General features: G+C 44.6%; 2 long non-coding RNA genes across 4 annotated transcripts; one reads left to right on the forward strand and one right to left on the reverse strand.

Annotated features, from left to right (window-relative positions):
* Positions 1–25595: 25595 nt before the first annotated feature.
* On the reverse strand, positions 25596–27033 carry LOC117092269. 3 transcript variants are annotated; one of them, XR_004440708.1, is made up of 3 exons: positions 26963–27033; positions 26427–26514; positions 25596–26064 (listed from the first exon to the last, which is right to left on the reverse strand). It is a non-coding gene; the product is annotated as an uncharacterized LOC117092269 (long non-coding RNA). The 3 variants fall into 3 exon arrangements; XR_004440707.1 differs by having other exon boundaries at positions 25596–26160; XR_004440706.1 differs by having other exon boundaries at positions 26329–26514.
* Positions 27034–27087: 54 nt separating this feature from the next.
* Positions 27088–39011, forward strand: LOC117092270. The gene is made up of 2 exons (XR_004440709.1): positions 27088–27240; positions 38858–39011. It is a non-coding gene; the product is annotated as an uncharacterized LOC117092270 (long non-coding RNA).
* The last annotated feature ends 33078 nt before the right edge of the window (positions 39012–72089 follow it).

Below are 72089 nucleotides of genomic sequence, written 5' to 3' on the forward strand. Positions count from 1 at the left end.
CACAAACAAATGGAAGAACATACCATGCTCATGGATAGGAAGAATCAATATCGTGAAAATGGCCATACTGCCCAAGGTGATTTATAGATTCAATGCCATCCCCATCAAGCTACCAATGACTTTCTTCACAGAATTGGAAAAAACGGCTTTAAAGTTCATATGGAACCAAAAAAGAGCCCGCATTGCCAAGACAATCCTAAGTCAAAAGGACAAAGCTGGAGGCGTCACGCTACCTGACTTCAAACTATACTACAAGGCTACAGTAACCAAAACAGCATGGTACTGGTACCACAACAGAGATATAGACCAATGGAACAGAACAGAGTCCTCAGAAATAATACCACACATCTACAGCCATCTGATCTTTGACAAACCTGAGAGAAACAAGAAATGGGGAAAGGATTCCCTATTTAATAAATGGTGCTGGGAAAATTGGCTAGCCATAAGTAGAAAGCTGAAACTGGATCCTTTCCTTACCCCTTATACAAAGATTAATTCAAGATGGATTAGAGACTTAAATGTTAGACCTAATACCATAAAAACCCTAGAAGAAAATCTAGGTAGTACCATTCAGGACATAGGCATGGGCAAGGACTTCATGTCTAAAACACCAAAAGCAACGGCAGCAAAAGCAAAAATTGACACATGGGATCTAATTAAACTAAAGAGCTTTTGCACAGCTAAAGAAACTACCATCAGAGTGAACAGGCAACTACAGAATGGGAAAAAATTTTTGCAACCTACTCATCTGACAAAGGGCTAATATCCAGAATCTACCAAGAACTCAAACAAATATACAAGAAAGAAACAAACAACCCCATCAAAAAGTGGGGAAAGGATATGAACAGACATTTCTCAAAAGAAGACATCCATACAGCCAACAGACACATGAAAAAATGCTCATCATCACTGGCCATCAGAGAAATGCAAATCAAAACCACAATGAGATACCATCTCACACCAGTTAGAATGGCAATCATTAAGAAGTCAGGAAACAACAGGTGTTGGAGAGGATGTGGAGAAATAGGAACACTTTTACACTGTTGGTGGGATTGTAAACTAGTTCAACCATTATGGAAAACAGTATGGCGATTCCTCAAGGATCTAGAACTAGATGTACCATATGACCCAGCCATCCCACTACTGGGTATATACCCAAAGGATTATAAATTACTCTACTACAAAGACACATGCACACGTATGTTTATTGCGGCACTATTCACAATAGCAAAGACTTGGAATCAACCCAAATGTCCATCTGTGACAGACTGGATTAAGAAAATGTGGCACATATACACCATGGAATACTATGCAGCCATCAAAAAGGATGAGTTTGCGTCCTTTGTAGGGACATGGATGCAGCTGGAAACCATCATTCTTAGCAAACTATCACACAAGAGAGAAAACCAAACACCGCATGTTCTCACTCATAGGTGGGAACTGAACAATGAGATCACTTGGACTCGGGAAGGGGAACATCACACACTGGGGCCTATCATGGGGAGGGGGAGGAGGGAGGGATTGCATTGGGGAGTTATACATGATATAAACGTCATGCACATGTACCCTAGAACTTAAAGTATAATAAAAAAAAAAAAAAGAAAATGTAATGGGCAATAACTCTGTTCATAATAGGAATGAAAATATTTAAACCTAAGCATACTACAATAAAAGGAGTTTGTAAAACCTAAAAAAAATAAAAATAAAAATAAAAATAAAAATGTCATTAATAAAAAAAAAAAAAAAAAGAAAAGATGAGCAAATTAAACTCAAAACAAGTAGAAGAAAAAAGAGATATCAGAACAGAAATCAATGAAAATGAAAACAGGAAAACAATAGAGAAAATCAATAAAATTTAGTTTTGTGAAAAGATTAGCAAAATTGATAAACTTTTAGCTAGATGAGTGAGCCTAAAAAGAAAAAATATAAAAATTACCAAAATTAAGAATGAAGAAGGTGTCATCACTACCAAACCTACACAAATTAAAAAGATCATAGAGACTATAATTAACTTTAGACCAACAAAGTTAGATGACTTAGATAAAATTAAAGACACAAATCACCAAAACTGACACAAAGAAATAGAAACATGAATAAAACTACAAGTAAATAAATATATTTAATAGTTAAAAATCTTCTCACAAGAGAAGCCCAGGCCCAGGTGGCTACACTAATGAATTCTATCAAATATTAAGGAAATAATATTTGATATTTCTACACAAACTCTTTCAGAAAACAGAGGAGAAGGAAACATTTCCCAAGTCATTCTATAAGGCCAGTATTACCCTGATGTCAAAGCCAGAAAAAGGCATTACAGCAAAGGAAAATTAAGATCAATATTCCTAATGAAGATAGAAAAAAAAATTCGTAACAAAATATTAAAAAATTGAACACAGCTACAGTTTTCTTAAAGATTATTATACAATATTACAAGTGATATTTATCTCAGGAACACAGATTGGTTTCACATCTAAAAATCAATTAATGTAATACACAATATTAATAAATAAAGGACCAAAAGCTCACATGATTTTCTCAATTTTCAAAAACCACACCTATTTAAAATAATAACTTTCTGCAAACCAGGACTAGAAGGGAATTTCCCCAACTTGGTAAAGTTGGGGAAGCCTATGAAAAACCTACAGCTATCAACATGACTGATTTTAAAGACTGTGTTATTTCCCCTTAAGATCAGGAATAAGACAAGGATATCTGCTCGTACCTTTTCCATTCACCATTGCAGTACAGGACCAAGCCAGTGCAATAAAGCAAGAAAAAAAAATCAAAGGCATACATAGTTGACCCTTGAACAACACAAGCTTGAACTGCATAAGTCTACTTAATACATGTCTTTTCTTCCACCTCTGTTACCCCTGAGAGGGGCAACCTCTCCTCTTCCTTCTCCTCTTCTACCCACTCAGTGTGAAGACAACAAGAATAAAAACCTTTATGATGAATCTACTTCCATTTAATTAATAGTAAATATATTTTCTCTTTCTTACGATTTTCTCAATAACATTTTATTTTCTCTAGCTTATTTTCTTGTAAGAATGCAGTAAATAATACATATATAAAATATGTGTTAATCAACTGTTTATGTTATTGGTAAAGTTTCCAGTCAACAGTAGGGTATTAGTGTTAAGTTTTGGGGCAACCAAAAGTTCTATGATATTTTCAACTATGCAGGGAAGTCAGTGCCCCTGATTCCCACATTGTTCAAGGGTCAGATGCATATTGAAAAAGAAGTAAATTTCTTTTTTTTTTTCTTTTTTTTTTTCTTTTTTTTTTTTTGAGACAGAGTCTCGTTCTGTCGCCCAGGCTGGAGTGCAGTGGCCGGATCTCAGCTCACTGCAAGCTCCGCCTCCCGGGTTCACGCCATTCTTCTGCCTCAGCCTCCCGAGTAGCTGGGACTACAGGCGCCCGCCACCTCGCCCGGCTAGTTTTTTGTATTTTTTAGTAGAGACGGGGTTTCACCATGTTAGCCAGGATGGTCTCAATCTCCTGACCTCGTGATCCACCCGTCTCGGCCTCCCAAAGTGCTGGGATTACAGGCTTGAGCCACCGCGCCCGGCCAAAAGAAGTAAATTTCTATTCATTTCTACAGATCATAAAAAGGTACTAAAACTACTGGGAGAATTCACCAAAGTCACAGATAAAAAGATCAATATGCAAAAACCAATTGTATGTCTATGGACAATAAAATTAAGAAAAAAAATTCACCTTAGTATCAAAACAAATACTTAGGAATAAACAAAAGATTTATATACTGAAACTACAAAATTACAACTAAAAACTTGTATGCTGAAAACTATAAATCATTACATGGAATTACACAGATGAACCTCAACACATTATGCTAAGTGAAATAAAACTAGACACAAAAGATCACAGATCGTATGATTCCATTTACATGGACTTTCTAGAAAATGCCAATCTATACCAATAGATAGCAGATCAATGGTTACCTGGGACTGAGTGCTGAGAATAGAAACCAACTACAACTCATGAAGAAATCGTTAGGAGTGATGGAAATATTCTGAGCTTTGATTGTGGCCACTGTTGCATGACTCTATACATTTATACATAAAACTAAAACTCATTGAACTGTACACTTATAATCATTGGATGCTTTGGCTTATAAATTATGTAAATTATACCTCCATAAAATGGCTAAAAAATTATTGTAGTACTTCCACTTTTGATAAGGGTATGATAGATTATTTGAACTGTCATTTCCCCATGATAACTAGACAAACTAGATAACATATTAAAAATTTTTTTAAAATACTTTAAGGAAATACAGAACTAACAAAATATAGAAGAATTAACAATCCATGACCAATGGGAAATGGAGGCCCAGGAGGCCTAGAATTTGAGGTTACCTTTTTCACCTGGGGATATATACCAATTCCAGTTAGGAAGACTGAGAAGTGCTTTTAATAGACTCACCAAAAAAAAGTATTGAAGATTGCTGCCCAAGTTTCAACAAGGTTCAGTAGAGGAACTGGATCTCAATGATAAAATATTGGAATATTGCTTTTGAAATTAAGAATTAAGTCAAAGAATAAACAAAAGAGGATTTGGAAGTGAAGTAACAAGTTGTGGATATTTTTTAAAAAAAGAAAGTACAAATTAGTATAATAAGTGGGTTTAGCATAGTTGCTGGATATAAGAGCAATGTATTTAAAATATGTATTTTTATATACCATCTACAAATATAATTAACATCATTACAACAAACATCAAATAAAATTATATATCAAAAGCCTAGTAATAGACCAAACAAAAAAGTGGAAGATCTCCACATCCAAGATTATAATACATCATTGAGAAAAATATAAAAGAATATAAACAGAGCAATATTTTATGTTCATGAACTGGAACCTTGATTTTGTAAAATACTGTGTGTTCCCCAATATGATCTATTCAATACAATCACAATAGAAATTCCAACAGTATTTTTTTAGAAGTTGGCAAGCTTATTGTATCAACGTTCTATTGCCACGAAACAGATTATCACAATATCAGTGGCTTTGGAAAACACACATTCCTTATCTTACATTTTCTGTGTGTCAAGAGTCTAAGTGTGGCTTAGCTGGGTCTTTGCTCAGAGTCTCACAAGGTGACACTCAAGGTGTTGGTCAGGCTACGTTCTCATCTGGAGATCTGGGTCATCTTCCAAGCCCAGGTGGTTGTTGGTAGACTTTAGTCCCTTTGCAGTTGTAGGATTGAGAACTCAGCTCCTAGAGGCTGCACCCAATTCCCTGCCACGTGACCTTCTCCATAGTCAGTTTACATCATAGCAGCTTGCTTCTTCAAAGCCAGTAGAACTGAATGATAACAAGACTGAGTTTATATATATGTATGTACATATGTGTGTGTATATATATGTACGTGTATATATGCATTTGCTCTACAGGAGAAAAATCATACTTGAGAGTTAGAAGGAAATGACAATGGGACAACTAGATAATCTCTCAGGAAACAAAACTGACCCTACCTTACACAATACTCAAAAATCAATACCCAGGAGATTTTAGACCTGAATATAAAAGGCAAATTAATAAAGCCACTGAAAAGTAATATACGGGAGTATATTCATGACCTTAGGGTAGATTTTACTACATTAAAACTAAGAACTTCTGTTCATCAAAACACTCCAACGGAAGAGACAGATCATGGGAACGCATCTGTGACACATGAAACTAACAAAGGCGTTTCACCAAAACCACAAAGCTATTGGAAGAAAGACAGGTGAGCCAGAATAGACAGATGGCAAAAAGACATGACCAGGCACTTACGAGCCAGGATCTCCAAATGGCAAATAAACAGACCAGAAGTGTTCCACCTCATTAGTCACCTAGGAAATGCTGGTTAAAGCCACAATGAGATACCACAATCCACACACCTGAATGGTTGGAATTTTAAAATAGAAATAAAATAAAAAGCTAACAGCACTACGTTTTGGCAAGGATGTAGACCAACAGGAACAGTCAGACACTCCACGTGGGGTGTAATTTGTACAAGTACTTTGGAAAAATGTTTGTCAGTGTATGCCAAAGCTGAACTTATACATACTTTAACACAATTTTAGTTACATATGCAAAAGAAATACACATGTATGTGAACCAAGAGACACATACAAGAATATTCATGGCTGCATTATCAATTGCCCCCAAAACTGAAATTACTTAAATGTCCATCAACAGAATAATGGAAAAATACGTTGTGCTATAGTCATAAGATGGAAGACTGCAGGAATGAACTGCAAGAATGGCAAGGAAGGAACTACAGCTATAGGCAACAAACACATAAGAACAGAGTGCATGTTCCCATTTATATAAAGTTCAGAAAATTAGTAAAACTATGCTGTAGTATTTAGGGATGCATGCTTACGTGGTAAGCTATAAAGCAAAGCAAGGAATTGCATACCATAAAAGTCAGCATGCTCTTTTTGTTTGGCATGGATTTTGCTGGGGACGAGAGAATAGTGATTGTGAAGTACAAGGAGATTTTGGATTGTTGGCTTGGATGGTAGTCACATGGGTGTTCAGAACATGATTGTTATTGAGCTATATGCTTTTGTTTTGTGCACTTTTCTCTACATGGTATCTTTCATGAAAAAAGGTTTTAATACCATTAACTAAAAATTTATTGCAACATATATGATAAAAATTTTGTATTTTTCATATGTAGTCAGCTTTTCCAAATCAAATGGGCAAGCAAGTGTGAGATAGAAAAACAGAAAATTCAAAAACTACAAATATAAGTGTCCAATAAACACTTTTAAGTAGGCAATCTCAGAAATCAAAGAAAGGCAGTCTAATTATACAATAGAAACGTACAACAATAAGGGAATTTCTACACAATAGACAATGATTAGCCATGAAAAGTAATGTTATAAATAATATTGATGATATGAAATCATAGTCATTATATTATAAGTGAATAATATGGGTTATCAAACTATTGAATATGGGAGAGAGAGAACCTTGCTTACTATTTTTAAAAAGTCCATGTTGTAAAACTGAATATAATTGTGATCTATTTTTAAAAATTAATATATACATAGATATGTATTCATGTATATGTGTAGGAAAAAACAGGATGATTTTGTTGTTGTTGTTGTTGTTGTTGTTGTTTTGAGAAGGAGTCTTGCTCTGTCACCCAGGCTGCAGTGCAATGGTACAATCTCTGCTCACGGCAACCTCTGCCTCCCCGGCTCAAGCAATTCTCATGCCTCAGCCTCCCAAGTAGCTGGGATTACAAGCACCTGCCACCATGCCCAGCTAATTTTTGTATTTTTAGTAAAGATGGGATTTTACCATGTTGGCCAGGCTGGTCTCAAACTCCTGACTTCAAGTGATCCACCCACCTTGGCCTCCCAAAGTGCTGGGATTATAGGCATGAGTCACCACGCCCGGCCAGGATGATGTATTTCAAAAGGTTCAGTGACCATCTCTGAGTGTTGAGGTTACAGATTATTGTCATTTTATAATTTTCTTTATGCATGTTCTAAATTTTTCTCAGTGAGTGTATATTAGTTATGAATATGGAAAAAAGATTGTTCTTTTTTCATGATAAGCCAAGAATCATAGAATGTCATCAGCACCGGGAAGCTGTGGGGACATGAAGGTGGAAAGAAAGTGGGTATTTTCTCTGTCCCCCATCATCCACCACCCATTTGCCCTAAATGTCAGTAGGGAAGATTTTTTAAACATAAAGAAAATAGATTAAGACCTAACTTGTCTGGCAGCAGAGAGACGATTCTTTGTCCAAATCAATGCCCAGGTAAATGGTAAACAGGAAAATCTCAGATGGAGCCATCATTAAAGCCAATCCGGAGGAAGGTGAAGATTTCCAAATAAAAAATACGGCAGCTAAGACTCAATAACAAAGATGGTGTGGAGGCACCTCAATTCAGAGATATGAAGTCTCCAGGTATTTCTTCATCTTGTTGCTTTTTTGCCATTGATCAGTTTTTTTCAAAATTTTAACTCTCTGTCACTATGAACACCAGGATGTGAATGAGGACTGCGCTTGAAGCCACCTAAAAGGTAGAAGAACACATCTAAAACCCCGAGCAAATGAGCACACCTCGCAGGTGTGGATAATAGCAGCTGTGCACACCCACCTGACCCTGTCTTGCAGGGTTAATAAAGGCACTTACTTAATTCCTTCACAAAGCCACAGTGCTCTGTAGAGGGGCGCCTTGGTAATTATTACACCCATAAGGTGAGTCAAGATTACAGTTTATGTGCAGCTAATAACCACCTATCAGCAATTTTCTCACTCTCTCTTTCTCAGTCTCTTTCCTGATGGCAAGATGAGCTACCCACCTGCGCCCTGGGAGTCATTGAAAACAGAAGCCAGGAGTAAGAGAGAAGAGCAGGAGGGATGGGGATGCCTGTGAGTCTCGCCCAGTATCAGATTCATCCCAGAGAAGGCTGAGCCCCAGAAAGATGATCTGAAAGACTACAGGGCTCCCTGGTGCCCTCTGCAACAGTACATAATTTAAAATCATAATAGTAGGCCAGGCATGGTGGCTCACGCCTGTTATCCCAACACTTTGGGAGGCCAAGGTGGGTGGATCACTTGAAGTCAGGAGTTCTAGACCAGCCTGGCCAACATGGTGAAACCCTACCTCTACTAAAAATACAAAAATTAATCTGGCATAGTAGTGCATGCCTTTGATTCCAACTACTCAGGAGGTGGAGGCAGAAAAATCGGTTGAACCCAGGAGGTGGAGGTTGCAGTGAGTCGAGATCGTGCCATTGCACTCCAACCTGGGCAACAGAGTGAGACTCCATCTCAAAAAAAAAAAAAACAAAACAAAACAAACCTAAAATCTTAATAGTAAACCTAAGTGAAGTTCAAGAAAGTCCAAAATGTCTTGATTTATGCCCATGATGGCCACTCAGATTTGTTTTTTTCTATGGTGCCCCGCTTTGCAGTCTCTTAGGCCCACTGCCCGTTACTGACACCGGGATGGTTTGATCTCCCACTACCTCTTTAGGACAACCTCTAGGTTGTGCTTTTCATCAAAATGCATTGATCATGCCCAAAACTCATTGTAAATTGCAGGCCGATTCCAAAACATCCTGGGTAGGGGAGCCCAGGCGCCCACAGCCATGACCTTGTATCCCCATAGCATTCCCATTTCAAGCACACTCAAACAGGTGAATTCCCCTGCTGGAAGAATGCAAAGGACAGAAATCAAATTTTTTTTTTGGCTGTTACTGTTTTGTCTTTGTTCTACACTTAGATCCCATACTTTTTGTTAAAAATGGAAAAGAGTTTTGGACCACTGGGCTTTTTCCAGAGTAAACATTAGACTAGATGATTATGAAGCTTGTTTGGTCAGAATACATGACTTTTAAAGACAAAGGGGATCAGGACTCAGGGACAACTAAGCCGTCTGCAGAGGGAGAAGGTTCAGGACAATCACCCAGCCATTAATGAGACATCTGACCAAGATCACCGCATCAGCAGCCAGCTCTTTCTTACAAAAGCAAAGGCCTGTCAATCTGAGGCATAGAGAAGCCCCGCCTGCAGCGTATTTCATCCAGTGTAGACACAGCCCTATGTCAGATAGTTATCCTTTTAATTCGACTGCAGTGAAGTGCTCTTGTGGCCCTGACAGTATTCTCTTGTGCACCAAAGGAAGTGAATAATAATTAAAGAGTCCTTTGGACAATATCCTTCTATCTGAGGAATCATATACTCAAATAATTTAATTTGTAAAACCTCTTCACCACCTTACTGCCTGGCTTTCATTTTCTTTTGCATATATTTTCGCCACTCAACTAATGATGGATAGAGGGAATTAAGACATGGTTGATTGCATCTCATAAAGGCACTTGGACGCATTTAAGATCACTAGCCTCTTTTTCCTTCCCAGCACCTTCTAATGTAATGTGTTCTCTGAACACATGTGTAAGACACACACTGATATTAAAAGCTGTATTCCATACCACCTAATAAAGAGGATGCCACATCAAGAGGCAGAGTTAACATCAAACATGCACGAGAATCATTTAGGAGATTAGAATAAAGGAGCTGGCGGAAGGTTGATGCCACTAAACTACCTTCACTCACTACCTCTATCCACAAGGGCAAAGTTAAACAGCCACAGAAAGATGGTGAGGCCACAGTGCCCACAGTCCATCCAACAGCACATTACACTTTGTCACCACGTGCCCCTAGCTATTTCCAAAAGTATGAACAAATGCGTGCAAGGATGAAGAGTCCTCAGTGTATTTTGTGTGTCCTCTAGAAACAAAGGAAGAATGCTTCTGTTGGGAACAAGTCATCTATTTTTTTCCTAAGTCAAGCATTCAACCTCTGACTTGAGCCAGTTCAACAGAACTTCGAGTTGTTACTTATTAATGTAAAAACAAGCAGTTCTGAGGCAGAAAAAAACTGGTGGCCATGTGCTTGGGTCCTATTGCAGACTTCCGGGGACTAAACCCTGGTTCTGCCACGCCCTTACTCTGTGACCTTGGGCAAGTTACTGAGTCTCTCCACATGCTACTTTCCTCACTGTGACATGGGACCTCAATAATGGCCCCTGTGGCCAGGTGCAGTGGCTCATGCCTGTAATCCCAACATTTTGGGAGGCCAAAGTCCAGAGTTCAAGACCAGCCTGGCCAACATGGCAAAACCCCGTCTCTACTAAAAATACAAAAATTTGCCAGGCATGGTGGTGCACGCCTGTAATTCCTACTCAGGAGGAATGTAATGCCTACTCAGGAGGCTGAGGTAGGAGAATCGCTTGAACCCAGGAGGCGGGGCTTGCAGTGAGCCAAGATCGCACCACTGCACTCCAGCCTGGGCAACAGAGCAAACCTCTGTCTCAAAAAAGATAAAATGAAAAATAATAATGGCCCCTTCTTCCTAGGATTTCTTTTGTGAGGCCTGAAGGAGCTAGTTTACACAAATCAGCACACTATCTCTTCAAAAGTAAATGATAAACAGGTATTAACTATCATTGTTAAGGCAAAGAACAAATTCTATGTGAACTTAAAGTATCATTTTCCAAACTCTGTTCCATAGAACAATCAAGATGTTAATATTAATAAATGCTCCACAGAAGGAAGAAAAATTAACCAGGCCTTGGTCAAATGTGGTGGTGCCCACCTGTAGTTCCAGCACTTTGGGAGGCCAAGGCAGGAGGATCACTTGACCCCAGGAGTTCAAGGCTAAAGTGAACAGTGATTACACCATTGCATCCCAGCCCGGGTGACAGAGTAAGACCCTGTCTCAAAAAATAGAAAGTTTACTGAGTAGTTAAGTGACCAGTTAACTGACCCTTAACTAGTCAGTTAAGGAGGGATGTCATGGGTCCTTGGTTGACCTGGTCTTTAGTTCTCTGTAACTTTAACATGTTAAAGAGTTTGTGAATATCTCATGGCTGAACTTCACTTGGAAATGATGAGCTAAACACAACTGCAAATTTCTTTTTATGAGTTTTTTTTTTTTTTTTTTTTTTTTTTTTGAGACGGAGTCTCGCTCTGTCTCCCAGACTGGGGTACAGTGGCGTGATCTCGGCTCACTGCAAGCTCCACCTCCCAGGTTCATGCCATTCTCCTGCCTCAGCCTCTCGAGTAGCTGGGACTACAGGCACCCGCCACCATGCCGTGCTAATTTTTTGTATTTTTAGAGGAGATGGGGTTTCACCTCGTTCGCCAGGATGGTCTCGATCTCCTGACCTCGTGATCTACCCACCTCAGCCTCCCAAAGTGCTGGGATTACCGGTGTAAGCCACCACGCCCGGCCCTTTTTTTTTTTTTTTTTTTTTTTTAAAGAGACAGGGTCTCACTCTGTCACCCAGGCTGGAGTATAGTGGTAAAATAGGTTCACTGCAACCTCAAACTCCTGGGTTCAAGCAGTCCTTCTGCCACAACCTCCCAAGTAGCTGAGAATACAGGTGCTCACCACTGTGCCTGGCTAATTTTTTTATTTTATTTTATTTTATTTTATTTTTGTAGAAACAGAGTCTCATTATGTTGCCCAGGCTGGTGTCAAACTCCTGGCCTCAAGTGATCCTCCCACTTCAGCCTCTCAAAGCACTGAGATTGCAGGCATGAGCCACTGAGTCCAGCTATTTCTTTTTAAATTATAGTGGGCAGTGGGCCAGGTGTGGTTGCTCATGCCTGTAATCCCAGCACTTTGGGAGGCCAAGGCAGGCAGACTACCTGAGGTCAGGAGTTCAAGATCAGTCTGGCCAACATGGCAAAATCCCATCTCTACTAAAAATATGAAAATTAGCCAGATGTGGTGGCTCATGCCTGTAATCCCAGCTACTCGGGAGACAGAAGCAGGAGAATCACTTGAACCTGGGAGGCGGAGTTTGCAGTAAGTGGAGATCGGGTCACTGCACTCCAGCCTGGGTGACAGAGCAAGACCGTGTCTCAAAAAGTAAAAATAAATAAAATAAATTAAATTGGAAAGCAAAAGTAGATATAGGAAAGCATCCTTCCTCTCTGAGTGATCCTGGTGCATTTTCTATGAGCTCCCCAAACCCACCTAAGTCAGAGTCAAAGACACACCTGGAATGCACTCCAAAGGGAAGCCCCTAATGCTCCGTGAACTAAGATAATTGTTCAACACCTGAGATTTCAATGATGAGAAGGGCAAATCCTGATGAGTGGAAACGGTGACACCCCAACTTCCCCTGCTTCCCCAGACAAAGCCAATATGATTCTAAGGAGGCCTTTTCTTTACAAAGAAACACGCCTTCCTAAAAAAGGAACCATGTCGCCGATTAAGACATTTCCCAAGCATTTGCTAACCTACTTACAGGCATCATTGCTCCCTTGGGCCTGGGGACCCCTCCACCTTCCTGAACGGAGTAGCTGAATAGGTAAATGGGTTATATCAGGCCAGGAAATCAATGTGTATACTGTGTTCTCAGCCACAGATGAGCATGTCGAAGCCATTCTATTATAGCTCTAGGAGCCGTATTGATCCAGCTGTAACTACTCGGAGGTGGCCCGCAATCCAATGAGAACACATCCATCTGTCCATCCAGCCGCCTCTCTCCCCCAGCAGTGCTTAGAGAGTAAGTGTTTGCAGATTGGATTAATTTAATGTTTGCTTAATCAAAACTGACTACCCTGGAACTTAAATGCTATTAATTACTAAGAGAATCCTGAACTAATTCTCTAGCACTGTGAGGCCGGGGAGGAACAGCCGCTCTGCAGAGAAAGGGAGTTTCTGTTTTTCTCTCTTTCCAGATGTTCATTTTGTGGCCTGCCTCACTCCCATCACCACTCACCCACCTGCTTTCCCTCACAGCCTTCTAAAAAGAAAAAAAGTACTTGCTGCTTTGGTGTTTGCTCTTGTAGCACGCATGCTGCATGCATGGGAGCCTGCTGGTGGGATACACAGAGCCTCCACCTCAGATGTTCCGGCAGCGTGCATTGCATCACTTGCTTTCCCATTGCGCTCTGGTGAAATAGCACCCTGCCTTTCATCTACTTCATGGTGTAAATGGTTCTTTCCCAGAGCCCCAAGAGCTCCCCAAAGATAGGAGCTATGACTTACTAATCTGTGATGCCCCAACACGGAGCACTGTGCCTGTCGCATACTGGCATTAGCAAGTGTTTGCTGAACTGAATTGGGGGAGGAGAGGATGGCCCCTGCCAAGGGCTCTATGTTTACAAAGCCCTCTGCAGCACTGACACCTCTCCAGGGAGTGTCTCAGAGGCTTCAGTTCAACAGCACCTGCATCCAGTCCTCCATCTTCCCTGTCCTTGAAAAGACAGGAGACTGTTCTTAGAACCAGGACCCAATGCCTATCTTGCTTATGAATGAAACGCCATCACAAGAGGAGTGTGAAAGGGCATATCTGCCTCCAAATCTATTCCATGGCTTTGCAAAAGGATAACCAAGGACCACAAAATGCCATGCAGTTCAGCCAGAGGTCTAGCAGGAGCCAGGAGGGGCACTGCTACACCCTGAAACAAGTCTTTAGCCCCAGCAATACCAGAGGCTTTTGGTAAAACTGCATCTGTGCATCTGTAGTTTGGCCATGAGCACACACCACATCTCATGAACATCTCACTATTTGTGGTGAGTGGTGAGTGGTTCCACTATCCACTGTGTCTGTGTATTGTACAGAAAAAGTCCACTGCTCTCCAAAGGGGATTCCTCTGCTGAGACCCTGGCCCCTGGGGTGGCCACTCCTTAAAGCAGAGGTTCTTCTGCAAGGGCATGGTTCTCAGCCTCCAGCTACCACTGGGGAACTTGCAGCTATTATTACAGGCATTGCAGACTTCAATCCCTACAAGGACACAGCAGGCAGAGTAAATGACCAAAGCTAGTAAGGTGCATGTCCCTATGCGGTGGAGAGGAGCAGAGCAAATTGGGGAGCCTGTCCCTCTCCAGGAGGGGCTGCTGTGACTCGGTGCTCACTGCTGTTCCCCTGCAGAACACAGGCTCAGTATGAATAAATCTTCTTACTTCCGCATGTCCTCACCCTACAACCAATTCAATTTTTAAAACATTCACATGTCATTCAAATAAGGTCTATAGTTCAGTTAATAATATTGTACCAATGCCAGTTTCCTGGTTTTGATAATGTGTTATGGTCACGTAAGATGTTACCGTTGGGGGAAGGTGGGGAAAGAATATGTGAGAATTCTTCTCTTGGTGCTATTCTTACAACTTTGTGTGCAGCTTAAATTATTTAAAAATGGAAAGTTAAACACACACATGCACACACACACGCACACACACACACACACACACACACTGCAGGCCAAGCCGCATAGCTCAACAAGCCATAAGTTTTCTTTTTTTTTTTTTTTTTTTTTTTTGTTGAGACGGAGTCTCGCTCTGTCGCCCAGGCTGGAGTGCAGTGGCCGGATCTCAGCTCACTGCAAGCTCCGCCTCCGGGTTTACGCCATTCTCTCGCCTCAGCCTCCCGAGTAGCTGGGACTACAGGCGCCCGCCATCTCGCCCGGCTAATTTTTTGTATTTTTTTTAGTAGAGACGGGGTTTCACCGTGTTAGCCAGGATGGTCTCGATCTCCTGACCTCGTGATCCGCCCGTCTCGGCCTCCCAAAGTGCTGGGATTACAGGCTTGAGCCACCGCGCCCGGCCCATAAGTTTTCTAAGTTTGTTGACATCCCTTGGTCAAATCCAAGTGGGCTAGTGCCTCACAGGCAAAATGGGAGAAGGACCCGAAACCCTGACCTGGCAGCTTCCACACATGGCCAACCTCAACTGTTGACCCTTTTATGGAACCAGTGCCCTGGAGGTGACACTGCAGACTTAGCTCACTGAACTCCTGCCTTTGCCAGATTTCTGAAATCAAATCACCACTGCACCACACAACACCCACTAATTCAAATGCATTTTGCACAAATAATTCTTATTTGATGAATAGAGCACCAGACTTACAATTCAGCCGTGGTGTGGTAAATTACACTGGCCAGATTAACTGTACAAAGAACACGTCTCAAAACAATGATTTCACTTCGAGCTAAGGAGGAACAAGTGCCCTTTCTTTCATTTCTAAATTACATTTTCAATCATAAATATCGAAAAATTACATTTCTGATCACTGCTGTCACCTTGTGAAGAGTGGCACACAAGCCCCACAGACACACGGGTTTTTACAGAAGGAAAGTGAGAGCCATTAGAACACCCCAACCACTTTGAGTTTTAAAGGGCCTGTTCTACCAGCCCACAAGATTACAAAACGATGGCACCCTTTGGAGCTTGCAGAGGCAAGGAGCAGCAGTCTCATTGGCACATTGGTTATTAAACATATGGAATTATTACTCTGGGTGTATTTTACCACTTATTATACATGGGCTGTTCCAAGTATTTATAGGTAGGTATGGTGTAGCCATTACCCCAGAGAGGCAGACATGAAAACAGATCATACTTCTGCCTGGTAGACGTCTGAAACATCTGAGCTTCTGGTTATGAGCAAAATGATTTTGTTAAGGTAAAATGGGGGGTAGCATGCTCATCTTCCTCTCCAATAATAACAAAAGTCAAGATCGTAAGGATGGGCTGGGCGCAGTGGCTGACCCTTGTAATCTCAACACTTTGGGAGGCCGAGGCAGGAGGACTGCTTGAAGCTGGGGGTTCGAGACCAGCCTGGGCAACAGAGGAAGACCCTGTCTCAGAAACAACAACAAGATTAGCCAGACATGGTGGTGTATGCCTGTAGTCCCAGCTATTTGGGAAGCTGAGGCAGGAGATCACTTGAGCATGGGAGTTTGAGGCTGCAGTGAGCTGTGATGGTGTCACTGTACTCCACCCCAGGCAACAGAATGAGACCCTGTCTCAAAAAAATAACAAAATAAAATAAGACCAAAATAATCTTAAAAAAAATAAAATAAAAATGAATGCTGCATGTAGAAACTTGGAAAAATAAAATAAAAAAGACTGTAAGGATGGAGAGGCTCTTCAAAGGAAAGACGAATGGGGTGTTAAGATTACTTGGCTGAGGAAATAGCAGGAAAGAGGCAGAGCTGCCCCCGTGGTCCCGGCTGGGAAAAGGGAAAGGCGGAAGAGACTCTGATAGAAATACATGGCTAGAAACAGAGTCTGTCTGAAGGACTTAGATGGCGAGTTACTTTAGCTGCAGGTATTCTGACATTAAGATGAAAATAAAGGCTTGCCCACAATGAAGAAACCAAACACCCACCTCAACCATGAATTGTATCCTTCAAGATATATACCCCTGGTGCCTTTAGATATAACCAGCACTAGGTTCAACTCTTCTCTGGATCCGGATACCTGTCAGCCATGCGTATGGACCATTAATAAACCGTAGCAATCTCTCCACCCACTGGCTCACATCAGGGATGTACTGACCACTCTACTTATGCTGGACCACACCAAACCCAGGCAACACTAAGCCATGCAAAGTCATACATAGAATATCCCATATCCTAAAGACAAAGCCCATAATATATTCTTGCAACCCTGCATTCCAGAGCCCCCTTCCCCCAAAGGTACAGTATGCTTAGAGTAGTCCCTTAAGCATAACGTTGTACAGACCCTAACATGGTAGTATTTGTACATCACCTCTGTGCCCTGCACTAGCACTCAGATTTCTAGTACAGGCATCAAAGGTGTCTGCTGCAAGCATGCACCAGAGGGCTAATGCCCCAGGATAGCCCTCCACTCCAGCAGTAGCAGATAGGAGTTGATAGATTCATACCCAGCCATTTCCTCCCTTACTTGGAACAACTCAGGATTTGTTTACATTCCCAGAACTCCTGGCTGCCAGGCAAAGCAACCTGCTCATTCAATGCATTCTGTATCAGTCCCCTTCCCTTCCCTTCTCCTCTTGGGCTAGATGGAATTCGGGCCTAAAGACCACCTATATTAGCCAGAGTTCTCCAGAGAAACAGAGTCAATGGGATGTGTATACACACACTGCATAATAACATTTTGGTCAACAACAGACCACATCTACCATGGTGCTCCTATAAGATAACAATGTAGCTGAAAATTTTCTATCACTCAGTGATGTATTAGCCTTCATGACTGTCAATAACATCTGATATGGTTTGGCTGTGTCCCCACCCAAATCGAGAATTGTAGCTCCTATAATTCACTGTGTCATTGGAGGGACCCAGTGGGAGGTAATTGAATCATGAGGGCAGGTCTTTCCCATGCTGTTCTCATGATAGTGAATAAGTCTCATGAGTTCTGACGGTTTCATAAAAGGGACGTTCCCCTGCACATCTTCTCTCTTGCCTACCACCATGTAAGACATTTCTTTCACCTTCTCCTATGATTGTGAGGCCTCCTCAGTCATGTGGAACTGTGAGTCCATTAAACCTCTTTTTCTTTATAAATTACCTAGTCTCGGGTATGTCTTTATCAGCAGCACAAAAACAGATTAATACAACATCATAGCAGAATGCACTATGTTTAAATTTGTTTGGATAACACAAGTACTTCCCACTGCGTTACAGTTGCCTGTAGTATTCAGTACAGTAACATGCTCACAGATTTGTAGCCTAAGAGCAACAGGCTACACCATATAGTGTAGGTGTGTAGTAGGCCATACCATGTAAGTTTGTGTATGTACGCTACAAGGTTCACACAGTGACGACATCACCTAAGGATGCGTTTCTCAGAAAGTATCCCCATGGTTAAGCAATACATGATTGTATATGGAGAGCCAAACTCACTTGAAGGAGTTGGTTCATGTGATTTTGGAGGCTGGCAAGTCTGAAATCTGCCAGTTAGGCCTGTAGGGTGGAGACCGACCCAAGGACGGGCCAATGTTGCCGTTCTAGTTGGAAGGCTGTCTGCTGCAGAATTCTCTCTTGCTTAGGGGAGGTCAGTCTTTTGTTCTATTCAGACTTTCAAATAACTGGATGCCCACTTTATGGAGGGCAATTAGCTTTACTCAAAGTCTACCGATATAAATGTTACTTTCATCTAAAAACATCCAAAACAATTTTGACTAAATATCTGGGTAACATGGCCCAGTCAAGTTGACACATAAAATTAACCATCACACCTCCATTCCCCATCCCCTACCAGTGTGTCCTGCAACCACCACTGAAAGAAACAACTTGCACTCTAATTCTTATAACAGTGTCTGCTTCTGGGGGAACCTAACTTAAAGACATTGTATTTTTAGTGTACTGTGACTTGGAAAATAAATGAAAGCATAGAAATGCTTAGTCCTCTTTCAAAAACCTAGTGACCCATAAAAGCACTTGGCCCACACTTTGGGAACCACTGCATCACAGGTGCTGGAGTTTAATGCCTAGAAAGGCCCACACAATCTCTGAGGGCATGTAAACACAGATGCTTCCAAAGTCGTTAATCATGATTTTGGAAAGACCGCAGCATTCCTAACAGTGACACAGATATTAGGATGGTGCTGTCAAAGAAGTCCCTCTCTATTCCATTGCATGCCTGACCTTCTAGACAGTTCGCAACGTTCTGAGAGGGGAAAGACTCTTGTCTGAAACCCACCACGTCACCAAAGCAGCAAAGACTTCATTTAAAAACAACACCTCTATCCAAGGGCTCAGAATCTGTTCACAAAAGAAAATACATCTTTTGACATGCCTAAAAATACGTGATTATATCCTTTGTGGCAAGACGAGACCAAGTGACTCATTGAAGTCATAAAGGCTGCAAATTGCAGTATTGTTGTCTTTGAATGAAAATTGCCAGAGGACTTGTGTTTCGTTGTCTCGAGAAACCTAGGCAGTGATTTGCCGCATCACGAGATCCAAATCATCTGAAGTTGGAGATCATCTCCTCCTTTTTGTATTTCATTAGCCGAGATCAGGTTAATAAAAAGTTTAAAAGTTGACTGCCTTCCCCAAGAGATTTATTTAGACCTCCTCTGCAGGGATGAGCTGGGAATGGCAGCCGACACTCTCATTTCTCCAGAGCTCACTCTGTCATCTCCCTCTGTGGTCCCTGAAGTCTGCCAATTAAAGACCTCCTCGATGACATTCTGCTGCTGAAGTTATGCACACATAAATCACTGTAATAAGAGAAGATTGTTATGTTAACCTCCACCATGCAACCCTTTTCCTTTTGTGAGAAATGTGAAAAACATTCATTTGTCTGGCACAAAGGAAGCTATTTCCCAACAGATGCCTGGAAGCCTCGCCTGGATGATGCCCCTTCCTGTGGTTACGTAGGTGGTGCCTCCTGCACCAGCAGGCATTACTCAACTCGAAACGCAGAGCAACGAGGCCATAAACCAGGCAACATTACGTCAGAGACAGGGTGCTCTGAAATAAATGGGGAGCTGGTTCTATCTAAAGGAACATTTTTCCATGTTTAACCAAGCAAAACTGGAGACATTACTGAACACACAGTCTCAAAGGTCAATTCTTAAGGAGGAGACCAGTGCTGGGGAGGGAAGACACACACTTTCTACAGCTACGGAGGAACCCTTGAGGTGACTGGAGTTTCACTGTTAGAACAAGGGGCTGGTGTGCAGCAACTGTGAATTCTACTTTGATGTGAAAGATTGCATCTTCTGGTTGAGCCCCTGGGAGCGGCAACCATAGCAGCCATGGGGCTGAAGCTAGAAGCGGTTACCACCGCGTGCTCCCTCATCTGCACTGCAAATCTTCCTGGGCTCAAATTCCCCAGAGATTCAGTTTTCAAAAGAGAGACAGAGAGAGAGAGAGAGAATGTTTTATCAACAACAGAATACTTATTCATGATGCATTAATGACTTATATCTACATGTTAACTTTAGAAGACAATATTAATTGAAAGACCCGAAAAGGAAAAGTCTGGGCATGAACTGAGCTGTTTCTATCTATATTCAGTTGCCCCCATTTAGCTGACTCAAGGCTGGGGTGCCCCCAGGGTATGGCAAGGGGGAACCTGCTATATAGATGTAGCCCCTCATCCAGAAACTGACTTGCTTTGGACGCCCAAGTGAGGACACCAACCTTGATCCAAAGACTCCTTTGCCCATCCCTAAAGACCTGACTTTCAGAGCTGCTATCAAAGGGCATGCACCTTGTAGAGCAAACCCACAGCTAGAAAGAAAGAGAGAAGAAAGAAAGACGAAAGAGAGAAAGAAAGAAAGAAAGAAAGAAGAAAGAAAGAAAGAAAGAAGAAGGAAAGAAAGAAAGAGAAAGAAAGAAAGAAAAAGAAGGAAAGAGAAAGAAAAGAAGAGAGAGAGACAGAAAGAAGAAAGAAGAAGAAAGAAAGAAAGAAAGAAAGAAAGAAAGAAAGAAAGAAAGAAAGAAAGAAAGAACAAACGAACAGTGGCTCACGCCTATAATTCTAGCACCTTGGGAGGCTGAGGTAGAAGGATTACTTGAGCCCAGGAGTTCCAGACCAGCCTGAGCAACATAGTGAGACCCTGTCTCTACAAAAAAAAAAAAAAAAAAATAGCATGGTGTGGTAGTGCACACTTGTGGTCCCAGGTATTCGAGAGGCTAAGTGGGGAGGATCACTTGAACCCAGGAGTTAGAGGCTGCAATGAGCTATAGTCATGACACTGCACTCCAGCCTAGGAGACAGAGCAAGACCCTGTCTCTTAAAAAAAAAAAAAAAAAAAAAAACTCTAGTTAGAGGGGTTGGTAGGGAGGCGACAGGACACAATTTCTCTTATTACTTATTTCACAATCAAAATGAAATTTCATTCTAGTTCACACTACAGCAATTCACTTGCTGTTGGAATTTTGATATATTCTGTTAAGAGTGTCCAAAAATAACCAGTTGTACCTGATTCTGTTGAACTCTCTGAACCTGTCCATGTGTTTTTAACTCTCATTTTCTTATTTCCTGTTTGTTCTCCCCCTTCAAACTTAAAAGTGTAAGATGTTTTGCTTTTCTTTTTCTTTCTTTTTTTTTCTGAGACAGGGTCTCACTCTGTCACCCAGACTGGAGTGCAGTGGCATGATCTCAGCTCACTGCAACCTCTGCCTCCTGGTTTCAAGTGATCCTCTTGCCTCAGCTTCCCAAGTAGCTGGAATTATAGGTGTGCACTGCCATGCCCAGCTAATTTTTATATTTTTAGTAGAGATGGGGTTTTACCATGTTGGCCAGGCTGATCTCGAACTCCTGACCTCAGGTGATCTGCCCATCTCGGCCTCCAAAAGTGCTGGGATTACAGGCATAAGCCACCGTGCCCCGCCAGATGCTTTTCTCTTTAACCTAGAGTGACCAGCCATCCTGGTTTTCCTGGGACTGAGGGCTTTCCCACGACAGAGGGCTTTCAGTGCTAAAAACCAGTCCTTTGCAAGCCATAGAGTCATTTGCCTTCTTTAAGTAAACACGTAAATCTTAGTTTGAGCCTACCAAACCATGGTCAATTAAACACAGTATATTAGTCCTTTCTCACACTGCTATAAAGATACTATCTGAGACTGGGTGACATAAACAAAAGAGTTGACTCACAGTTCTGCATGGCTGGAGAGACCTCAGGAAACTTACAATGATGGTGGAAGGGGAAGGGGAAGCTTGCACGTCTTACAAGGCAGCAGGAAGAGAGAAAGAATGAGAATGAGGAAGTGCCACACTTTAAAACCATCAGCTCTCATGAGAACTCACTCGGTATCATGAGAACAGCATGGGGGAACCCACCCTCATGATCCAATCACCTCCCATCAGGTCCCTCCCTCCACATGTGGGGATTATAATCCAAGATGAGATTTGGGTGGGGACAAAGAACTAAACCATATCATACAGTTTCATGGTTTTGTAGTAGCAGATATACAAGTACATTCACCAGGCTGTGGGAAACTGGCCCCATGGGGCTTCTGAGCAGAAGTGAGACCACATCAATCATCGCTGAGATTTCCACCTCATACTGCAGGAAGAAGACTGAAGGCTTTCAGAGGCTATTGCACAATTTGAAGCATAAAACAACAAGGGCTTAAGTGAGAGGAATGGAAAACAAGGGGTAGGGTAAACAGACCCTTCTCCACAGAGGTCTTGCAAATCGTTCCAATCCAGTCATTTATACAATCTTCGCCAGTTACCCCCAGACCCCATCAAAAGCATTATTTCACCTGAGGATCCAACATGGGGTGCCACCTCCTCCCTGGCACATGTGGCCAGAGCCTCAACTCACTGTAGTCCTTTTATTTTGAATTAAAATATATAGGAACAATTTAAAAAGGATGGAACCAATGCATCTCAACATTCTCTTTATTGGCAATAAATAAATAAATAAATAAAATCCAAATTAGGTTTTTATTACCCTGACGGCACTGAGAATCACCTGGCTTGTGAGCTTTTAAATACTCAGCTTATAATGAACATCTCCAGCCAGATCCCGTGGGCATCACTCGTGGAGACTGGCCACAGGGTTGGCCCACATGTCCCTTGCCTCCTGCTAGGCTTTCAAAGGGAGCCTGTGATGCCTACATATGAATTGCACTGAATTGCTCTTGATTAAATCACTGTAATTTTTTTATTACTCTATGCTTTGTATTTATATGAGTCGAATAACCGAGGTGTTTTTTTTTTTCACTTATCCCAGGTCCAAATTAGACTTTTCTCATCTAGAAGTGTTGGGAAGAAGGAAAACAAAAATAATGAGTATGAGGAAGAAGAAGAGAAATCGCTGATACTGAGTGGTTTTGCTAAGCACCTGGCATTTTGCTGAGTGCTTCTCGTGTTACATTGTGCCCTGTGAAACTGCCATTTTTATGGGTCCCACGTTTATATTGTTTGACCCACTATGTTGTCTCCTATCATCCTCACAGCAAGTGAACCGATACTGTCATTGTCCTCTTTTTATACGTGGATACACTGAGGCTGGAGAAGAGTGTGGTCCAAGCATGTGGTCAAGCCCAGCTTGTCCCAGCTCTGACTCCAGGAACTGTGCTGCTAGCTGATACCCTTGAGTGCCCTGCCCTGACCTAGTTCCCCAGTCTTTTTTCTTTTCCCTTCTTCCCCAGCCTCTACTCTGAGCTGCACGCTGCTGATGAGAGAAGACAAACAAACAAGATGGACAAGATGGTACCAAATGCAGAGTCATGTGGACAAGGGGACCGCTTGGATTGAGTGGCTGGGGCAGTTGTACTTTCATGCTGCTGGAATGGGAAGCCAGAGCTTATTGAAGGCAAGTGCATGTGGACATTCCCAGCAGAGGAGGGGTAGAGCTCCCAGGGAACCACAGAAGCACCCACGTGGAGGGGCTGAGGATGCGGCCTGGGAAGGATGCCATGTGACCACGTTTCCTCTCTGTTTTCCAGGCCACCATGGCTGACCACCCAAGCATCCAAGTCAATAAGTCTTTCATTGAGAGAGATCTGATGCCCCGCACAGTCTCGCCCCAACTGGGAGGGTCAGCACAGGCTTTGTCTTCTCCTTGCACTTACTGAAGTTTATTTAACAGTTTGGACCTTGCCTGTTGAATCTTGAAAATATCGCAACTATGCATATACTGTGTTCTGAAGAGCTTACCCAAACACTATTTATTAGTCACTTTGATCTAATTCATCACATGCAAAAATCTCAAACAAGCACTAAGTGTCCTTTCAGGGGGACGTGTTAAGGTAGTTAAAAGTACGCCTAAGCCCGTGTTTCCCACGGCTCGGGCCACGGGTGCCATGGGTTCAAAAATGCAATTAAAAGAAGACTGTCAACTTCATCATTGTCAAAACGCCACATCACCCCCTAAAAGAAAGGCGCCCCCTTCGTCAATTTCTCCATCCATGCCAAAGTTTTGGAGAGACTCTTCACTTTATAAATCAACTCACAGCTTAGAACATCCTGGCAGCCCCTTCAAGGAACCGATCGGAATGACAGGGAAAGAGAGGATAACCATCATAGCTTGACTGGATACAGGTGTTTGCGTTTACAGACGAACCACAAACGCCTGGATCTTTGACAGGCGTTGATGCTATCAGTGAATCGCAGCTATTATTGGCTCCGGTCACCAAGGGCTCGGGGGCCTTTCCCTTAGCAACATCTCTGAGGCTGATAACATTTGGCTGAACTTTTCAGATCTTAACCTCCCTTCTGACTTTCTGCAGTCAAACCCGCCTAAACTGATCAGAAGAAGAGACACGCAGTGGGAAGACAAGTAAAATATTATTGACTGGACTGTTTCATGTCTATTAGGAAGAAAGAGCAGAGAGGGGAGGGAGAACCTCACAGTCTGACAGGCGTCAAGATAATCAGGGGAGGAATCAGGGCTGCACAGTAACCCTCGATGAGGTTGGAAAGCACTGGCTTACAAGAGGTCATTGTTCTGCGCGGGGAACAAACAGGGCGCCGGGCAAACAAGGGCACGATTGCATTCCTCTATGGGACCCGTTCCTTGTCAGCAGGCCCTGCTCCTGCAGCAAAGCATAGGATGGGAAACAAAAACGAGAAGTAGCGTGGCTTGAGGAAGAAGCAGGGGCTCCCCAACCTCATCCAAAGGCTTTGGTTTCTGGAAGCAGCAGTATGTGCTGACCCTCCATGCACCCTGGTGCGTGGGGCCTTTGTGCCGGGCAGAGATGGGACCCAGAGGGACAGGCGATGTTGCTCTGGGAGAATTTGGTTTTGGCAATTGGTATTTTCTTTTGTGTGTTTGTGTGTGTGTGTGTGTGTGTGTGTGATTTATTTTTTAATTTTAGATTCAGGAGGTGCCTGTGCCTGTTTATTACATAAGTATATTGCATACTGGTGAAAATTGGGCTTCTAGTGTATCTATTAACCGAACAGTGAACATTATCCCTGATGGGAAATTTTTCAACACCTGCCTCACTCGCACTCTACTCCCCTTTGAAGTCCCCAGTGTCTATTATCTCCATTTTATGTCCGTGTGTTCCCACTGATTAGCTCCCACTTATAAGTGAGAACACATGGTGTATAGTTCTCTGTTCCTGCGTTAATCCATATAGGATAATGGCCTCCAGCAGCATCCATGTTGCTGCAAAAGGCATAACTTCATTCTTTTTTATGGCTGTGTAATATTCCATGGTGTGTATGTACCACATTTTCTTTACCCAGTAAACTGTTGATGGGCACTAAGGCTTGTTCCACAACTTTGTTATTGTGAATAGTGCTGTAATGAATACATTATATAATGTATATAGTGCTATAATGAATATAAGTATACATTATAATGATTAATATATACTTGATGAATACTATAATGATTTCTTTGCCTTTGGGTAGATATCCAGTACTGAGATTGCAGGTTAAATGGTAGTCCTGTCATGATTTCTCTGAAGAATCTCCACACTGTTTTCCATAGAGGTTGAACTAATTCACATCCTCACCAACAATATATAAGTGTTCCCTTTTCTTCACATCCATGCCAACATATGTCATTTTTTGACTTTTTAGTGACAGCCAGTCTGACTGGTGTCGAATGATGTCTCATTGAGGAAACCGGTATTTTCAATTTGCATTTCACTTCCCTGCTCCTTGTCCTGCTGTTCCAGATGGATCTCCTTGCTTCTTCGAGTTCATGTCCCAAGCGTCCTGGCTGTGCATACCCAGGCTCAGGTGTGCATGTTAGGAAGCAGCTAGAAGGGCTCCACTTCCTCTCAGTGACCTTAAGTCCAGTTGCCAAGATCTCCTGGGACTCCACAAATGGGTCGATGATACAAGACATGCTTCCCTCTGCTCCCAGACCTACTGGAGAGGACAAAAATCCCCACCTGCTAACCAATTTGCAAGATCGAGTTTGCCGTCTGAAGCAGAGGTCAACGTCTTCAAAGCCGATACAGAAAGCTGGAACAGTGAGGCCATGCCCTGCACTGCCTCTCCTTCCCTCCCCAGACCCACATCCATTTTTACTCACCCCTTGGTTTTATCAGGTAAGACCAACCACAGACACTGCTCAAGGAGGTCCCACAAAACCTATGGGACATTCCCCACCATCCTATGGGTACAATTCACCTTGGAGCCATCTCTCTTCAAGGACTGGGCTTATTTCCCCCAAACGTGTTTCCACTCTGTATTCCAGCAGCCCTGATCTGTGCAAATGGTTTACTCACAGCCATCAAAGAAGCACCATCCTTTTGTTAGAGGAAGCACCTGGTGCCCATAGAACTGTGTGACTTCGTCCACTTGAGCTTCTCACCACTGTCAGGGTGAGAGGGTGGGGTGGCATTTCAGAAAAACATCAGGAAAGGGAGACTTGGAATCAGAGAATGGCAGTACAGAAAGGAACCAAAACATCACCTTCCCCAATTCTTTATGCCACACGTGGGGAAACTGAGACACGGGGCAAAGAAGAAAGAAGCACTTGGGTTTACACATGGTAAACTCCCCTGCGGCCCATCCCTGCCTCACCACATGGCCCTGCCTTACAGTATATTCAGGCATGCGGGTCCATCCATGCTCCAGACACCCAGAGCAGGCCCCACCTGCAGAGGCACTCGCCGTCTCCCTCACAGCTGACCAGGCTCTACCACAGACCCTCGGCTGGGCCTAGATCAGAAACCTGGAGGCAAACAAGCTCCCAACTCCGTAACACACACAGTCAGGGGGCCTGCAATGCTTCCTCCCCATACCTGGCCCCTAAACTTACTCTTATTTCCATCTCTTACTGTGGCCCTGAGTGTCCTCTTTCCTAATCACCGTCCTACTCCCTGCCACAGAGCCTTCTAGAACCCTGGTTCTATGACATCATGATGATGATGACGATGACAACGATAGTGGCAATCATTTATTAAGCACTGCCCTGGCCTAAGGCACCACATGGATCATTTCTTCCAGATTCCGACTTGCTTCTGCTTTGCCACATGGTAACACAATCCTATCATGGAAGCACCATCATTACCGCCATCATTTGGGGAAGCCCAAAAGGTGAAGTATCTCGCTCAATCTCACGCAGAAAAGCCAGGATTCAAGCCTGTGAGCTCTTCCACTTCAGTCATCCTCGCCCAGCACTGTCCCAGAATAGTGTCATCACCACAGGGTGGAGGGACAGGTCTCAGAACTCTAACATCCCCATGTCCTCCCCTCGACCACAGCCGTCTTTGCTCCCAGTCTTCAGACGCCGGGTTTTCTTCCCGGAGACCTGCAGGAAAGTGACACTAGCCCCCTGCCCCTTGCATCAGTCCCTCCTGGCAGCTCCTCCCTCCCACACAGCCCAGAACCCACACTGGTTCATAAGAACACACTGGTCTCAGCTGGGCACTCAGTTATTCCACATCTCTTCCTTGTCCTTAAACCTACAGAGATTGTACCCTGCTCGCCCCTCCTCCTCCCATGTGACTGAGAGCTAATGGTAAGAATTTCTCCACTGTGTAGCACTGCATGTGGGCCCCCATCTCCGCTGCACCCTGGGTCCCTCCATCAGGGCTCTCCACCTCTGTTTTCAGCTTCCTCTTTCATTCCTCCCAGTGCTCTTATGACCTCATCCTTCCACCTACAAATTTAGCAACATTCATGGAGACACCTTCCTGCCTGTCTCACCAACCACTGAAGACCAACCTTCCCTCCTTGCTCTTCCCTGTCACCCATGGTCTTCTCTCTCCTCCACTCTGTTCTCCTCATCACCACCAGCTAAAGCACTCCTACCATAAACCAACAAACTAACCACCTTTAACGTGATGAGCTCCTCCCTCTCACTCAGTCCATCATCAGTGACCTTCCCATAGGCAGATCTCATGGACACCCACTCCCCAGTCCTTGTGTGGCTGAACATAGCTGCTGTGTTCATCACCACTGAACACTCCTGTCATCTTGAAACTATCTACCCGCTTGGCCTCGGGTTTTCTTCCTTCCTCCATGACCACTCCAGCTCAGCTCCACCCATGACTTCCTCATTCTTGACCTTTCCCTGGTTGGTGGTGGTCCCCAGGCTTCCACCGACAATCTGCCCCGTTTCCCCCACCATAGCTTTATCTGTCACTCCAGGTGCTAACCCAAGCTCTTCCCACAGATCTCAGGCTTAGCTCCAAACTGGCTGGACATCTCCAGTTGTCTTCAGCAAAAGAATATGCTCATGACAATGGCCCACAATCTTGCTTCCCAGGGTGATTTGATAGTGTGGTTTCGGATTACAGCCTGGCTTCCTGGGGTGATCCATCACAAGAATAAAGTGTTGATAACGCCAATGGGTACATTTCCAGGTCAGGGGGGTTGTGTTTCTCTCAGCAAATGAATGGGTAGTTTCCCCAGCACCTGAAGGCGGTGAGAGTTGGTCTCAGCTCTGATAAACCAGGCTCTGCCAAAGGTGTGACCTTGGGCTTTGGGGGAATGAACAGAGTCTATGATACAGTGTGGTGGTGTCCATCTGTCCTTGCTCAAAGCCAATCTCTACCTGCACCTGTTCTGAACCCGAGCTCTGCATTAAGAGAGCAGTTGAGTGTTGATGTATGGACAGAGCCAGCCCCCAGCTCTTCTGGGCTCACTATTTGCAGGCAACTTATGGGAATGCTTGAGTCATAGGATCATTGCACCCCGGTGCACAGGGCAGGGTCGCCATCCATATTCATCCCGCTAGACATGAGGCAGCCCTTACAATGTGCAGTGTCACAGCCTGGGGGAGTGGTGGTAGGCAGCCACTGGGAAGAAGCACCCTCTTCAAGCAGGTTTGATGTTGCTTCAACTCTCAAATCTTCCTCAAGGTTTAATGTTGCTTCAACTCTCAAAACTGCTGCCCATGGTTTACAAGGTCCTGAATGGGAAATGACACACAGCACATGCCTCTTATGGCAGCACCTCCTGGATACTCCATCTGGACTTGGAAATGCAGAAGGAACAGTAGGAGGAAGTCTAACCAGGAAGCTGTCATTCAGATGCCCCCTCTGTCACTCACTCGCTGCGTGACCTTGGGACAGTGACCAGTTCTTCTGAACCTCAGGAGGCTTACCTATTGGACATTTACCACAATCCCACCCTGCCTCCTCACCGATTTGACTCAAGGCTCTTCTGTGGTTACCCTCAGAGCTGTCATGAGTGAGCCCAGAGGATAACAGAGCCAGCAGGGGTGGTGTCTTCGCAATCCTCACGCTGGCCGTCCCGACGTGGTACCCTCTGTTGCTCCCCGCTTTCACGGCCGTCTCCTTCTCATCCAACAGGCTTCAGCCCAGGAGTCACTGCCTCAGAGTGGACTTCCTGCCACTCACCCCAGTGTAGCCGCCAACTCGAGGCACTTTCTAAATGATGCCTCTGCTCTGTTTTTTGAAGAAATTCTCAAACTTACCTTCCAGGGAAACTGACCAAACCAAGGAGTGCTGACCCTAAGTCCCTCCTGGAGCCAAGATCAGGGAATTCCTAAATAAATCAGATGACGTGAGCTCTTCTTTGAGCCTCTCTCCAATGCTAGTTTTCTAGTTATCACCAACTAGAAGTTTTTAAATTTATGTATTGTACTGCTTGCTTGTTACCTGGTGATCTGCAAGGTATAGGTGTATCTTAGTCACTGAAGTAGAACCTGCCTGGCTCACAGGAGGTCCTCAATAGACATTGACTGAATAGCTAATGAGCGGATGATTGAGTGGACATCCCTGCCCGAGGCTGGGACACCCGGGCCTGATAGATCCTGGTTCCCAGGTCTCAATGCATCTGCCTCTTGTCGCCTCCTTTGCCAGTCACTTCCTCAATGATGGAAAGAGTCGAAGTTCTCCTGCTGGATGCATTTTCCCTGGATTTGGGGAACCCAAGACAGTGTCAAGCCTACAGTGAGCTCTGAGCGCCTTCAGGAGAGCCAGCCCTGGATACAGCCCCCAAGGTACCCCTGTGAATTTTCCCGTATAAAAAATGAGAAATCTGTAGCTGGGTGCAGTGGCTCATGTCTGTAATCCCAGCACTTTGGGAGGCCGAGGTGGGTGGATCACTTGAGGTCACGAGTTCAAGACCAGCCTAGCAAACATGGCAGAACCCCATCTCTACTAAAAATACAAAAATTGGCCAGATACGGTGGCACATGCCTATAATCCCAGCTACTCAGGAGGCTGAGGCACAAGAATCGCTTGAACCCGGGAGGCAGAGATTGCAGTGAGCTGAGATCGCACCACTGCAGCCGCTACATTCCAGCCTGGGTGACAGAGCAAAACTCTGTCTCAAAAAAAGGAGGAATCTTCCATTGTAAACGTGACCAGACCTTACCCATGAAAGAAGTTCCTTTTGATGCCTTCTTAGAGCAGTGTGCTCAACCACCAAACAGAGCTGGGACTTCTGTCCTTCCGAAGCCACTCCTGTAGAGCAGAGACAGGCACCCATCTCTGCATAAGCCCTTCTTTCTCTGTAGTATTTTCCCAAAACAGGTGAGGAAACAGGGATCTGTCCTGTTATTTGACCTGTGCAATGACTCCTACCCGTGTCTGGTATCATCACTCCCATCTCTGAACATTCCACAGCAGTGACTGATGCCCAGACCTCCGGCTAGATGGGAGCCCTGACTGTCTGTTCTCTGCGCACTTGGTCAGCCACTCTTCACTTGGATTGCAGCCTCTTGAGGAACTAAGCTTGCAACACTTCATATCAAGTAGACCATTAAGCCACCTTGTTTGGCTGAAATATAAGTTCATTCTGCAATTTGGCCATCGGGGGAGGGTAAGAAAGAAGACAGGCAGAAAAACAGACGAAATGGAAGGGAAAAGACACACACCCAGGAGCAGAGAAAAGACACAGGAAAAAAAAAAAAAAAAAAAAAAAAAAAAAACTAGTTTAAGGGAGAGGGGAAAATGAATCATATATAGAAGCAAAAGAATATTAAGGGGAGAAATTCTCTAAGATCTTTCAAAAACTAACTGCTGTCTATAAAGGAGTGACGGGACATGAGGTGAGGATTATATGGTGCTGTCCAGTTGGCAGAAAGGGTGCAAAGTCTTAACATCCCCCTGCCACCTGCACCTCCCGCTGCCCCATGCTATGAGCTGCAAGAGGCTCATTCCAGCTCAAACAATGCTGCAAGCTCAAAAGTAGAAAACTTGTCCTCAGATGCAACAACAGTTGTCAGAGCAATGTTACCCTGGGTTGTGAAGAACCCAGTTCTGCATGGAAGAAACCTGGGCTGCCCCAGTCCCTGGCCAAAGGTTTGCCAAGCACCCTCAGAAGACCTGCAATTGTCAGGGAAAGTGAACTTGGTCCCCCGCCCCCCAAATCCCTGCCTGTTCTCATTGCTTCATAGTCCAGTGCAGTCCCCCACCCAGACCCAGGCTTCCCAGTGAGGTAAAGTCATTCGAGGGAGCCTCAACCCTGATGGGTGGGCACAGACCCTGTCTGACTTGCCCACTCATATCACTCAGAAATCTGAGGAGGCGGTACTTGAGGGGCAGTAGAATGAGGCTCCAAGAAGTCACTGTCATCTCCATGGGCCATGCCAGAGTTCAAGACCAGATCATTGCTCCCATGGCCGAGGGATCTCTGGAAGGTCCCCTTTGCACCAAGAGCCTGCCCTTTTCTGCATGTTTTGAAAGGAGTTTTCCTAAACACAGCCTCCTCCATCAGGAAGTTTGAATGTATAAACAGCGACTCTTATTCAGAAAAGCAGCGACAAGCAGTTTTATATAAAAGTTACATCTCCATTTAAGAAAGAATATATAATTCCACATTCCACTGTCCCTCGAACTTTATTCCCGTTTATGTAGACCTTAATACAGTTATATAGTCGCGGGGCTAACGTCCCCTCCGGATGGTAATGAGGTCCTCTCGAACCCGTTAGCTGCTATAAAGTATGCAGAAGTTAAATGCACAGATGGAAAAAAATTTGTCTCAATTTTATACTTCTGCAAAATGGTAATTTTGTACTTAAAATGTACAAGATGGATGTTCAGAAATATAGGCTGATAGCCTAAATTATATTTGGTCATAATTTATGTAGTACAGTCCCAAAGAGATACAAAAAGGCAGAGCATAATTTATCTGCTGGAATCAGCGATAGCTTTGCTAAAACTCCCATTTATTCCATCCCCCATAGTTTTAAGCAGGCTTCGTCCTCAGGGCTCACTCTATTTAAGTTTTCCGTACTGCTGTTTGATCACATATTGTACTCTATAATTTGCCTATCATCTGAAGCAAATTTGGGTCTCAGAAGTTATGATCTCTACGTAGCAACCACTTTATTTGGTAAATGCAAAATATTTATAGCAATATAAAAACCAGATGAAAATAAAATTCCTATAATCATTGGAACATACACACTTTATCATTGGGGCTCGTAAGACCATTAGAGTAAGACTAGTATGTGGCCTAATACAATTACCTTTGGACGCTCACTTGAATTTGCTGATGCTTGGGAACCGGAAAAACTTTTTCTCCAGCATCCCTTCCATCTTGCCAATGGTGGAAAAAAAAAAAAAATCTGGGCACGGGCTCCAGAGAGAATTGCCCCAGAGGAAATGAGTTGAAAAGCGAGAGTCAGATGAGTCATCACTGTGCCTCAGATGTGGAAAGGAATTTCCAAGTAAAAACACATTGCTTCGCAACGGCACTGCCCTGGATGGGTTCACCCCTTACCTTCCAGGGAAACTGACCAAACGAAGGAATGCCGACCCTAAGTCCCTCCTGGAGACAAGATCAGTGAATTCTTACACGAATCAGATGACGTGGCCTCTTCTTTGAGCCTCTCTCCAATGCTAGTCTTCTCACACGTCTAACTTCTTTGTATATATGTGTGTGCTTCCAAAATTGTTACTTGGAGATGTTCAGGCTGGAACCTACAACATAACACAGTCCATCAACAGCTCCTTCGAAAAGCAATGAGCTCTTCAAAACAGAGTGGAGAGAGAAAACAGGGAAGGGCCAGGCCCCAAACGGAAATGTGCACTTGAAAACCCAAGGGAATAACGTTACTATGCACATTCACATACACTTGTTGAGTGTCTGTTCTCTGCAAGCACTGTCTAGGGCAGAATGCTATTAGGACAGAATGCTGTTCAAATATGTGTTCAGATGACTTCCACTTATGCATAGACCCTGCCCTAGGTTCTCTCCAGTCCTCAAAAAAAAGAAACCTGCACAGTAGGGCTTATACATTACCAGTATTCAAAGGAGGAAATTGACCGGGAGCAGTGGCTCACACGTGCAATCCCAACACTTTGGAAAGCCAAGGCAGGCGGATCACCTGAGGTCAGGAGTTCGAGACCAGCCTGGCCGACATGGTGAAACTCTGTCTCTACTAAAAATACAAAAATTAGCCAGGCATCATGGCACATGCCTGTAATCCCAGCTACTGGAGAGGTTGAGGCAGGAGGATAGCTTGAACCCGGGAGGCTGAGGTTGCAGTGACCTGAGATCATACCGCTGCACTCCAGCCTGAGCAACAGAGGGAGACCTCATCTCAAAAAAAAAACAACAACAACAACAAAGGAGGAAACTGAGGCTGGGAGAGGTCAGTGGTAGAGGAGAGAGTGACACCCAGGACTGATACCATTCAAGCCAGCAGTGTCTGACACCAAACAAGCCCCCTGTTGTACTTTTCTGTATGCCAACACAGAACGCCAAGCTTCCCGAGGTGCCTATGCTGGGATATTGCTTCTCTATCCTCAGACCTCTCTCCGCCCACCTCAACCCCCTTCCATCCAGCCCTCAAGGTTGCCTTCAGCTGAGTGAAGATGAAATAAAACCCCAGCTGCATCTCTCTGATAAAAACTTCAACTGAAGCCTCATATATTTTGTAGATACTAAAGATCTCATGGCTTTTTGAAGACGAGTGTTGTATTAATCATTGTGGTTGCTCAGATTATTTCCTCGTTTTTAACATTGCTCAAGCCCTCTACCACAGAGCCACCATTTCTGTATCCAGGGTAGTGAGACCCTCAGAGACATCCTAGCTTCCTCTGGACAGCCACTTCCTCCTTCCTCACAACTTACCTCCAGCTCCAGCTCCCTAAGTCTAAGGGAATCTCCCCATTTTTAACTTTTTTACCCAAAACATGCTTAAGCAGAAATCACCTGAACGCATATTTGAATAGCATTCTGTTCTAATCCAAATATTATTCTACAAGGTCCATTTTAAAGTCTGTTTTTTCATATATCACACTGGAGGGAGAGAGAGAGAGAGAGAGAATATAACTCAAACTGAATCTGTAAAAAAAAAAAATTCGTAGGGCAAAGGAAATATCTTGGTCTAATTTATCTCCTGATTCTATAATTATTTCAAAGCCAAATACAGGTTCCTAAAGTATCAGAATGGAAAGGAGCCCTAATGCACCAGAACGGCTCATTTCACAATTGGGGAAACTGAGGCTCATAAGAGAAGTCATACATACACCAGTAAGGAGAACAGTTAGGTCTCTATTTGCGTCTTGCTTGGTAATATGTGAACAATGTGTCTGTGCTCAAAAGGCAGTAGCTATTGCAATCAGTTGGGAACTCAAGAATAGCTGACATATGGGACCTTCCATGACGTGTCGCCAGCCCCCTTCTGGCCTGTGGACAGGGAGATAGGTTTCATTTGCCTGCTGTCTGCTCATCAGCACTCCTCCCCATGCAGGGGTAGAGGAAGCAAGAGGGTATGTTGACTTTTATCAGGAGCCTGCACGCCGGGCATTTAGTTTGAGCTTTCTCCCTCTACCTTCAGGCAATTGTATGCATGGCTCCAATGTGCAGGTGAGGCTCAGTCAAGGGCACTCATTTTCCTAAGGACACACACAACAGAGCCCAATAATTGATAATACTACTATAGAGGTTACTTCAGAGGAAGGAACTATTAACGTTACCTTGGGGAGTAGGAAACAACATTCTAGTTGAATCTTCTAGGACGGGATAGTATCTGCATGCAGAGGACAATTTGTGGGCAGAGGTGCTAAGGTCCCAGTAAATATTTAGGATGGTATTTGCGCACAGAGGACAATTTGTGTGCAGAGCTCCTAAGACCCCAGTAAATATTTGCTCCATGTTCACAGTCCAGGGAGGGAGAAAATGTGCAAAGGCCCCAAAGAGAGAAGCTTTAAAACCCCACAGGAAGCTCTTTCCAAGTATTTTGCAAAAGGGATGGTTGTTCATCCCCTTCTCAGGAAATCATTCAACCTAGCCCGGCCTGCCAGCCACCCTGCAGCCAGGAGCTCTGATGTGTGCTATTATATAGAGTGCAGGAATGTGAAAGGCACCACATAAAATCAAATTCTCTTCTATTTTAAGTTGAGTGGTGCACCAGTTCAGCTTTAAAACCTAATTTCTTAAAAGTTTCAAAGGGGAAAAAAATGTTCCTTTGCAATTGGAATCGAGTCCACATAAATTAGCAGGCGAGCTCTCCATATCCATCTTTCCGAACTTTCCTGGATTGTTCATTTTAATCAAGCGGCCCACATTCTTGACTTTTCATCCTTCACTGCCCAGAATGATGCACTGCGGCTACTGATGACACGCAAATGTTAATTTTGTTCAAGTTCAAACATCATCCAAAAAGGGCCTATTTTAAAGACTGCTTTGCAAACACCAGCTGAAAATGAGGATGAACGGAATCAAACACCGCCAAGAAATTCAGAGGAGGAAAAGCTGTGGTCTTACGGAAACTCACAAGTTTTTTTGTCTCTAGATCCTCCACCTCTCCAAGGCCGAGAGTAGAATCCTTGATGTCTAGAGCTGGAAGGGAAATCAGATTTCACCCCAGCCCTGCCCAAGGTCATTCAGTGTGGTAGGGAAGGGACGAGATAATTCAACTCTCCCCCTGGGTAAAGGAGCCTTCATAAAATGTGAAACCAGTGAAACCATGCATTTCAAGTCTTTCTGTCATTTAGTAGGTTTCGGGAACAGCAGGATACATCACACACACACACACACACACACACAGGCATACAACAGGCTTATTTTAGAACTCTGGCTCACCCCTTAACCAACTACCCTTCCCTCTATCCCATCTCCTCCAGTACAGGATGTCACTATTGCCCAGTGAGGGCACAAGAGTGACAGTTGTTCAAAGGTGCGTCAACAGGAATTGTGTACTTAAGTAAGGAGAAATCAGCCAAGTTCCTATTTCTTCATAGCTGAAATTGTCTGAGACTTGGCACCTGGTTGTTTGCCTTTGCACCCAATGAAGCTGCACAAGAAAAGGACATCATCTATATGAGTCACTACCGCATCCTCCTGGAGCCTAAAACAGGGCCTTGGTGCCTCGTGAGCACGCAATGAATATTTCTGAACAAATGAAGAAATGAAATCACTCTGGTCTATTTTTCACCAGGATCCTTCAAAGCAGGACCATACTATGGAAGGTCTCAGCATAGAGGTTAGAGGTCTCAGGGTCCCTAAGACATTGAGCGCCATCTCACAGCAACATGGCCCTAGAGAATAAATCCATCTCAAAGCTGTGGTCCCAGGGATCTCAATGGCCTTGCCTCTAGAACAACAGCCACGTGTAAACAAGCCATCAGCAGTGACAAGGACCAGTTTCCATGGCCCATCGGACTAAACTGTTCACAGTGGCAGCCCATCTTCTGAAAGAACAGAAGAGACACTTCCACTGCAACGTCAAGAAAAAAATGACTGTCGCTATTCCCTGAGCGATAACAGCCGCTCTTGAAATGCAGGACATGTTTCATTTGGCTTATAATAATTGTGTACTGTCTTTTAACCCTCAAAGTGTTAAGTATTGTCATATCCTCTGGGGATAAAAAGATCTGGGGTTAACAACTTTCTCTTTTAAAAATTCATAAAGGTGCAAATAAACAGCATTGCATCCAGTGGCTATGCATTGCAAGAAGCCAAGGGAGAAAGAGGAAAAAAAAGACGACAACAACATTACCCCCCACAGGATACTTGGCAATTAACTGCAGCTATGTCAGCAATTTTTTGAAAAATTTCCTAAACATGGAGAAGACTCATCCTCACCATATGAAAAACAAAGCTACTGCAGTGACTCTCCCATGCATTACAATGTGTGTGTCTTACTTCTTAACCAAGCCGCTAATCACGCAAATTATTGCAACTAATTACATTTGAAGGTCTAATTAATTCTTTCAGTACCACATCATTTAGTACGCATTCACAACACAGCACCTGTTTTGAAAATCCTTGCAGTTAATTTGTTTATAAACAAACACTATTTGCATAAAATGTTTAATGAATGGTTTAACAGTTAGTACAATACTCCAGTTTTGTCTTCGTAGATCTGAGGTCATCAAAGGCCACGATAAATTAATTTTAAACTATACAAATTAATTTAAATAGAATGTGTGAATTTCTCATTAATAAAGAAAACATTTTCAACATGTTAATTAATATCTCTGTAACAGGCTAATTACTTCCTGCACAACAAGTACATCTTACAAGCAAACCTGAAAGATTTGGGGGGCAAAGGGGTGGGGACTATTTTAAAGCTGCAAAACAAAAAGTGCAATTCAGAAAAAGCACACGCAGCCCGATTATACTGGAGAATTCACCACTTAGGACAGGCAAACCAAGAAAAGAAGCTATTGCCTTATGTTACAAATACAACACATTTTAGTCATCGAGAATGGGACGGTTGAAAAATGTTTCTATCACAGGTGCAGTTACGCTGCAAAGATGGTTAGATGATGTCTGCCTTCTGGTAGAAAGACACAATTAATGAAAATATTAGTTCTCGGAGTGAGGATCTCTCCTTTGAATGTAGGGCATATTAGCTGTGCTTGTAACCCAGTGGTAAATACGGATTTCATTAAACAAATCTGCATCTTCACACCAGTGTCTGAGGCTCAGCCATCATCATTCTCCCTGTGGCAAACCATGGAAAGACACTTCATGTAGAAACTAAAGAGGAACAACATTGTAGCCCAACATCAAGCACAGCCGTTGCAAAAGCCGTCACTGAGATATGTTCACCCTTAAGTTTGTTTCTGATTTGCAAGCATTTTCACATTTGATAAGCACCTGTTGTAAATTTACATCCACGCAGGAAGTATTCTTATGCCAGGGAGCTGAGAATTGTAAAGCATGTTTATACTCTTACCCTTGTGTGGTGTTGCCCCTTAATGCACAGGCTGATAAAATGACTAGCTACACAGGACCCAGAGGGATGTGCCGCTCCACCTGGTTCCCACCGCATCTGCCCCCAAGGAGCCACTAGTCCCTTCCTCCTGGAGCAGGTTTTGTCAGCACTGATCAACAAGCGCTTGGTTTTTGTTTTAAGTTTTGTTAATTTGGAGAGGACGTGGAGAGAGACGGGAGTGGGGAAGGGGGGGAGAGAGAGTGTGTGTGTGTTCAGGGTGTGGGGGTAGAATGACAGAAAGACAAAAGGAGGCACAAATACAGACTTCCCAACACTTCTCTGGGACCTGCCAATGTATTTCCAAGAAAACAATAGAAAAATAGTAGGAGTTCCATCCTGATAGCACCAGGGGAAAAGAAGAATTTGCCCAACCTCTGATGGGACCCAGATTTCCAGGGTGGTGCTGCTACTCGTTAGAAAACACTTGGCCACCTGGCACCTTGGTCCTGATATTTCCTTGGAGGTGTATATAGAATAAGATTATCCCAAGCACCCTGCCCCCAAACTACCCCGGTGAACCCAGCACGGTGTGAAAATCCGTTTGCTCTACTCTTTTGCCAGATAAATGCCAGCCAGCATCCCTGTCTCTGGGGCCCTGGAAAGGCCTTCAACACACCTGGCCTCACTGCCCTGTGGCTTCAACAAAGAGGCCGAGCATCTCCTATAAACCTCGAGGTCCATGGATGACGTAGCGGAGTGATGGATTTCAGAAAAGGCAGGTGCTTCCCACTCTTTAAATTTTTTTTTTATTCTTTCCAAGTTTCCTATCAACAGCCCTGCAGTAAAAATTCAGGGCTTCAGAGACAAACATTTCATGAGTACAGACTGTGATGAGGAAAAGCAAGCCATTCCCTCTCTATCAGGACCCAGAGGTAAGCTGCTGCTTTGCTCTTAAAATGAAAAAAAAAAAAAAAGTGATAACGGTTGGTACAGGACTCAGGACTACAGGCCATTTCCATGTTGACTTCTTTTGGAAAAGATACCCAGGACAGCCATGTGAGGAGTTACTCCAGGTTTCGGCCCATAGCCAGCTGGGAGAAATGAGGTTCAAGGGGCAGAGGGTGAACTCCTCAGCAGAGACAGAACAGGGCAGGAGGAGGGCAGGAGGTGGGTGACTGTCAGAGAAAATGCCTCCATCCCAGAACAAGCAGAAACAGGCACACCACTCTGAAATATAAAAGTCAGAAAGCCTTGCAACACAGATACAACCCAGGGACTTCCCCTTGCAGCCAGCAGCCAAGGCAGCTTCTAGGCACAGTGTGGCTGTATTTAAGCCCAACTTGATCCCTAACTTCTCTCCAAAGCCGGTCAAGGTGCCCCACCCGAAGCATCCAGATGACAGGCTCCTGCCTCCCCTCTTGCACGAAATCATTCCCGGATGTAGAGCTGGCTTTTTCTCTCTCCCCATTAAAAATCACCAGCGTTTCGCAAATAAAGGCGATCACCATGTAAAAAATTATCTTTTAAAATGGAGTTTAATTTGCATATAAGGAACGAGAGATTTATGACAAGCAACATCGTCCAGTACTGCATCTGCCTAGTATCAGTCGTAATTTAGATTGTTTGTGACTGATCTTAAATTCTAAAGCTTGGAGAAGATGAAGTACTCTGTTGCTGTATTATTGTCAGGAGTCTAAGACTTACCAGAGATTTATTAGTAATCTTATCACAAACATGTCTCAAGTTTTTGCTTTTAATATGTGCCAAGCTCCTCTGAGGAATTTTCCTCACTGCAATTATATTCCTCAATGCCTGCATTCTGAAGCTGAGTTGATTTCCTTCCCAAAATAAAGCGACCTATCATTACACCACAGCCGCTCTTGTACATTTTTCCTCTGCTACTTAATAATCAATGTATTCATCATTAAAATCTGAGCCCTGAAGCAATGGTTTTTAGCATATTCTAATGACTAGCGACTTGCAAATTACAATGACCTTTCATGTACATTCTGAAAGCACCTTGTTCTAATGTGTACTGTATTTATAGTTTGCCAATACAAACTAGCCAAAGATTGGATAATTACTGTAATCTATTAGCTCGATTGCTTTCCCTGCTCATTTATAGCATGTGCCACGCAGGCCATTTTCAAAAACTGGCCTATCTTTCATCTCCCGCAAGCTCAGAAAGTAAGGGATACTTCATCTTCACAATATACACACTTACTAATGTCTGAAGAGCAGCCCATCTCAGCTCAAGGAGGTTTCAAAAATAAAGAACCTTCTTTCCTATTAGTGTCATAATGCTATTTGTGACTGACAAAAAACACCGCTCCGAGAGTGTAAACTTTCGTTGAAGAATGTCAAGGCCAGTCCCATTTTCTGCCCATTACTCTGACCTCCAAATAGCATTTAATAAGATCTGCTTTGAAAGAAAAAGATAAAGGCACTTCCCTTAAACAAGAAACAATTTTTTCTTATAAATAAATGTTTCAAGTGAAGAATTAAACTTTTTCTTTTCTTCTTTTTCTTTTTTTCTTTTTCTTTCTCTTTCTCTTTTCTTTTTCTTTCTTTCTTTTTTTTTTTTTTTAAGCACACTGCTGTTATAACTCCAGAACCAATAAGGAAGCTGTGTGTGGAAGTATGAGCTCGGGTCGCCTTCTGACCCTCTGTGACGGTCTATTTCAGGCAGTTATGGATAGATAACATTACAGACACTGGTAATTAAAACAACACTAATTTTGTCTCTGTGGCCACGCTTTGTTGTTAGAAGCCATCTATCATGGCCTTCATGCATCACACAATGAGAAGACATTTGTCTACATACATTGTGCTTGGTCAACGGTTTTACGGATCTCCCCGCGTACCTGGACACCCAGGCACTTTTAAAGACATACTGCCTTCATTTCTACCCTATTACTCTGATTAATAAAACATTTTGCATGCTTCGTCAAAACACCCTGCAAGCTTTTCACCACATATATTCATGGGGGGAAAGCGATGTGTAATTTCTTTCCCTTTCAGAAAGAAACTAACAACAACAACAACAAAAGAAATTCTCTTTTGGATTGGAAGAGAGAAAGAAAAATTCAAATATGGAAATACTTGTCTTCCCTGTAAAACAGAGTCCAGCCTAATGAAAAGCATAATATTAAAACACACACACAATGCCGAGCATCTCCTTTAAGGCAACACGTATTTTTGACTATATGTATTGTTAGTTCTTTTCTGTGTATTCATTTGCTTGATTTATGGACACTCCATTTCACTTCACCTTTTATTACAAGATCTACAGTTACACTAAGAGTAATAGCAAGTCAAATGTTTTTATATTTGAGAATTAAAAAAAGAAAAGAAAAGAAAAGATCTATTCCATGGGCCCTTATAGGAAATTAGAGATAGCCAAAATGCAAGATGACTAGCTTCGTTCTGTTACAATCAACTAAAAAGAAACTATAATGGTGCATTTCAAGGCATCTTTAACAAGTGACACAAACAAGAGAAGAAACAGACAGGACCATTTAACTTCAAACTCCACCGAAGAGAGCCACATAGCAAGCCCAGCTGGCGGCTATGTGGCAGTCTTCATTTCTCAGCGGAAAAGCCACTCCCTTGAGACTCTCCAGGCACCCCCAATCGCATTTTTTATCAAGTGTCTAAAAGGTAGGAAGTGTTAGAATTCTTTTCTCTATTCACAGATGATCACAGTCCTTTTTCCCCCTTTAGCTTGCAGACGCACATGTAGTTTCAAATATTAGCTAGAACTCCAGCCCTCACCAGCCCCTAATTGCTCTCTCAGGGAAGGTATCATAAACGCAGGTATGGCTGACACAGATGTAGCTTCAACTTTATGCAGGCAGGAATGCTACATCAAAGCTATTTGCAAAGTGACATAACTAGTTATTTAAAAGAAGATTTTTATTATATTCCTTGGAATTTGCATTCTTCTAGAAACCAAGTGTATTTTTTAATGCAGCCACAGAAATGTTGGGGCAATTGACCATTCATGACGTCTGCAAAGGAAAGGCATCTAAATATTTTTCAAGCCACTTTAATAAATTTGAGTGCGTCTGTCACTACATGTAACCTGATTATTTAAATAAGTTAATATTAGCACGTCTCTTTTGCCAGCTGCTGTAAGCAGTCGGCTGCTGTCATTAAGCAAAAAGGCCGAGACAATGTGAGTTTATCTGGTCCTACCTGCGTTTCTACTCGTCGTTCGACTGAAACAAATGGGAAAGAAAAACTTACTGACTTTTGGCGAACTACAAAGGTTAACTCTATTCATCATGGAGAAACTGATGCTAAGTGCTGTCTGTCTGTCCATATATTTTAAAGATTTAGAAGGAACCTGGTAGTGTTCTTAGGAGACAGAAGACAGGAGTGTTCATCTTCGCCATATGCAGAGTGTCTCTTGCAGTTTTCTCTTTACCTCACTGGCACTGCTGAAATCCTTCTTAGACCATAGAGTTTTGGAAACAAGGTTATTTTTCAATGAGTTAAAAAGCCAAAGCTTTTCTTTCTTAGGATCTTTAACTCTTTTAAGGTAAGTGGCAGGGTTTGAAGGAGTTAACCCTTTGAGGAGAAGGAGCTCAATAGCTTGCAATGATAGGAAGAGAATTCTCATCACCCAGGTTGCAATAAAACGTGCCTCTCCCGACACCAGTAAAGCCCACTCTGGAGATTTCTAGAGACTGCTGGAAGGCAGTGGAAGGTAAACCCAGAGGAAACACAAGATAAAGGCAACCAGGTGGCCTGGTTCTTAAATCTTAAAGCAACAGTTCCAAAGTTGAGAGCCCGCATTGCAATCTATTGCACAGCCTGACAGGAGAAGGGACGAGGAAGTTCAGAACCTGGCAATTGGAGTGTTTCCCAGCGCCGGGTCCCACCGCGCACCGCACCGAACAAGAACTCTTTTTCTCTTTTTCACTTTCTATAACTCATTTGCATGAATTTACTTTTTTGCCTTAAGAGGTTGTTGTAATGTGTGTTAAAACACACAGTGCAATTTTATCTCCATAATATCACAAAAGAAATATTATGTTAGTATAAAGTTAAAAAAAATGCTGCGAGATCTTGCAGCACGGAGAGCGGCAAGCGTTGCTCAAAAGCGCCACTCAAAGGCAGGAGGGGTGTAACGGCATTCAGGGAGGGATCGTTTTTGTTAATTTCAGCAATCCGAATGTAAAAAATGACAGCGCCACGCAAGTTGACGGAGGCTTTTGATTGAATTGACTGATTGCCTCAGCTGCACCTGCGGAAAATTGATGACAATGCTGTCTAAACCATTCATTAGGATTTGAAACTTCACGCAGATGAATGCTGGATTCATAAATTTGCTAGACATGTGTTGTAGATAATATGACAAAGCACTGTTTTCAAATGAACATTTCTTTGACCTAATTTTATCAAAATCATTCAAAGGAATGAAAGAACATTTGTACCCGAAATCTTTGGAACAGCTGCAACTGAGGTCTGTCTCTCTATCTCTCCCTCTCTCTCTCTCTCTTTACCTTGTCTTTCAAATAAATTTAAATGAACTATATTGTTTGAAATATATCTTCTAGTTTATTTAAATTATTTGCTAGAATGGCAAAACATTTATTTTTACTTATTATGAACAATGTTACTCTCTGCCAGATGAAGGAAAATCATTTTGAGATTTTTTTTTCAAGCTCCAAATTTGCTAAATTTGAACACAAGTGGTAAGTAGATTTTTTTCAAATAATATTAATAACGCGATCTCCACAGACATGTTGGGGGGAACCGTTTCAGTACCAACTGGACATGCATTCTGTGAGAATTGGACTTCTTGCAGGCTTTGAAGGGAAAAGAAATCCCTGTAAAATATTGACGCTTTGGGTCAAAAATGGCGAAACCAGGAAAAACTGACATCTGCGTACATTGTATATAAGATTTCTGACTTGCTTTCGATTTTAATGTATCAAAACACTATCAATATTGAATGAAGCTTTCTCTGTGTGTCCAAGAAAGAAAAACAAGATGTCTGAGAAGGGGAAGGGAGCACCGTTTTCATACCTGGCTTGGCTTAGCTGTACGAGAGAAGAAAAGGCCGTGGCGGAATCCATCTCCAGGAGCAGCTGTCCCCCTGCACTGTTTGAATTGCAAGGAAAGAGTTACATTTTTAGAAAAGAATACCTGGTATTTAAGAATTCGAATTTCTCAAATTTCTCACTGTGGAAATAGATCTCACTTCTACAACAAGGACCCTCTGCTTAGTACTTGGACTCCCCCCCAAAAAAACAAAATGAATATTTATTAACGTAAGAAGAACCTGGCGCAGGTCGGTCCATGCATCCCAATCTGCCAAAACGCTTCCAAATCTCTTCCCTGGCATTTAAAAGAAATCTATTTTTATACATTCTCATGAATTTGGGTTTTACTACCAGTAAGGTAATTTCTGATTAGGCATCTTGGGTTTCTCTCTCTCTCTCTCTTTTTTATCTTTTTTCCTAAAGAATCCCTGAAAATATACCCAAGGTGCTTGCATTAACCCCACACCTGGATAGAGAGAAACTGCAGGTGTGAACGGCAAGGCTAATAGACTTGAGTTTTGCCACGCATTTTTTTTTTTTTTCACCATCCTAACAGTTACTTTGAACTGGAAAACATTATTCCAACAATCCAAACAAGGCTCTTTAAGGCTGCTATGCCCAAGCTGCTACAGATACAAAATTATCAAGTAGATATGTGAAAACTCCTAAATGCAGAACAATCTGGGTTGGCTTCTAATTGCTATGTTTCATTTTCTAATGGGGAAAATGTGTAAAACAAATAACTGGGTATTGGGAGCTCTGAGCAGTAAAAGCAGAACATTCTTGTAGTTCAGTAAATCATACAACTCTACAGATGGGTTTGGAAAGCCTGAAGCCCCAACCACCTTTCCGACTATTTGGATCCAGCGTTTGCTTCAAATTCTACCCAAAATGCTTAAAACAAGTTCCCTGTTTGTCTTGGATGGCCTTTGCAGTGAGAACCCCAGGCCTGCGAGACCTCGGAGATTCATTGACCTCACCAGCCCACCCACAAAGAAAGATACATGGATACTCCCTGTATTGCCCAGCCCTGGCTACAATGGCAGGGAGGAGCAGGGAAACAGCCTCCCGTCAAAGATGTTACAATCTGGTCAATGTACACTGGGGTAGGACATGCAGGGAGTCAAATATACATCAATTTCTGGCAACGCACAGCAAGAGGGACATCAACTCAAGGTTAATTCTTAGCTCTTATAGAACGGGGGGGACTTGGACATAGTTAAGCAGCAAAAGCTTTGGGGGAGGAGGTGGCAGAGGGTGTGTAAGGCAGAGATGTGTATATATGTGAGCCTCCAAGGATGCACACTGTGCCTGGTTCTTCCTCCCTTGGTTACTACCCTTTCTGTTCTTCTGGTAGGGTTCAGCCTGGAATAGACAAGAGTGGGCCAAGGAGCACCCAGCCTTCCTATGCTCACCCACGCATATGTCCTGCCTGACCTGGGCAGTCACCTGAGTTTGTAGCCCTTGGAGACGCACCTGCCACCCTCTATTCTGACACCTTTGTAGGAACAAGCCTTTAGTCTCAACAATGAGGGAAAAAAAAAGCCCTTCCTCCAAGAGCTTCAGCTAAGAATCATTTCATTCATCCTAGGCTTCCTGGTAATTTCCTTTTTCCAGTTCCGTGTTCTCAGAAACGCTGCATTATAGGCATATTTAAGGAAACTACCATTCTCCCACCCTAACCTCTTAGGCCAGAGGGGCTTTTGTTCCCTTATCCTGTGTATCCCCTTAAAACTCACTCAAAATCTTCTTGTGTGGTCAGAATGGAGATCCTTTTGAGCTTGTTATGAGACAGGCTCTGTCCTCACTGGGGTCTCAAATGCTAAATTAATTTTTATTTCTCTTTAGACACAATGAACAGAAACCAGAGCTTTTGAATACAGATTTCCAGTAAAACCAAAACCAATCTGGGTCAAATGCACCTTTGCAGTGACCACTATCTCAGCAACAACCTGCCAGCTGTCAACTGAAGTTCAGCTTCCAGGAACGTCAGCCCCCATTCTGAGGAGCAAAGTCCTGGCACCAACAGCGCCTGCAGTGGGGTCCAGGTATGGCTGCTTCATGGAGAAGGCAGGAAAAGAAGAGTGTGCACACAGTCTCAGGATGGCAAGTCTGATTGATAACGAAGGCATTGTGGCCTTCTGACAGGCACTGCTGCCCACTGACAGGTACGTGACAGTACCTCCAGCTCAAACCATGGTTAGGTCTCAGAGACCCTTAAGAAAATGGTGTTCCAGGCCAGGCATGGTGGCTCATGCCTGTAATCCCAGCACTTTGGGGGACTGAGGGGGGTGGATTACTTGTCGGGAGTTCAAGACCAGCCTGGTCAACACGGTGAAAGTGCATCTCTACTAAAAATACAAAAATTAGCTGGGCATGATGGCGGGAGCCTGTAGTCCCAGCTACTTAGGTGGCTGAGGCGGGAGAATCACTTGAACCCAGGAGGTGGAGGTTGCAGTGAGCCAAGATCATGCCACTGCACTCCAGCCTGGGTAACAGAGTGAGACTCCATCCCAAAAAAAACAAAAAATGGTGTTCCAGTCAATCAATGAATAAGTAACACTGTGTTCCAGGGTCAGATCTGGCAGTTGTGTTGGACAGACAATACAGGTAGAGGAGAGAGAAAAGAAAAGAAGAGGTTCAGGCCAGGCGTGGAGCCTCATGCCTGTAATCCCAGTGCTTTGGGAGGCTGAGGTGGGAGGATTGCTTGAGGCCAAGAGTGTGAGACCAGCCTGGGCAATATAATGAGAACCTGTGTCTCCAAAAAATAAAAAATGAAAATAGCCCGGCGTGGTGATGCACGCCTGTAGTCCCAGCTACTTGGGAGGCTGAGACAGGAGGATTGCTTGAGCCCAGGAGGTTGAGGCTGCAAGGAGATATGATCACGTGCCACTGTACTCCAGCCTGGATGAAAGAGGGAGACCCTGTAGAAAGAAAGAAAAAAAGAGAGAAAGGAGAGAAAGTTGGGGGGAGGGAGGAGAGAAAGAGAGAGAGAAAGAGGAAAGGAAAGGAAGGGAAGGGAGGAGGAGGAGGAGAAGGAGGAGGAGAGGAAGAGGAAGAGAAAGGAAAGAAGGGCGCGGTGGCCCACGCCTGGAATCCCAGCACTTTGGGGGGCCGAGACAGGCAGATCATGAGGTCAAGAGATCAAGACCACCCTGGCCAACATGGTGAAACCCCACCTCTACTAAAAATACAAAAACTAGCTAGGCACGGTGGCAGGTGCCTGTAGTCCCAGCTACTTGGGAGGCTGAGGCAGGAGAATCGCTTGAACCCTGGAGGTGGAGGGTACAGTGAGCCGAGATCACACCACTCCACTCCAGACTGGTGACAGAGCGAGACTCCGTCTCAAAAAGAGAGAGAGAGAGAGAAGAAATGAAAAGAAAACAAAATAAAAGGAAAGAACGGGGTTCAACAGGCAGAGTATCCTTAAAAATCTCACCCAGCCCCTCCTTCATTTAGGTAAGAAAATGGCTGAGAAGTGGCAGAGTCAAAGTTCCAATACAGGCCCATGGGCCCTCTTGGTTCACCTCCTCCAGCCCAGGCTTCTGAAACTACCTCCGATACCTGCTGTATTGCAGCAGCCATGCTAATTTAGCAGCTTCCCATCCCAGATACATAGAGAAGACGGAACCAGTTCACCATGAATCTATCCACCCAGGCATTTAGACACAAAGATGAAAATGAGACAGGCCCTGTCCTCAAGAAACTCCTAGTCCAACAGAGGAAGGGGGAGGGTGTGGGTAAACAGGGCCATTGAGCTCTGTCCCAGCAGTGGGGACAGCCTTGCACGGAGCCACCCTCACTCCTGCAGCAACTTCCCTTGTGCCAGACAAGAAGAGAGTGAATGCAGACCCCCACCTTAGCTTTCTTGGCCTGGGGCTCTGTCCTGCTCTTCCTAGCAAGAACACAAAACACAGATACACACCAATAGAGACACGTATCTTACCACTACTGAGGGAGAAAGAAAAGAAAAACTAAATCACTGGGAACCGCAGCAGGGTGAGAGCCCAGACCTCGGCAAGTCCCGGTTTCAGAGGCGACAGCATCTTTAAATGCCACAGGAATGTGCTCCTAGCTGAGGCAGATGCGTGGATTTAACACCCGACCCCAGCTGTCGCAGAGCGCGAGGAAGCTGCACAGTAAACCCCTTACACATCAACCTCTGAGGACTGGTTTTTCTGCACCTGGTGGTCCTTCTAGACATCTAGGAGGATCGTGTTCTCAGGAGAGGACTTGCATGTATGCTGAAGAACACTGCCCCAGCGGGTCACGTGCAAGATTCCACCTTCAAGCGACATAGCTGACACTCTGCAGCCCACTTGTCACTTGTAACAAACCTCAGTGGGTCACACAGTGAGGGGAGGCAAGGCTGCATAAGGCAGTGGCTGAACTATCCCAGAAAACAAGGATCACAGGCCCCCAGTGACACCAATGTTGCAGAAGCACCTGCAGTGGCAAGTCAGATGTCCACCAGGGCCAGGCAGATAATAAGGAGTTGGGGGTCTGCAGAGGCCTGGGGAGTGTCTGCACCATCCAAAGAAATCAATTGTTCTGCACAGTGGTAAGGACCCAGTGTTCCCAGCACTTCCAAACCTTTGAATGAAGCCAGAATTCCAGATAATTATGTGAAATCTCCAATTACTAAATACTGGCAACAAATTCGTATTTTTTTCAAATAATCTGAGAACCAAGCAAAATACATCTGTGGGTAGATTGGGCCCCCCCAGATATTCATTGTGTGAACGACCCTGGGAAAAGCCCTTTCTCCAAGGACCCTGGACACTCACACAACCCATTAAATTCCTCTCCTTCCTCCCAAGCTAAGCATCACGCCATTCAACAGACAGGACTAGCAAGCTCAGGCCAAGGTCACTGTGTCCCGAGCAGGGTGGGCTAGGGGACCTTTTGCACGATGTTTTCCCTTGGGCTATGGGACCAGGTCATCTGGCCAGAGAGTAAAGTCTTTACTAGTAGAAGTGACCCTCTGAGCTTGTGACATTGAGTCCCCTGCCTCTGGGCAGAGTCCCCCAGGCATCCGTGCAGGGCTGCCCGAGAAGCTGGACCCGCTCTGATTCAGCCAGCGGGAAGTTCCACAGCCTCCCAGGGCAGAAGGGCTTGCAGGAGATTTGCTTAAACGCGACGGATTTCCGCTCGCTGGTTCTCTGTGGAAGGTGGAAGAATTACCCCCTGGTCATTAGGGACTCACCCTTTCACAGCAGCAGAGCGTGTGTGACCTGGGTGATTTAAATTTTAGTTTTTGTCAACATGTGCTTTCATCAGACTATTCTTTTAATACATTGCATACATATATATTTATAAACAGATACTAAATAGACATAGATATATATTTAGGCATGTGCATTTATTTTTATGTTTTTTTATCTCATAGCTCCTTGCTAATGCATATAGACTGAGTCCAATATGATAGTTAAAATGTCACATTCCTGCAAATGGATTTCCAGATATTGAAATGTGATCACTGAGGCTCAGTGGGAATCCCTTTACTCTCAGATTCCCTGATTCAATGCCTTCTGGTTTCAACAGAAAAGCAAGAGGCTCCAGGCACTGCATTCAGGGGCTGCCACGAAAGCACCCACAAATCCTTCATGAAAGGGGAGACGTGGACATATTCTTTTTTTATTCTCTGACAGGTATCTGTTTGCGTGCACATCCTTGAGTGCTTGCATCTCGTGTATTCGAAAATCCTGTTTAAGAATGCAAAGGTCCATATAGTGTCATTAAAACAAATGAGTATAACCCTTTGGTCATCTAGGTGAAAGCATTTTGTTGTTGTTTTTTTTCAAATTGCTATTGCTATATATAAATGTAACGTATAGCAATAACCGTAGAAAGATACTGTGCCCTTGTGTATGGATAATTAAAATAGGAACATCTCTGGACTAAATTAAAATGTGTAAAAACCAAATCCTTATAGCATCCATGAAATTACAGAAGCTACAAGTGAATCACTAGCCCAGGGACGAAGCATTTCTCTCATTACTTCATGAACCTCTTCCATGATCACAGTTTTACATTTTCACAAATCTACATGGTTCTTTTTATGTCACTAAATATCTCAGCTCACTTTTACTGCCCTCCTTATAGATATGCGAGTTGGTAACAGCATGCAAACAGTCTCCAATCATTTAAGAGAAACCAACACTTTCAGTGCTTTTGATGACACTTATTACTACAAATTATGAACTAAAAAACTGAGCAGGATATGAGGAGATAAATTACATCTTTAGAACATAAAGGGGGGAAAAGGCATATTTTTCAGTATCAGAAAATCAAAACCCACGAGTCCTAATCTATGAATTAAGAAGACCTGAATACCTGAGAACGTGTACACAGATTTTTGCCCTAACCCATGACCTGCTCAACTGTGTAACTCCCCTCGACAGAAAGATCCTGATTTGCCCTTTTCTCCTCTGTACTTTGAACATAAGAGGTGTTATTACCCATAACTTTTTACTTAAAGGAATTGTGCAGCTGGGAAAATGAATGAATTTAATTATCAATGCAGTGTGAAAAAAATCATTAGAGCAAGGGCCTGGAACACCACATATTAAAAATAAACAAAGGCTATTAAAAAACAGTTCCAAAAAGGGACATCAGTTTTTCTTCAATTCTTAAAATGTAAATACCAAAAAGAAAACCATATGTAAACATCTATAGTTATAGAAGAAATTACTCTTTAAGAAAATGTTAAATGACTGACTGGATCATTTAACTTTAAATCTATACTTTATGTGGCAGTATAGGAAGGTCATTTGATTGCCATGCATAGAAAAATGAGAATTCTAATAGGTTCTCAAAGTTTCACCTTCATAAGACAAAATTTTCATTATGAAATTGTATTTAATGGTGAGCACATAGAACTTCTTCCTCAATTGCATGGGATGACACTTCTGTCAGAGGCGTGTGAACCAGAGCGACTCCATCTTGAATGGGGGCTGGGTAAAATGAGGCTGAGAACTACTGGGCTGCATTCCCAGATTGTTAAGGCATTCTAAGTCACAGGATAAGAGGTCGGCACAAGACACGGGTCGTAAAGAACTTGCTGATAAAAACAGTTGCAGTAAAGAAGTCTGCTAAAACCCACCAAAACCGAGGTGGCCACCATGACCTCTGGTCGTCCTCACTGCTACTCTCCCACCAGTGCCACAACAGTTTACAAAAGCCATGGTAATGTCAGGAAGTTATCCTATATGGTCTAAAAAGGGAATATGTGAATAATCCACACCTTGTTTAGCAAATCATCAAGAAATAACCATAAAAATGGGCAACTAGCTGTGCTTGGGGCTGTTCTGTCTATGGCATAGCCATTCTTTTATTCCTTTACTTTCTTAATAAACTTGCTTTCATTTTACTCGATGGACTTGCCCTGAATTCTTTCTTGCGCGAGATTCAAGAACCCTCTCTTGGAGTCTGGATCGGGACCCCTTTTCTGTAACATCTTTCCAGCGACCACAGAAGGGACTACAGTGAGGAAACCCCCAACCCAAAGGTTAACTTTGGGTAAGTGTTGGTATCCTGTAACACTTCCATAAACAAAGGAAGCTTGTCTTTACCTTTCTGAAAGACAGCAGAATTCTATCTTTTAACTAAATTTTTAAAAGCAACTCTAGATTAATATTCCCTCCATGACTGGAGAGTGAAAGCACTGATTTAGCTGAGTATTAGGGGAAAATACTAAGCACAGGTGCCTGGGAAAGGTCTTTCTAGTGGGCAAAGACTATGGAGAAACATGTTTTCTAGGCAAACAAGAATGTTGAACTGCTTATTTGAGGTTCAGAATTTTCTGCTTGGGACCAAATTTGATCTGTAGCTGCAGACTTCCCATGGAGTATTTACTGCAGGGCCATTTACCAGTTGGAATCTGGAGGAGTCCAGGAAAGATGAATGGAGGCTCAGTTGTTTCCATCTGAAAGTGAATGGGGCATCTGAAATTGAATGGGGCCCTGGATCCTGTAAACATATGAGATCTTAGCCTCTGATAGCCAAGTTTGGAAAATCAATGAAAGCAATAGACTTTCTCCCGTGCCCAACGCACACACAAAATAATAATAATAACAATAATGCAATGTGGCTTACACTTTCAAGAGGTTTATGGACCACCTCAAAGCTCATGCATGCACCCATTTCCCCAGGCCCAAGAGAGAAGAGACAGATCCACCCAGGACAGAGGGTGACCCAATGGTGGTCTATCTCCAGCTAAAAAGCAGGAGCAAATCCCACAGGAGCAAACTAAGGGAAGACAAAATAATTCCACCTGGGAGGGGAAGAGCAGGAGGTCTTTTCTTCCATCAGCTCAAGGAAGCCTACTTTCTGACCGTAGCCACAAGAGTTAGACACTGAAGAGTGGAAGAGTGTGTGGGAGATGCCCAGTGCCACAGAAACGAGACGCTTTCTGAACAGTGAATCCAGTCTCCAGCCAGAGGGAGGAGGGCCCAGGAGCTGCCACGTATCCTCAGCTATAGCCTCTCCCTCTGGTGGACCAGAGCCGCCAGTTGATGCTGGAAGAGAGAGGTGCAGGCTGAAACCCACATCAAATGATTGTCACTAACCAATATCACACAGTTGTTTTTACTTTTGCCAAAAGCTTTGGTGTATGTGTGGTTCCTGATTTACTTATGTCCACGTCTCTCCTCTCCCCTGGGTTTCCCAATGCCTCTCTGGGAGGTTAGGTTCTAAGACAGAGTCCAGTTGGTTCTTCCCAAACTCTCTGGGCCTGGATCCCTGCCTGGATCTGCCTTCAGGGATAGCCATCAGAATGGCACACCGCACCTGCCAGTCCCCTCTCTGAGCCTCAGTGGCCCCATCTCTAAAACCAGGACACTGAACAAAAGCATCTGAAGGTGAATGGGGCCCTGGCTCCTGTAAATATATGAGGGCTTAGCCTCTGATAGCTAAGAGCCTTTTGGAAATTCAATGAAAGTGATGGACTTTCTCCCCACCACAAAAAGATAATAATGCAATGTTGCTTACAATGTCAATTTCATGGACCACCCCAAAGCCCCGGCATCCACTCCAAGCTAAGAGCCCCTGACCTGGCTCAAAACCACCATCCTCACCACCATAAGTTTTAATGTGAAGGAAACTGAGCCCCAGAGAAGAGGGTAGAGTGTCCCAAAACCACGCAGAAGGAAAATGACCAAACTGGAGAGAGAACCCATTTCCTACCTCCCAGGCAATATCCTTTTCCTGGGCTCTTCTGCCCTCTGCACTCCTTCATTCTCATCAGTGCCTTTCTGATTATCCCCGGTGTTGCCACCTTTTTGGCTCCCCAGGCAGGAATTTGATATCTGGGCCTCACAGGTCACCCCCACTCCAGAGTTCACCTCCCAGCAATGGCAGGGACGTGGGGAAGGAATGACGAAGGTAGAACACGGGAGCCAGAAGGGGCACTATGGGTCCCAAAATGCCACGGCCATCAGGTAAGCACTGGATGACCCTGGCTGAGAGAGGGGACAATGGAGACAGAAAGGGGCCACCTGTCCCTTCCACGCAGAATAGGTGGCCCTAAGCTGTTGTTTCAAAAAGCACATTTGCTGTCTTCAAAAAAATATATATGTGGAGGAGGAGGAGGAGGAAGAGGAAAAAAAAAAAGATGCTCAGGCTAGATAAATTCAGAATGATTTGAATACATTACTGTAGTTAAGTTTAGTACATAAAGTACTGAGGATGGCTCTGCCGTGCATTTCAATGAAGCCCAAAATAATGAGGCACTAGCTGGGCTGTTGCGGCTTCGGCAGAGCGATTCTGCCCTAATAAGTGGGAAGGAGGTGGCCACGGCTCCCTGCCTATGAATTGTCCTCATGGGATTTGGCCCGGCCTCTGAGGGGAAGGCAAATGGAAGATGAGAGAAGCCGGGCAATTGGGATGAGAGACTGAACACCTGGAGAGAAGAGTGAGCCCATGTGGAGCATTTCCAGGCTTGAACCAGCCAAGGCATCCTTCAAGGTGCAACAAAAATCTATCCCCTTAGACCTTCCAGGTTTTCCCGAGGGAGGCTGTAGGGGGACATGGAGTTCAAATACCAGGAGGGCAGCCTCCAACCTGCTTCTACCAGCTCTCTCGTCTCCACCTCCTCAGACCCTACACTCCCATCCAGAGAAAATGGAAAGACATAACTTAGAAACCAAGAGGCCCAGAGGGCACCAGCGATTCCCTCCAGGATCCATCACAGGGAGGAGATTAAGGAGAGGAGGAAGGGAAGGGTGAGAAGAGAAGGAAACGAGGGAGGGAGAAAGAGCAAGGGAAGAGAGGAAGGAAGAAAGAGACAAAACAAAGTCTCCCATCTGTAGCTGCCTCAGCCCCTGAATGGAGAGAGATGCTGTGTGTGGCTTTCTCCAGCATTTCCGGGGCCTGAAATGGCTAAATCTGCAAGAGCTAGAGGAGGAGAGACTGACTCCATCACCACTGTGTGAGTCATGTGTTCCAGACAACAGCCTAGGAGCCAACATCCAGGTTGTAGGGACAGGGGAGTGCAGCTGTGGCTCAGAAAAAGAACACTAGAAAACATGATGGCCCTCTGGGAGGACCCCTTGTAGAGCCTGGTCTCTGACTCCATAAGCAGGCATTTGACACTTAGACGCTGGAGCAGAAAGAGCCGTGAAGGCAGCAGACCTGATCCTAGGCAGTGACAAAAGAGGGTTTCCTTTCCCTTCAGTCTCCAGCCAGAGAAGCTGGGAGTTCTCTCAGGTGAGCCCAGCAGATGTTACGAGCTTGCAAATAAAGGGTGAAAGTGACCAGCCTCCGTCTAAAGGGAAACCCAAGCCTGTGGCCAGCCTCTCACTGAGAAAATATAAATAGTTAAATCCGTAGAATCAGCCTCCTTTTCTGTTCTCTGGATATAACTTGCTCCTGGACGTCTGTGAGTAGTTAGCTGAAAAGCTGTTGGGGTGGACATCTGTTGTTTTTGCCTGCCCAGCCGCTTTTCTCCTTTTACTGGAAATAGCATCCCGATTTTCCTTGAGGAATCACTCCTCCCCCATGCTCTATCCATGTGGCCTTAGGTGGAGCTGAACCCACCCCCAGCTCCAGGGACAGGCAAGTGACCCAGACCAGGACAATGAGGGCATCATATCCCACGGGCCACCATGATTGGCTCACGGTTTGGGATAGAAACTAATACAGAACAGCCCGACTCAATAACAGGTCTTTGTGTAAAAAGAGAATCTTTTCACTGAAGTTCCAGAGAAGATAGATGAATGTCTGGTGCTACTCACAGCCATCTTGCCACCACAAAGAGAGACTCCAAGCTGCCTGAAAATGGGGTTAAGGCAGAGAACACCAGAGCTGAAGCCTGCTGACAGCATTCTTGCCCCTGGATCCAGCTACACCTGAAGCTCTACCCCCTGGGAATTTTAGTTACAGGAGCCACGTTCATCTGTGGTTTGACAAGCCCATCTGACGCGGGCTTCTTGCAAAAGCCTTGACTAAGATAAACTCACTTATAGAGTCTTTTTTTTTTTTTTTGAGACCTTTGGAGACTCTCTAAGGGAGTCTATCTTAGTCAAGGTTTATGGAATCTATCATAAGTTCACAGATTGACTGATAAACATATAAGGTGACTTCGCCCATTTGTGCTACCATAATGATACCTGAGACTGGGAAATTCATAAAAAACAGAAATTTATTTTCTCACCTTTCTGGAGGTTGGGAAGTCCAAGATCAAGGTGACAGCAGGTTCAGTTTTCTGCTGAAGGTGCTGTCTATCTCCAAGATGGTGCCTTGCTGCTCCATCCTCTGGAGGGAAGAACCATGTCCTCATGTGGCAGAAGGTAGAAGGGTGAGCCGGTTGAATACTGCATAAAGCCTTTTTCATAAAGGCCTTAATCCTACTCACAAGAAAGGAGTAGCCAGGCTCAGTGGCTCATGCCTGTAATCTCAGCACTTTCAGAGTCCAAGGCAGGAGGTCACTTGAGCCCAGGAGTTTGAGACCAGCCTGAGCAATATAGTGAGACCCCATCTCTGCAAAAAATTTAAAAAATTAGCCTGTTAGAGTGGTATGCACCTGTAGTCCCGTCTACTTCGGAGGCCAGGGTAGGAAGATCACTTGAGCCTAGGAGTTTGAGACGACAGTGAGCTATGACCACACCTTTGCACTCCAGCCTGGGCAACAGAGAAAGACCCTGTTTCTGAAAACAAAAGAGAGAGAGAGAGTTGCCCTCATGGCCTAATCACCTCTTAAAAGCTCCACCTGTTAGTAATATCACATTGGCCAAAACACCTGAATTTTAGAGGAGCCCCATTCAGACCACAGCATAATGGCTCCTCTGAAATCACAAGGCTGATGGGAGGCAGAAGAGCCTCCTCTCCCCATACCATGATGCCTACCGGGTTCCCAGGGTCTCCAGAAAAAGTTGCACTTCGGGCTGCACTGTGAGTGAAGGACTCCTTCCCCAGGAATACATCAAGCTGTGAAGTATTCACAGTTTTTAAATTACTCATCAAGAGCTGGATTTTTTTTTTCTCCTCCGCTACCTTAGTTACTGATTATTTCCAGATCCAGCAGATATACAAACTCTTGTTTTTAAAATGCAATCAGCACACCCACGCACCCATCTATAGAGAGTAAAGAATAGGTGCTGAAGCTCCTGGAATGTATTGCTGTTATGCAGGATGAAATGGACAGCATCACAAATGTACACTCAGCAGGAAAATACGGTTTACCTGGTAATTCAAGCTGGGGATGGATAATCAGTTCATTTCAAGTAATGAACCAAGAAAGCACTGCCATTTGGAAAACCTGGGGTCCATGCTTGTCTGTGGGATCTTGGTGTGGCTGTCATTCTTATGTGGAAGGGTCACTGCCTCTTCCAGAGGACACAGGACACCGTCTCCAGTGGGTCAGACACAGCTGATGAGAGACCACCCAGGCAGACTCCCCCAGGCTTCAGTTTCTCATCTGGCTCCAGTGGTTTCGGAGCCCACAGAGAGGTCTGTCATTTCTCCAAACGCTGGCTCTGTGGAGGGGCAGATGGTGCACAGTTCTGTCCCTGGTCTCAGGACAGGTTTAAAAGCCCTGTTTGTTGATTTCCTCTCTTGTCCTCTGGGCATTCAGTCCCATCACTGAGCTGCTCACGGCTGGGAGCTACAAGATCCTTGTAGTGGGGAATCCTTCCAAATTATCCTGACATGGCTCCAGAAAATGCTCAGGTGGTTTATGGACAATGCACTCTTACAGCTCCAGACCAGCTACTAGAGTGTAGACCAGGGCAACATCAGTGCAGGAAAATATCTCAGGAAAATAAATTCACACAGAACCCATTATAGCTGATTTTGACCTATTTTGAAGAAAATTGCACCGTTTGTAGGTGTGGGAATGATCTGTTGCAGGTGGCCCACACTGTGACCTCTCTTGTAGGCATGGAGATGAACATACTTGGTGTCAGCCACTCTCCTGCCCTGCTGGCTCAGTCACCAGCCTTTTCAGGCACGGGGTCTGCAACCATGGTTTGTGCAAACTCTTGAGCCAGGAGCCACAGACCTCATCCGGTACTTACGGCCTGCCAGACTAAGGAGTCTGAAAAATCCACACAGTCTGAGTTGTCATGCTGGGCAAAAGCCATGCCCATCCACAAGCCAGTTGTCGGCCTCCACTGGAAGCTTTGGAACTTTATTCCCATGAAACACTGACCTAATCCTTGCACTGAGACTGCTATTTACATTAAAATTGGTCACATAATGAAAAAAAAAAAAAAGATAGTTCATTAATATGCTAAGAAGTGCTAATTTGAACATTGCCGAAAAGCAATTGCAAATTCCATTTTGCAACTTGCAAATGTGATGCAGTGCAAATTAGGGCTGATGGACCCATCTTCAGACATTCAAACTTCATCTGGGTGTTTCTGAGTTCCCCAGGCCTTGGCGGCGGAGATTGGCTGCAAGACCAATGGGGGTGATTTCTCCTTCATTGGAGATGAAAGACCATGACTCCAGTAGTGGGTGGACAACCATGAGTCCTTCTACACAGACATCAGGTGAGTCTGAGGAAGGCTCTCTCCCGGGGTTTGCTGAAATGACCCAAAACAGAAGAATAGGAATGACCCCAAATGCACACACCCCATGTCTTCAGTGAGCTGGAGCTGTATGAGATGAGCACCCTGCACCCAGTGCAGCCCCCATCCCCCAGCCTCAACTCCATCTTCCACTGGGTAGCCTTCAATGCTCTGCTGACCGAAGCTGGGTTGAGAGGTAGCCTGAGGCCCCCTGTTTCAGCAGGAGAAGCCAGTGGGAATCAGAGCCAGCTTCAGCAAGGGTTGGCCATTTTCCTCCCAGAGGTGCTCTAGGGGCAGCTCTCTCCATGGAAAATAAAGCCCCAGGGACTGTGCCAGGCTCACTTGCCCCTTCCATCTTCCTGCCATCCTTTTCCTGTCTACACAGACAGTGGAGTAAGAACTTACATGACTGAGCTTCCAAAGTCAGAAGACACCCAGAAATAGATGTGAGATGAAAAATACACTTGCAAGTCCCTGAAGACAGTGTAGCATCAGAGACCAACATACCTTCCCCTTGATAAGTGGACACTGTCAACTTTACCTCCATCTTTGGCTATCATTCCTTCTTTCATTGGATTCTAGATAAAGTGGGTGGCCTGCCTTTGGCAACACGCTGTTTCCTTTTTTTTTTATTTTTTTAAGTATGTACCTTTAAACATGTAACAATCCATTACACACAGCAAGATGTTCCAGCTCTAAGAGACACTGGCCACGGTCCCTGGTATCCATTGCCATGGTCTGCCAGCCAAAGGGCCAGCACAGGCAACAGCTCCCCCTGGGTCTTCACACTACTCTAAGCTACCTTCCTGGAAGTAGAAGACCAGAACTTCTTCCGGGATCTAACTCCAAGGCAGAAGTGTCTCACTCATGAATGAATTCTCAGGTGCAACTTCCTTCCTTTCCTTCTTTCCTTCCTTCTCCCTTTCTTTCCTTCCTTCCTTCCTCCCCTCCTTCCTTCTTTCCTCCCCTTCTTTCCTTCCCTCCTTTCTTTCTTCTGCCCTTCACTTCCTTCCTTCTTTCCTTCCTTCCACCCTTCTCTTCTTTCCTTCCTTCATCCCTCCTTCTTTCCTTCTGCCCTTCTTTCCTTCCTCCCTTTTCTTCCTTCCTTCCCTCCTTCCTTCCTTCTGCCCTTCTCTCCCTTCCTTCCTTCCTTCCTTCCTTTCCTCCTCAGCTACTTCTCAAAAGGACACAAAAGGGTGAAGTGAAGAGATGGAGGAACATGGCTAATACAAGGAGAGGCAAGTCCACCCTGGAGCCATAAACAAGGTGCATACATAGCCATGAGGACATGCAGTGCCCATAGGGACACTGAAAACGTGGCCCTGAGCTTTCTGTGGAGCTAAAGCAAAGAGGAAAACAAAACCCAGTGAGGAGCACCTTGTCAGTATAACTGAAAAGGCAGCAATTCTGCTTTGCCTGCAGCTGAGGCCTGAGAGAAATGTCTTGGATGGGTCCCTCCAAGGTAATGGACAATTTCCTCACCATAGATTCTATGAGGCAGCTCCCTGGCCCGAGCCAGAGCCTGACTTAGCTCTCCAAAAGTGTCTGTTTGCTGGGGGACTGCCTAATCAAAGGTGAAAGTGGAAAGCAGGGAAGGCAGGCCCAGCCCCAGGCATCACTCACCACAGCTTCCCAGACCCCATATGTCTTCAGCATTGCTCATGCCGCTCTCGGGCCACCCATGGGGCTTTGGCACACAGACAGTTTCCTGATCACCCAGGCATCTTCTCATGTGTCCCCTGCTCAGGGAGGCTTTCTGTGACCACTCTGTCCAAAGTGGATCATTTCAGCCAGGCGAGGTGACTCACGCCTGTAATCCCAGCACTTTGGGAGGCCGAGAAGGGCAGATCATTTGAGGTCAGTTCAAGATCATCCTGGGCAACATGATGAAACCCTGTCTGTACTAAAAATACAAAAATTAACTGGGTGTGGTGGCCTGTGCCTGTAATCCCAGCTACTTGGGAGGCTGAGGCATGAGAATTGCTTGAACCCGGGAAGCGGAGGTTACAGTGAGCTGAGATCACACCACTGCACTCCAGCCTGGGTGCAGAGGGAGACTGCGTCTCAAAACAAACAAAAAGCAAAGTGGATTGTTTTTTCACATGCTTATTACAATCTGAAATTACCTGTTTCTTATGGTTCCACATAGAACAGAAACTCCACGTGACCAAGAAATTTTTCTTTTTTTTTTTTTTTTTTGAGACGGAGTCTTGCTCTGTCGCCCAGGCTGGAGTGCAGTGGCCGGATTTCAGCTCACTGCAAGCTCCGCCTCCCGGGTTCACGCTATTCTCCTGCCTCAGCCTCCAGCATAGCTGGGACTACAGGCGCCCGCCACCTCGCCCAGCTAGTTTTTTTGTATTTTTTAGTAGAGACGGGGTTTCACCGTGTTAACCAGGATGGTCTCGATCTCCTGACCTCGTGATCCACCCGTCTCGGCCTCCCAAAGTGCTGGGATTACAGGCTTGAGCCACCGCGCCCGGCCGAAATTTTTCTTAAGCTGAATCCCAAGCACTAAGAATTTTACCAAGCATGTGACAGATACTTAATAAATATTTGCAGAATAAATGAATTGGCATGACAAGTCCTTTGACAGCATATTCTACAGGCCACGCACTTCTAAGCACTTTGAAAATATGAACCTTCGTGTTACCTTTAGAGAAGCCCTTGGATGTAAGTTCCATCACCAACCCATTTCACAGATGAAGACACTGAGGCATAGAGAGGCTCAGTAATTTACCGGGATAACACAGCTAGTGAATGGTAGGACCAGGAAGTCTGGCTACACAGTCAGAACCCTTGACCTCCACGGCCGATGTTTGACTGGGGCAGGTTGCCCAAGGGAGGATGAGCAAAGTTTAAATCTACTTCCCCGCACTCAGAAATCTTCCATACCCATTGCTCCTTTCTCTCGTTGTTCCTGAACGCACTGTCTAATTTTGGAGATAAGCAGCCTAAGCCATTTAAATTCTCCTTTCTTTAACGTTGTTGATTTTAGCTAAAATGCAAAGTGTAGTGCGGAGGAGCCAGACGGCATCCACTGGAGAGTCTGGGATTAGTTCATTAATAGGTTCGGCTGCAGCCCATGAGGCAGCATAACATTAGGAGCTAACTGCTTCCGACCACGCGCCACTTAGAACCCCACATTTGCAAATCAGCTCAAGACGCACGTCACCGTGAGAGATGACAGTGTTAAAGAAATGCATTTTTCATTGATTCTATTAATATTAGTAATACCTCTTATTGAATACAATTGGTGTAGACAATGCAAAAAGTTGTTTTTCTCATTTATTTTCTAAATCAGCCAGCATGCCCCAATACCAGCCTTGCACTGTAGGACAGCTGCTGGCTGTGAGCATTTCATGGAGACGGACGCGCCTGGCCTGGTCTGTCCTCTTTTAGCCCTGCCTGTACCCCAACACATGCCCAAGTCCAGAGCAGGAACTATTGGAACCATTTACAGCCCATTAAGAATGCCTGAAGCTGAGCACCGTGGCTCACACCTGTAATCCCAGCACTTTAGGAGGCCGAGGCAGGTAGATGGCTTGAGCCCAGGAGTTTGAGACCAGCCTAGGCAACATGACAAAACTCCATCTCTACAAAAAAATACAAAAGCATTAGCTGGACATGCACACCTTTAGTCCTAGCTTACCCAGGAGGCTGAAGCAGAAGGATCACCTTAGCCAGGGAGGTTGAGGGTACTGTGAACCATGATTGTGCCATTGCACCCCACCCTGGGCAACAGAGGGAAACCCTCTCTCCAAAAAAAAAAAAAAAAAAAAAAGAATGCCTGGGAACTGAACGGAGATTTCTGGGGAACGAGGTCCCTCTATACCCCAGGGAAGCCTGCAAAGGAGCCCCCTGATCCCTGAGATACATGTTCTAGTGTGATTGTGTTCAATGAAGTCCCAGATGCAGTGCCACTGGCACACTGGCACATGGAGCTCAAAGGAAAGGAGCAGGGCAATGAGTCGGCGGTATGTGTCCTGTGCCAAGCCTGCCACTCTGCACACCGGCCCCAGCCTTACGAGTCTCCCTCACTTGGCAGTCCCACTCCAAACGTTTCCACATTTTCTTTGCCTCCTAGTTTCTGCTTCTCCTAAGTTCCTGCCTTTACACATCATGACCTCCTGTGGCCCATCCACCTTGTGGCAACTTTGCTGCTTTTGGCTTCACATTCAAATGTGAATTGCCACGCTGAGAGAAAGCAATGCCTAGGAAAATATTATAAAAAAAAAAAAAAAAGAAAAGAAAAGAAACTACACCGCTCTTTGCTTTACTGCCCCGTTTCCTTTCTCCGCCTCTTTTTCAAAGGGGTATCCAGGAAGTGTGAAGTCTCCCAGGATCCAGGGAGCCTGAGGAAACCAGCATAGTTTTCCCTGAGAAAATTTCAGTTTATCAGGCTTGTAGGAAATCAGAGCCAAAAGAATAAATCAACATTTTGGCAAGGCCCCGCCTGGATGAATCTCAAGTGAGTCATTTGAGAAGAATGGGCTGGCCCATTTTACCTAGTGGTACAACTACCTGCCCAGGAAGAGGGTAGAAAATGTTGCTGTGGGAAAGTTGCCTGATCTGAGCTTGAGTTGATGCAAGAAGCCCAGTTCCATACTGATATGGGTTTGCTGTGTCCCCACCCAAATATCATCTTGAATTGCACTTCCCATGATCACCACGGAGGTGACCCGCTGAGAGGTAGTTGAATCATGAGGGCAGTTACCTCCATGCTGTTCTTGTGATAGTGAATTCGGGATCTGATGGTTTTATAAGGGACTTTTCCCCCTTTTGCTCGGCATTTCTCCTTGCTGCTGCCATGTGAAGAAGGACATGTTTGCTTCCTCTTCTGCCATGATTGTAAGTTTCCTGAGGCCTCTCCAGCCTTGCAGAACTGGGGGTCAATTAAATCTCTTTCCTTTATAAATTACCCACTCTCAGATATGTCTTTATTAGGAGCATGAAAATGGACTAATACACATACCATTTTCTTTTTCACTGTTAAATTACACATTGGGTTTCTGGGTTTGTACATCAGTCTCATGACCTTGACTAATGTGAGTCCACACCTAAGAGACAGATTCACTCTCAGAATCAGAATAAAATCTTGTTTCTAGATTTATGAGGTTGAGAATCAAACTACAAGCTGTGATAAGTTTACCACTAACAAATATCAACCTGCAGAGGCAGCCCCCGCCACCACCACCCCCACCTCCCTGCCCACCAACAATCCCTAGTAAGCCCCATTCTTGAGAGGAGAAGGCAGGAAAGGGTCCACCTGTGCCACCACCTAGGACAATGATTCTCAACCCTGGCTGCACAGTGGAATCACCTGGTGTCACCGTAGAATTTCTTATTTAACTGGTGTGGGGTGCCACTTGGGCATTGGGGTTTTTTGTAGCTCTCCAGATGGCTCTGCTGTGCAGCCAAGCTTGAGAACCACAGACTAAAGCTTGGAAGCCCTCAATCTGAATAAAGACCAAGAGTGGCTGGGTGTAGTGACTCACACCTGTAATCCCAGCATCTTGGGAAGCTGAGGCAGCAGCTCCCTTGAGCCCAGGAGTTCAAGACCAGCCTGGGCAACACAGTGAGATCCCATCTCAGCAAAAAAAAATTAAAAATTAGTCAGGCAAGGTGGCACGTGCCTGTAGTCCCAGATACTCAGGAGGCCAAGCAGGAGGATTGCTTGAGCCTGAGAGTTCTAGGCTGCAGTGAGCCGTGATTGTGCCATGTCTCTCCAGCCTGGGAGACAGAGGGAGACCCCACCTCTAAAAGAATAAAATATAGTAGAATGATTTATAATCCTTTGAGTATATACCCAGTTATGGAATGGCTGGGCCAAATGGTATTTCTGGTTCTAGATCCTTGAGGAATTGCCACACTGTCTTCCACAATAGTTGAACTAATTTACATTCCCATCAACAGTGTGAAAGCATTCCCATTTCTCCACAATGATAGACTGAATAAAGAAAATGTGACACACATATACCATGAAATATTATGCAACCATAAAAAAGAATGAGTTAAAATTAGCTGGGCGTGGTGGTGGGCACCTGTAATCCCAGCTACTCAGGAGGCTGAGGCAGAGAATTGCTTGAACCTGAGAGGCGAAGGTTGCAGTGAGTGGAGATCACACCACTGCACTCCAGCCTGGGCGAGACAGCAAGACTCCATCTAAAAAAAAAAAAAAAAAAGGAACGAGTTCATGGCTCATGTCCTTTGCAGAGACATGGATGAAGCTGGAGACCATCATTCTCAGCAAACTAACACAGGACCAGAAAACCAGACACTGCATTCTCACTCATAAGTGGGAGCTGAACAGTGAGAACACAAGGACACAGGGAGGGGAACATCACACACCGGATCACACGCCAGGGCCTGTCAGGGGTTGGGGGCATGGGAAGGGAGAGCATTAGGACAAATGCCTAATGCACGAGGAGCTTAAAACCTAGATGACCAATTGATAGGTGCAGCAAATCACCATGGCACATGTATACCTATGTAACAAACCTGCACATTCTGCACATGTATCCCAGAACTTAAAGTAAAAAAATTTTTTTAAAAAAAAGAATGAAATAAAATAAAATATAAAAGACGGAGGGCAGAGAGTCGGAGCAGCCCAAGGGAGTGCAGAGCAGTAGCCTCTAGAGACAGGGAAGGACTTCCACCGAGGGAATGTCGCTCATCCTTCTCCATCACTCCCTCACTGAGTTCTGCCAAGAGGGCACCTCGCTGTAAGTCAGGCCTCTGTGTCAGCCGCCAAGAATAACTGCTTGCCCTCACTGAAGTTCATAACTGCCTTCGGAAGCCAGTTAGAGCCTATAATTAGAATTCACTGCAACTCCGGCAACACGCAGCCCATCCACCACCCAGGACTCCGGCGGCATCGGCTGTAGCCCGGTGATTTAAAACCACAGCGGACAGATTCGCCACACCTCATGTGCATCTCTTGGTGGGTTGCCCCCTCTGATGTCCACTGGGAAAGAATTGAATTACGGCCTTAGATACAAGACTGAGAAGTTGCAGGAGGAAGTCGCAATTATGCACAGAACTGGATGGGCAATTTGAGGAGAAGGTGACAAGAGAAGCTAAATCTGCCTCCCTTTTGTCCTTCAAGTCTCCTTCCAGAAACGCGTTCCAGCACCCACCCCGCCAGAGACGCGGTCTGCAATGCTGGAAGCAATGTAAGGGGTGGAGGGGTGGGGGCTGAGCTTGCATTTGAACCTCTCTTATAATGCCAGAATGGAGACAGCATAATTAGTCTTCACTTTCACAAGTAATAAATACACTCAAATTAAAAATACATTTGTACCACTCATTTTACCCCTGCGTATATCATAACATGTAAATACACATTCTGCTTGTCTTTTGCTAATCATTTGCTTTATATTTTCATGTTGGTCAACAGGATAAATAACCATCTTCCTATGTATCTCAGTATCATTAATATTCTTTAAAATTTGTAGGTTCTCATGTAAGGCTGAATGAGCCCTCTTGCCTATGGCCGTGGAAACAATTGGGAAATTTGTGAATTACATGACTGGTTTGCTTGCATTTGCCAAGCTAAATATTTCAGAAAGCCTTCCTGTCATGAACAACCAAAAGTTTTTGGTAAGCGCAATCATTCAGCGAGGAGAACTACAGAAATAATACCAAATTTGGAATTGGAAGGCTCTGGTTGGAGTTCCAGCTCATGCATAAAACTGTTCTGTGACTTTGGCCATCAGCACCTCCCTGGGGTTTCCTTTCCTCACCAAGCTGGGAATACCCTTACCTCACCTACCTCCTTTTAAAAATTTAACTCTTATTTTAGGTTCAGGGGTACATGGGCAGGTTTGTTATAAAGGTAAACTTGTGTCATGGGGGTTTGTTGTACAGATTATTCTGTCACCCAGATTATTAAGCTTAGTACTCATTAGTTATTTTTTCTGATCCTCTTCCACCTCCCACACTTCACCTTCTGACAGGCCCCAGTGTGCGTTGTTCCCTTCTATGTGCCCACGTGTTCTCATCATTTAGCTCCCACTTATAAATGAGAACATGCAGTATTTGGGTTTCTGTTCCTGCATTAGTTCGCTAAGGATAATGGCCTCCAGCTCCATCCATGTTCCTGAAAAGGACATGATCTCATTCTTTTATATGGCTGCATAGTATTTCATGGTGTATATGTACCATGTTTTCTTTATCCAGTCTACCACTGATGGGGATCTAGGTTGACTCCTTGTCTTTGCTATTGTAAATAGTGCTGCGATGAATGCATGCATGCATGTCTCTTTATGGTAGAACAATTTATATCCCTTTGCATATATATCCAGTAACGGAATTGCTGGGTCAGGTGGTAGTTCTGTTTTTAAGTCTTTGAGGAATTGCCATGCTGCCTTGCACAATGGTTGAACTAATTTATACTCCCACCAACAGTGTATAAGCGTTCCCTTTTCTCCACAGCCTCGCCAGCATCTGTTATTTTTTGACTTTTTAGTAATAGCCATTTACCTTACCTGTCTCTTACTAATAGGAGTATTAGCAGATACCTGATTAGAGAGAGATCACATGAGGCAGGGAAGTGCAGGAAAGATAATTTATCACAGATGAGGCCAGCGATGGACCAGACAGCATCCAAACGGCCCAGGGATGACACAGTGTTCCCAGAGCCCCATGAGCCGGCCCAGGAACCTCAGAAGAAGGCCTCTGTGACAGGAGCTGAAGCTCTGTCAGATATCTGGCCCCAAAGCAGAGAGGGAGCTTGAGACAGCACACCTGCCTTGTTCTCTGATTCCCTTTTGCAGCTTCCCAATGGGCAAATCTACTTGGCACTGGCCAGCATGGGCAGCCTGCAGGACCAGCCTCCTGGGCCAGGAGGAGGGGCAGGGAAGGCTGGTACATGGGTGATGAGGGGTGGGCAACAGAGGCCTCTCCAGAGTGAAAATCTCCATCCCACCTCAGGAATGAAAAATGTGCCCCTTCCCTTCAAGGAGTTTTCAAGATGCCTTAGAATTCAGCTCCCTTCAGCCAGGGAAGCCCCCGATGCTGAGTGAGAAGGGAAGCACAGCTTTAATCAAAGGAGTGTTGATGAATTAACCCCACCTTGAGAAAGCTCAGTACCCAAGAAAGCAAAGTTTTTCACATTAGATTAGAAAAGATTGTTTTCCCTTTAAGATTCTCTTAAGTACTCTGCCCAGGGACCTTTTCCCAGGGATGCACCCCCCATCCCCCTGCCTCGCTCCCTGCACCCTGAGGTCAGAGGCTGGCATGGGCTGGAGGAGAGAAAGACCAGCAAGCAGATGGGCCAGATAAGAGAGTGTGCATGCCCACAGGAGGTCAGTCACCTGTCACCGCAACCATCCTGATTCTCAGCACATACCTGTTGGTTTAGTCTCTGGCAGTCCAGTGCCAATGAAGAACTATGACACTGGTGCGGTTTTGCAACACCACAGGCAATCAAGGCATCCCCGAATGCTCGTTTCACCCTGCATGTCCTCAGGAGATGCCCCAGTCATGTCCTGAAGTTTCATTTTAGGAGAACATCCTGCTCGGGCACCTGGGTGGACCTCAGGGATTAATCCAGTCCAAGCCTCTGTTTGATGGATAAATAAACTGAGACCTAAAGAAAGGATGTGGCTTACTCAAGACCACACAGCCAGCAAATGGAAGAACTCAGGTTTCCCAGCTCCTAGGCCAGGGCTCCTTACTTATCCTCCAACTCCTCAGCTGAGCAACACCCATGAGAAAATGCATGGGGATACGGTCTTTTTCATGATTTAGGGAAGCAGGCTCTAAAATTAGACTGCCTGGGTTCAGATTCTTGCTCCACTAACTCTATGAGTTTGGACAAAATATGTAATCTTTTAAGCCTCAGCCTCTGCATCTGTAAAATGGATACAAAAGAAAAAAAATCTTATCTATCTCAGGGAGTCATTAAAAGAATGAGATAGGCCAGGTGCGGTGGCTCATGCCTGTATTTTCAGCACGTTGGGAAGCCAAGGCAGGTGGATCACCTGAGGTCAGGAGTTCGAGACCAGCCTGGCCAACATGATGAAACCCCGTCTCTACTAAAAATACAAAAATTAGCCGGGCGTGGTAGCACACGCTTGTATTCCAGCTACTCGGGAGGCTGAGGCAGGAGAATCATTTAAGCCTGGGAGCAGGAGGTTGCAGTGAACCCAGATCAAGCCACTGCACTCCAGCCTGGGTGACAGAGTAAAACTCCATCTCAAAAAACAAAACAAAACAAAAAAGAGTGAGACAGAGCAGATAAAGTGCTTGGTACAGAGTAAGCCATAAAAAAAGGTCTGGTGTTGCCAGTTCACCAGGAGATCACTATTAACGATAATAGCTCTGTGTTCTGCATTTCGTCAGCCAGACCTAGCACCCTTTCTTTGCTGGAACTTGGGATCCTACTGGACTAGAGAACTCTGAGTCAGCGGAGAGCAAAGCTCCTTCCATCATTTCATGGGGAGTCAAAGCACAGGGCGCTGTCCATCTCCACGGGATGAGGATACGCACGCCTGCCTGCAGAGGCAGGGCAGAGAGAGAAGCATGAAGCGTGAATGGGCTGCCCCAGCTACTTTGCCTGGACTTTGGCAAAACTGGGAATCTGGTATGTCCACATGCTACCAGCCTCCCAGGGGGGCAGAAATGGGGTCATGCTCACTTTAAATACCAAACTATAATGACTCGAGCCCCACCGTCTTGATTCTGGAATTCAGCTCTCTCCTCCTGCCCTCTGCAAAGCACCCACTCAGCAGCCACCATGTTCTTCCCCTGTCTTCTGGCTCCCTTGGCCCTTGTCTGTTTCCATGGAAACCATCTAGCAAAGCCCTGGACCAAGGAGCTGTCTCCAAGCCTCCAGGGGGCACCCCCAACAGGACCTTTGATTGCACTATCAGATGGGAGACTAGGTCTGGCAACTCTCTGTCACAAGACCTTTCTTGCTTCTCCTTACCCTTCAACAGCTCTCATCCCCACCCCTCCTTCCCCACACCCCCAGTGGCCCCCTTCAAGTTCTCTGCTATCCAGCTGCACTTTTGGGTCCATTCCTGCAATCAAACAGGGCCCAGCTGCCTGGAATCAATGAGTCTTTATGGAGTCAGGCACCCCAACATCCACTGAGGCCAGAGCTAGGGAGCCCCCATGAGCTGGAGGACTAGGAATAAAAGAAATAAAGAAAAATAATAAAATTGCTATTGCTTCTGGATGAAATATCCTGATAGTCACAGGAAAGGAGAGCTTGAAATCATAATCATAATCATCTTTGGTCTTTGCCTGTGTAGACCTGGCCTAAGGCTTTAATGTAAACCCATGGTGATTCTAAAAGCTACATGAATAGTTCATTTCCCAGCAAAACTGCCATACAGGGAGACAAATAATTTAAGTAGGGACAATGCTTCACCAGTATGCACATATTAGAAGTTTAAAATCACAACCCAGGGAAAGCCAGAGAGAGAAGGAAAAACAAACTTTTTGTTTCAATTTCTGCTAGCTGGAAAGATCATTCCATTCTGAAGCTGTCGTGGCCTCCCCAGCAGAGCCTCTTTTCCTTCTGAGAGAAGGAGCTGGGAGGGGGTGCCTGCACACAGATAAAACACAGAGACGGGAGCCCTTCCTTGGAGGGGCAGGGGGGGAAATTTGGAGGGAGAGACACCTGGCTGTAAATTCACAACTGGAAATTTACAGAGGATATATCTCCGCTCTAGAAAAGCAACCAAAGGCTTATTGACATGAGATTCATGTAAATGAGGTCTAATTTCTCACCCCGGGTGCACATCATCACTTTCCTGGGACGCTGGATTTTCTGAGCTTTTTACCCCGCGTTCCACCCAGAATCAATGTATGGGCTATAGATTATTGATCACTGAGGACCCAGGCCCCAGCCTCTCTTTCAGTGTCAGAATGAGAGCTATTGCTCTCCTTCCCAGGCGTTTAACCATGAGTCATCATACATTTTCAGACATAGAGCAATTATTTATTGTCATGTTATCCTACCCAAGCTTGTCAGGAATTTAAACTGGAGAATATGTACACGTGCCTTCCTGAGGCAGTATTCTGGATACATGAGGAAAGTCAGAAAAACGTTACTGGTCCAAGAAAAAAACTCTAAACATTTGGCTTTTGATTCTCTGTCTAACATATAGCAATTTCAATGGGACTAATATCACCATTCTGTGAACCTGCCAGCAGATAGAAGTTCCCACATTATTGTGGTCTGTTTCTGAGGACAAATAAAGTATGCTGCTCTCCAGTGTTCTGTAGAAGCACGCCACGCTATAGACAGAAGTGTTTCAAGTCAACACAATATGAAAAAATTCAAAATAAAATGAAAAGTGTCTGAAAACAAACCAACATAAATATACAGCAGTCCTGTTAATTATGATTATTTATGATCATAAGAACTGGCATCATTACTGTGGTTTCCTTTCCAAAATCTCACAAACTTGTTACTATACAGCAGTTTTGGAGTTCTATAGGCTTAAAAAGGTGGCGTGCTGGAGGCAAAAGTCATTTTTGGCAGGGATGACGTACGTCCCGAATGTGAGGGCTTGCACCCACACATGCACGTGTGTGATGCTGGCACACAATAGAGCCAGCTTGGACTTTCCAGGGTCTCCCAACATTAAACCACTGGCAATGCATTACAGATGTCTCTGATGAGCACCGCCAATCTATTAAACAAAGTGCTCTCATCGCCTCCGAGGGGCCTGAAGAATGATCTAGAAATCCACGCCCTGGGGGGAAACAGCCTATGAAACATCACCGACAACACTGAATATTTCATCAGGGATGACAGGACTTTTCTCTCTGTAGTCCCCCCGCTTCCCCACTGTCCTGCCTGCCACTGTCTCCCCCCACCCTCCCTGATCTTCTTCTCCACTCACTTGACAAGTAGTCGTGGCCACATCACTGCCGTCCCGCTGTCCTTGCACGCTGACCTCCGTACTGTGTGGTGCCCAGTGGTCATGCTGTCCTCGTCTCTCGCCAACCACATCTGACAGGAGACGAGGCGCTCGTGGCAGCGGCTCCTGGCACCTGAGACGCCCTGGGACTACACAGGTAAACCAGGGGGGTCCGTGTTGTCTCCCGACTAACAACAGAGGGAAAGACATGACATCTCCGACCAGGAGCCCACGTCCGAATATTCAAAAGGTTCATCATGCGGGAGATGGGGGCGGCCCTCCTGGCTTTCCAGGATGAGGCCTGCAGAAGTCAGGAGGGATGACGGGAGGAGGAGGGAGGCCTGCACCTGGTCCTAGCCCAATCAGGGGCGAAGAAGAATGCGGGTGTAACAGACCAGCGATGTCAACTCCGGGGTGAGGGTGCAGGGGAGTGTCAGCCCCTGCCCTCTCCAGGGACCCCTCCCAGGCAGGCTCCGGACTCCTAGACGCATGTAGTCACACAGGCAGCTGAGAGATCAGCTCTTTCTCGGGGCCACAGTCGCCACCCAGTCCTGTGGCTCCTTCAGTACCCAAGGAGATGATGAAGGTTGATTAGTCAAAAAAGAAAATAGCTCCTTTAAAAATGACATGGCGGTTTTGAGTTGCTATATTTTCTTACAGCTCCTTTTCGGTGAAGTGTCGGAGTGGAGAAAAAGCATGAAGTATTTTGACTGAAATAAATGCTTTCATGGAAAACAGAGAGCCCTAGAGAGTATTCTAAGACTGGAAGAACGTCATACTATTTTAAGCAGGTGACAGTAATGTCACTGTCTGAGGGGTTAGGGTATTTTTTTTTCCCCAGAATTACAAGAGGAAAAAATAAGTTTGCTTTGAATAGAGAAAGTTAAGTAAAGAAACACACTTCCCAGTTGCA

The sequence above is a fragment of the Trachypithecus francoisi genome, unplaced genomic scaffold (assembly GCF_009764315.1).
Source record: "Trachypithecus francoisi isolate TF-2019V2 unplaced genomic scaffold, Tfra_2.0 Lachesis_group12, whole genome shotgun sequence".
NCBI lineage: Eukaryota > Metazoa > Chordata > Mammalia > Primates > Cercopithecidae > Trachypithecus > Trachypithecus francoisi.